Below are 72,089 nucleotides of genomic sequence, written 5' to 3' on the forward strand. Positions count from 1 at the left end.
AATATAATATATTATTAGTTTTATCGATTCAAAAAACAAAATCACAACCTAAGTCAAGATAGTGCAATATCCTCGACAGTATTTTTTAATTTGGGTATAAAGAAAGAGTGTTAATTGTTATATTTGAAAAGAGATGTTCTATACTTGAGAAAATGTGGATAAAAAATAGTGTTTATTTATAAGTTAATATTTATAGAAATCTCATGCTTTAAAAAAATTTATTCTCTTTTATCAAACATGAAAAACTTTTATTTCCACAATTATGTTTTGATGTTAAAATATTTTCTATATCAATCGATATCTTAATGACAAAAAAAAATTAAATTATTTTAAGTTTAAATAATTTTTTAGTCTACTATTTCATCATTTCATACCTCATTTTTATCTTTTAAAGAGTAATACCTATTTTGGTACTTCAAATGGGCTACCAATCCAATTTATTAATTTTGTCATACATGAGTAATATAATTTACCAATTAAAGACCAAAGTTAACTTGACTGTTGAGGTTGTATTTCATATTCTGCACTATGAAAATTCAATCTTGTTGTTCATATAAATTGTCGTACATCAAAAAATTGTTTAATATATTTGCATGGGTTAATTCTATGCATAGAATTGTTCAAGTTTGATGATTGAGGAGAATAATTTGCATTTACGAAAGACATTGACACAATTAGACATATGACTAATATTTGTGATAAGGTAGAGGGGTAAAATGTCTTAATAGTAGTTTATTTCACTAACTAGAATGTTGTCTGGAACCTATTTTGGATCATTTGACTGAAATACTTTTTTACATTGACACTAAGGAAATAAAAAGAGTTACCATTAGACAATATGGATAATGGTGTTTTACTAACTTCTATTGTGTGCATAGTATGCATGTTCAAACATGATATGGATTTGTTTGCATGAAATTAAAATGAAAAAAAAAAGTTATATATCGTTACCAACTGATGAAGTTGAAATTGCACCTACATGTTGGTCAGGTAAAGTAAACTCCATTGATATAGTTCTTTAGTATTTTATATATAATTTCTATCTTTGCGGAAAAAAAATTCTTCTCGTATATTAAGCATTAATATTCTTACTTTCTTTTAAAAAATCATATTTATATTTTTTTTATCTTTAGTAAAAAAGTTACTCCTCTTATATTAAGTATAAATTTTGTTACTTGCTTTAAAAAAATAATCTTTAGGATAGTATTTGAGTTTAACGGAAATAATTCCCGATCAGACTTTGTTTACCCCCCGGTTGAACTCCAAATTAGTCAAGGTCCATTTTTCCTAGTGAATTGGATGATTAAGACCAGGAAAAAAACATCCTAATATTTTATATTTGAATATATAATTTTTATCTTTAGTTGAAATTTCTCTCCCCGTAAATTAAGTATAAATTTTCTTACTTGCTTTAAAAACAAGTATAATTTTCTTAATATTTTATATGTTATTTCTATCTTTAAAAAAATGTTCATCTCCACAAATTAAGTATAAATTTTGTTACTTATCCTAAAAATATCATTTTCATATTTTTTTTACATGATTTACTGGGAGTAAAAGAGGAAAGAAAAACCCCACCTCATAATTTTACATATAAATTTTAGACATTAATTTTACTTATACTTGGTGTTTTAAATAAATAAAATATTCAATAAATCAGTTAAGTGAAAAAATAATAAGCAAGAAATAAACCAAAAAAACATGTACATTAATCCCATTAGTTATATTTTATTCATATTTTTCATACAAAATAGTTTATGTGTATTCTCCATATTTAGTAAAACAAAGTATTCAAAAAATTAGTTAAGTATAAAAGGAAAGAAAGAAATACATTACAAATATTATAAAAATGAATTAAAATATATTCTTTTATCATAACAATTTATATGCTCATTTGATTTCAAGTAAATTGGTCATACTGGTGAATTGAGTGAAAGTTTTTTCTACTTGTTTTCATAACACAAATTATTCATCCATGTGTTTTATATTTTGCATATATTATATATTTAATAAATTTTACATCAAATTATTCAAGTATTTTTTTTAAGAATTTACATATATGAGTAAGAAGATAATAAATAAGAAATACATAATTTACCTATAAATTAATTTTAGATATTAATTTTACTTTTACTTTCTATGTTAAATAAAATAAGATATTCAATATATTAGTTAAGTGAAAATAAAATAAGCAAGAAAGTAAAAAAATTATTTACACAATTCTCATTTATTATATTTTATCCATATTCTCTATATTAAATAACACAAAATATTCAACAAATTAGTTAAGTTAAAAAAAATGAAAGAAAAAAATTTATATTATAATAATTTTAAAAATGAACAAATATCCCAACACTTTAATATCATAGAAAAATTACAATATGGTATATTTTTTTCTAGAAAATTAAATTTTAAGAGGACATAAAAAAATTACATAACAGAGAAGTTTATTATGTTTGTTTAAAATGATTTAAATTTTAAAAAATTATTATTTTCCTAAACAAATACTGTAATATTTCATAGAGAAGTTAATAATCATAATTTTATTGATTTAAATTTCTTAGTTTTGTAATTAAATATATATTAATAAGGAAAAAAAATTCCTCATAAATTAAATATAGATTTTTTTACTTTCTTTAAAAAAATCATTTTTGTCTTTTGTATTTTATATATGATTTCTATCTTTGGGAAAACAAAGTTTATTCTTGTATATTAAGTAATGATATTCTTAATTGCTTTAAAAAATCATCTTTATATTTTATATTTATTTTTTATCTTTAGTAAAAAAGTTACTCCCTTAAATTAAGTATAAATTTTGTTACTTGCTTAAAAAAATCATCTTTAATCCAAGTTCAACGAAAATAATTTTCAATCAGACTTTATTTATCTCTAGTCGAACTCTAGATTAGTGAGGACTTCTATTTCCTTTGATGAACGGGAGGATTAAAACAAAAAAAAATTATCTTAATATTTTATATTTGAATATATAATTTCTATCTCTAGTTAAAATATTTTTCCCCATAAATTAAGTTTACATTTTATTACTTGCTTTAAAAATGAAATTTATATTTTATATTATATATGTTATTTTTATCTTTAAGAAAAATGTTCATCTCCACATATTAAGTATAGAGTTTGTCTCTTGTCTTAGAATTATTATTTTCATACATTTATTTAATTGACTGGGAGAAGAAGAGGAAAGAAAAATCTCACCCCATAGTTTTACATAAATATTTTAGACATTAATTTTACTTATACTTTGTATCTCAAATAAGATAAAATATTCAATGAATTAGTTAAGTGAAAAGATAATAAGCAAGAAATAAATCAAAAAAAATATTTACTTTCCTTTGATGAACAGGAGGATTAAGACAAAAAAAAAATTATCTTAATATTTTATATTTGAATATATAATTTCTATCTCTAGTTAAAATATTTTTCCCCATAAATTAAGTATAGATTTTATTACTTGCTTTAAAAATGAAATTTATATTTTATATTATATATGTTGTTTTTATCTTTAAGACAAATGTTCATCTCCACATATTAAGTATAGATTTTGTCACTTGTCTTAGAATTATTATTTTCATACATTTATTTAATGGACTGGGAAAGAAGAGGAAAGAAAAATCTCATCCCATAGTTTTACATAAATATTTTAGACATTAATTTTACTTATACTTTGTATCTCAAATAAAATAAAATATTCAATGAATTGGTTAAGTGAAAAGATAATAAGCAAGAAATAAACGGAAAAAAAATATTTACATTAGTCCCATCAATTATATTTTATTCATATTCTTTCGTAAAAAATCAGTTTATCCGTATTTTTCATATCCAGTAAAACAAAGTATTCTAAAGATTAGTTAAGTAAAAAGGAAAAAAAATGCATTACAAATATTACAAAAAAGAATTAAAATATATTCTTTTATAATCATGATTTATATATTTATTTGATTTCAAGTAAATTGTTCATGTTTATGAATTAAGTGTAATTTTTTTCTACTTGCTTTCATCACACAAATTGTTCATCCTTATGTTTTATATTTTACATATATTTTATATTTAATAAATTTACATATGCACAATATAAAAAAAGTTAAAATTTGTCCACGTATTCTTTTTTAAGAATTTACCTATATGAGTAAGAAGATCATAAATAAGAAATACATAATTTGCCTATAAATTGATTTTAGATATTAATTTTACTTTTACTTTCTATGTTAAATAAAATAAGATATTCAATATATTAGTTAAGTGATAAGATAATAAGCAAGAAAAAAAAATATTTACATAATTCTCATTCATTATATTTTATTCATATTCTTTATATTAAATAACACAAAATATTTAACAAATTAGTTAAGCTAAAAAAACAAAGAAAAATCATTTATATTATAATAATTTTTAAAATGAAAAAAGATCCCAACACTTTAATATCATATGTTGATTGTTTTGGTGAATTTGTTTAGGTATTGATTGTGTAATACTTTTGAATGTCACAGCAACTAACATATGTAACAAAAAAAAGTCTAGCTTGGCAATGAACCACGCCAACAGTTAATATAGCAGCATCCACAGTAGAGTCATGCAGTTCCTCTAAAGATGGAGCTTGCCAATAAGATCAGCCACAAGATTTTCCAGCTTTCTTTTCTTCCTTTACCATCGGAGCAAGGTCATACATACAATGCTTTCTTTTCTTCCTTTACCATCCAAGCAAGGTCATACATACCATTCTTTCTTTTCTTCCTTCCAACTTCTTTGTTTGTGTAGGATAAGATAGATAATGTAACGCCTTAAAATTTCGCTAACTGTAAATTGATATTTAAATGTATTTTTCATGTTATTCGAATATGTGATTGACTTAGATGAATTGAGGTATTGTGTGAATTAACCATGTGTGATTTGCTTGATGTGGAGTTTTATTGACTTAAGTCAAAATTATGAGATTTTAAGTTTTACCTCAACCTGTTTAGGTAAAATCGCGATCCCAAATTCGTCAACCATTGGATCACCTTCAAATTTGGACTGTAGGTTCATAACCCACGTCTTCATGTTTTAGCCAATGGGATTTCAAAAATAACAATTTCTCACATCTCGCTTAGCGTGAGAAGTGCGCTAAGTGCAATTCCAACCCGATAGAGAATTGTGCTCAGCGTGAAATGTCGCTCTTGGTGCAATAGAAATTGCACTCGATGTGAATTGTCTCACTCAGTGCAAATCCCAACTCGAGAGGAATTGCGCTCAACGTGAAAAGTCGCGCTTAGCACCAAAAGTGGATTTCCACTTAACGAGACAAGCTTGTTAAGCAAGATCTATAGATTATAAATATGTTCTTCAGCGTAAAAAAATATGATTTTCATGCCTCCCTCTCTCAAAACTCCGTCAAACCACCCTAGAAACTCCTCCTCCACCACGAGCCGCCGTTGCTTGCTACCAAACCATCATATGGAGAGAAACATTTTAATCGGAGCGGAATCCTCGGAATCCATTTCAAGAATTCAGTGGAGAACAAGCTCTCAATCCTTTTTTCGTAGTTTCTTTGAGGTAATCTTGATTTCTATATCTTTCTCCTAGTTAGTTTGAGTTTTTCTTAGTGTCTCTTTTGTTTTGGGCACCATAATAGAATGTTTTTACATTTCCTTTGAAAAACCCTTAAAAATGAAACGTTGTAAAAATTATCTTTTATAAAATTGATATTATTTTTGTGATCTTCACCAAACCCTAGTCACATTTGCGTGTTCAGAATTTCAAAATGACATCTCCTTGTAGTAGAACCCAAAAACCCCTCGGCCCATTTTGTTTTGATAAGGGTAATTGACCCCGAATATTATTATTAACCTTGTTTTTTAAATCTATTCTAAATTCCTTTCGATTTGGTATATAAAATCTTGTGTTTGGACCAACAAACGTGAACGAGAGAGGTCTCTAAGCAACGCAGAGAGGAGCTGACGAAGAGCTCATGATAGGTGAGGAGAGTTTATTATAATTTTATGGCTTTGATACCATAATTGGGATCAGGGAATCCAATTATGGGAATGTATGTATGTCCCTATGTGTGCTGGTTTTCAAAAAAAAATAATGATTTCGACTAATGGGATGTGATGCGTCTATTATTGATAAATGACATTATTGTTTTTATTAGACTTGTGTTGTCTAAAGACATGGGGAATGTGAATCTCAGGCATGAACTATGTATGTATGTATGTGCGGAATATGATTTACTGATGATATTGTTATTGATGATATTAATTTATATGAGGTGACGTTGATGTTTTATGATAATGTTGATAGAAAATAATGTTGTCATTGAAGATGATATTGATAATAATTGATACGAGACAACGTTGGTGTTTATTATAATATTGATATGAGATGTTGTTATTGATGATTATGTTTATAGGAGATGATGTTGTTATTGGTTATAATGTCATTGAGATGAGATGATGTTGATGTTGATGTTGAGAATGACATTGAGATGAAATGTTATAGATATTGAAAATGTCATTGTGATTATGTATGTTGTGTATGTACATAGGAGGTGCAGTGACCATGATGGATATCCCTGGGGAAATAGAGTAGTTAAAGAGTCTTAAGCATCTCTAGAGGGGGGTGACTTAGAATTTTTAATTATACATGGCCAATGCATTGATGGTGCTCATGTTTAATACTTCGTATTGCATAGAAATAGTATAAACTTTGTTAGTAAGTACTTGTACTTTCTCATGAGGGGGAATACTTGTACTTTGAGGCATGTCAATTGGTTTGGAACTTCCTTGAGACTCAGGTTGATCACCATAGGAGGGAGTTGCCTGTGCACGACAAGATGACCTCGACACTTGCTGCCTAGTTTTCCTGAATGACAATGTCACGTGGACACGCTTAGGCTATTTCTTGATGAATGGTATATCACATTGCATTTGAGAGTTGATATCAAATGCAGACATCATACTGAGCATGATTGATTGGAATTGTGGAAGGCTGGTGACTACTCGTTGAGTGTATGTTGGACTAATGGATGTTTGTATATGATTATGATATTTGTTAATGTTTTCTTACTAATCATGGTCATTTGATTATTGTGTTATTTTTTTATAATAAACTTACCCTTACAATTTTTGTATCGTGTGGTTGGTACCTGTGATGATCGCGAACCTTCGTTCATGGGAGCAGATGGACAACAATAGAATACATGAATTGAGATTCTTTTGTGGAGCCGTCAGGCCTATGTGATGATGTTAGGATTATTTTGAAATAGAGTTGTGTTTTCTTAATCAACTCCTTCGTAGTTGGTTTTACAATTCTTTTTGAATTAAAGATGTAAATCACAAATTTAATTATATGTATGAACTAATTAACTTTTCGTTATGTGAATGATATGTACTAAGTTAATATATATATATATATATATATATATATATATATATATATATATATATATATATATATATATATATATATATATATTCATTTAAGTAATTGTGCATTGTTTGGTGAATGTATATCGCACAAAAATTACTCTCATTTTTCATAAGTAAATTAATGGAGTTTTCATTTAAAAATTGAAATTTACAAGATTTGGAGTAATGATATTGTAGTGATGAGACGGGTTGTTACATATAATGCTAGAGTTTGTAGTGTGACTTGGATTTAGTATTGCAACTCTTTACTAGGTTCACTTTTTGGGAAGAAGACTTAACTTTAGGAAGATTTTTCAGAAATTTCGAAACGACAAAACCACATGCCAATAGGCATACATACCATGATATTTTTAATTGTTCATAGCCTTTGTAAGAGCTACACAAACAACTAATATAGCAGCATCCACATCTTCCAATTTTTATTCTATCAATTCTTGCTTCATAACAATTAACACAATGAAGCACAACAATTCAATAATACACTTAGAAACACAACAATTCAAGAAATTGATGTCATTGTCAAATAAACCCAAATCTATCCTTCCACCTACTGCAAACCAATTTCAAGCTTAACATCCAGCCAAACCAAAGGCATTCATTACAAATGCTACCCACCCGTTTCATTTAATTGAAATTGAAAAATGAAGTAGCATCATGTAAATGATATCAATGAAAATATTTTTAGACAAATTCCAGCCACCACTTTCAATTAGATCTTGAATGATAAAGATGTTATCCACCCTTTTCAATTAATTGACAAAAAAAGTAGCATCACGTGAATGAAGCAAAGTATAGTAAAACAATGTATGTCATGAAGCTTTGAAGCCAAAATCATATAAACTATTAGCAAGGTTTTACAAAATAGATTTCAGAAGACAAAAATAAATCAGAGGTAAGGATCTTTAATGGAAAAATATATTATCCCAACCTGACTCTGATACCAATTATTCTTGATTTTTTAGAGTTCTCACAAAGTTCTCTTATGTGAGACAAAGTAACAATAAAAACTTGATAGATGAGAGAGAAGTTATTCCTTTTGTAAAACAAACTTTTTGATAACTTTTTCCACAATTTCCTTTTTAAATTTCTTTTTCTTTAATGCTAATATTACCCTTAATGAAGTGAGAAGAGAGGGAACTAATTTTAATAAAACTAAAATAATCTCCGATGACTTTAATACATTTAAGTCTAACAATTATCACATTAGACATATTTTCATTAAAGTCATTCTATAATTACATGAGCCAATATTATATTAAAATTATCATTCTGGTTCAATTATCATTCTTAGTAGAAATTTCAACACACAATTGAGACTTTAAGAATTCAAGCAACGTTTTCATGCAATAGCAAAGTACATAAAAGTCTATCTTCAATAGCAAAGTACAATAGTAATAAAGCACACAAAGTTTGTCTGCAATAGCAAATTACATTTAAAAAAGAACTATCCCTAAGCAAAGTTTCTTCTAACTTGATAGTTAGAAACATATTCATAGCTAATGTATCTCAAAATTTTGTCCACTCCTCAGTAGCTTGAATAGTTGTAATATCATCTATGACATTATTTTGAACTTCTTCTCTTAATTGATGGACTAACTCTTCATCAACAACAGATAAGAATTCTAAGTCTTGAACTTCTAAAGGCTAATCAGTTTGTTGTTCGTCTCTTATGAAATTGTGTAACACAAAACAAGCATTGATAATTTTTATTTGTGTCTTTATATCAAAAAATGAAGGAGTTCTTAATATACTTCATCTTTTTTTCAAGATCCCAAATGACCTTTTTATTGCATTTCGGGCACTTGCATGACGATGAGACTAATGCAGCATGGATTTGAATAGTTTCCAATGCAGCAACGATGTCTATATTATGATACTGACATACTCATGAAGTGTTATGCTCTAAGTACTAAGCAGTATGAGATAGGAGTTGGGAGTGATATCCATTGATTCTGTTTGCATATGTTTGGTATGCAGTGTCCCAACTATTTCCTTGTAGGTTATGGACTGGATTTCGCTGAACTCTATAGAAATTTACCTTACATTGGTGTCTTGAAGCCTGAACTTTACAAGTGATCTTATATTTCCTAGTGAAACCTGTGACACGTGGTTCTAGAATTTTTTCTGCCACACATTCTTCCAAGAATAGCAGATAGAAACTAGAAGAAAATTAATATCATGGACTTGCTATGCGCTTTCCTTGGCTACCATGAAATAAATTGTTTCAGAGCTTTTACGTTTTCATTTTCACTATTATCTTGTTAAAGTAACGTAACAGTGTGTTACTTGGACCAAGTATTAGACAAGGAAAATGTTTGTCAATACAAGATCAAATCAACAATAGTGTGTTACTTGGACCAAGTATTAGACAGTGTGTTACTTGCCACCCTAAACTAATTCAAGTTCCAATCATTCATTATTCTGAGCATAACCTAGAAACTTAAGAAACCTTCATGCGAAGCAGAATTTTGACACGAGGGTATAATGGTATATTTGCTTGATATATACATATCAGATAATTTAAGTACAAAGAAATGATAGTATAGGCACACTATTGTATGTATTCTTATTTTTTTTAACTATAGCTTATTGGTATATTGCAGTATTGTATATTTTTAATAGATGATGGTAATCAATTTGTTGTCACTCTCATCTGCAGAAGTAACAGATCCGGGAAGTCTTACTCTAGAAATAGTCCAGCAGGTAGGTATCTAACTTAAATGATCCATAGAAAATATCAAAAACTCAAATATTTAAAAAGCCTACAACGTTTTACAAGACTGAAGCTGAAGTAAAGAGATTGGATCAACTAAAAGCAAGCAAGATGAAGGAGCTATTCCAGAAGAAGCAGGAGGAACTGAAATTGATATGCAAGAAATCACATGTGGAGATTCCTTCAAGGGAAGAGATGAAGAATATAATTAACCTCATAAACTCAGGTGAATCTAACTAATGTGTGTGTATTCAATTTCAAAAAATGTAGGTGTTTATTTACTTTAAAGACCAGCCTAGAAATTGACTTACATCTACAACGGGGGAGATTGATCATTCTGATCTCCTCCTGAGCATGGATGAACAGATATCAAGAGCAAAAGAAAAGGCTTCTAGTAGGAAGGCTATCATGGAGAAAGTGGAGAAGTGGATGTTAGCATGTAATGAAGAGCATTGGCTAGAAGAATATAGCAGGGTTAGAATTTTCATTTGAATTAATATTCATAAATAGGTTTAAAGGGTGATTGTATCTATTGTATTGTATGTTTCACTATCCAAGTATGCTATATCAGGATGAGAATTGATACTAGTCAGTAGAGGAGCTCACAAAAACTTGAGACGTGTCGAATGTGCCCGCATAATGGTCAGCAAAATGCCAGGTACACACACATATATGATGAAAACAGATAATTTGGACCAATTGGCTTGGCAGCAAACACACTAAGCTTACAAACAATTCACAAAACCTTCTTCTGCTCCTTAGTCAGAGAACCGTTCGGGAAGAAGGCACGTCAATCCCTATTCACATTTTCAATCCCCCAATAAGACAATTGTGACATAAAATAGCTCAACAAATAATAACTCCCAGTTTAATCAACACAAACCCCTTCATTGACAAAAAACAAACAACAACAAAAAAATTGATTTGCTCCGGTTAAATTACCATATCCAAACGCAAACTTAGGGATTTTATGAACAACCGAATATCTTTCCGTATACTCAAAACATATATAATGGAAGAGGTTGTGCAGGCCCAATTTGAAATCAATCTGCCAAATTTTCATTCAAATTTCAAATTTTAGAATTACACTACCTCATGCTATTTTTCATCGCACTGTCAGGTGTCAGCCTCCATGACTGTCTTCGTTCAACTTTGAAATTTCCTCTCTCAACATTCTTCACTTGGACTAGTAAGAACTAAGAAAGCATTACCTATTGCTTCTTTATTATGCCTGAAAATTTACCTCTTATAAGTCACAGCAAGCATCGCATACGTACTCAGGCTTCTCTTTTGCTTTACTTGGACAGCATAAATATTTTGTCCTGTATCACCTTTGAAAGGCTTTTGTTTAGGTTTATTGGACAGTTTAGATTTTCTTTTATTTATTATTTTTTTAGTCCTAATAGATTTCTTAAAGTGTTAGACCTTTTATTTTTATTTTTTACTTTCACATAAGGCTACAGTAAAATTTGATTTATAGTAAATAAACAAACACTTTTATTTTAGCGTAAATAAAATAATAGTTAACTTTATTATTTTCACAAAATAATTAAATCAAATGAGGTATTTTTTTCATTATCAGTATAAAACGTCATAAATTATAAATTAAAAAATTAAACTTATTTTAAAAAAAGGTAAGTTAAAAAATGTGAAAATGAAATATTTATAAATAAGTTTTTTTTTTTTAAAAAAAAAAGCTATTATCTTTATAAAGTAAAAATTCAAAGAAAAAATCTATGTAGCTAATCTAGACATAAGAGATATAGCAAAGTAATCATTAGCATGCAAAAATGTACCAAATCATAGAAGCCAAATAAGTTGTGTAACAAAAAATCTTCAACGAAAACAATCTTAAAAAAGCACAAAAAAAATGCTAGATAATTACCATTGTAAGTCAAAGATTTACTAAAACATACAACCAATAAGTATAACATTAAAATGCTCTACACAAAATATGCAAGAAGTATTGTTTGACCAAGCACAAATAACTTACTTGAGGGAAAGTCTGCTATCAAAGTACCATGAACCCAACCTTGTTCGTCCATTTTAGACCTTAAAAATGCATCTTTCACTAGATTAATATCACCAAAAAAAAATGACAAATGAATAGAAAATTCAATTGTCAAAGATTTATTGACAAACAAAATAATAAAAAATAGATTAATGTTAGCCAAAGTAATATTCAATTTGGTAGACTATCATATTAGAGAGAGGAGATTCTGCAGCACAGAAGAACGGTGTAGGAGGAGGGTTGTGAGTGAAGAATGACATACCCGAAAATTGTTCTAATGTTACTGGTTGATAGTAATAGAACACTAAAATGGAAAAGAAAAAAAATATTTATAAATAAGTTTTATTTACCTTACTTTCTTCTCAAGTAGACTCAATAAAACAAAGCTAAATCATATATCAAACGCAAATCTTGCAGAATCAAAACAAAACACTAACATCAATTTCACAAAGCTAAATCATTTAGGAATAGTATTCAGCCTATTAATTAGATATATTTAGGATTTCTAATTTAGGTTGTACAAATCAGGAATTAGGATCAATTGTCATTAAAGAAGTTATAAATGTTATGTATTATTTATAGAAATGAATGGAGAGAAGAAAAAGGCAGAAAAGCCAAATTTCTAACATGGTATCACGAGTCTCCTTGACAGTGATGTGAGTCTTTCCAATTTTTTGTTTGCACTTTATTCGTGATTCTGTTTTTGTTCTTTGTCTTGGTCCTTGCTTGGCTGCACGCACGACATCGACGCTCATTTGTTTGCGTGTGCTCCTGGTTTGTTCCTGTAACTCTCTCATTCGTGGTTCGTGTTTCAGTTCCTGGTTCTTGTCCCCTTTTATTTTTTGGGCACGAGCTCTTGGCTTTTTTTTCCATGACTATGGAGAATCTTTGTGTTCGTTTTAACGACAAGAACTATGCTGCTTGGGAGTTTCAGTTCAAGATGTTCATGAAAGGGAAAGGCATGTGGGGAAATGTCAATAGGTCCTCCTCTAAACCCACAACCATGGCTGAGTTGGCTGCTTGGGAGACGCAAGATGCCCAAATTATTTCTTGGCTTTTGGGGTCCATTGAGCCTTTAATGGTCAATAACCTGCGATCATTTTCTACTGCCAAAGACATGTGGGACTATCTCAAACACATTTTCAATCAGGACCATTCTGCCAAACGCTTTCAATTGGAATTGGACATAGCCAATTACAGTTAGGCTAATTTCTTTATTCAGGAATATTATTTTGGTTTCCTGAACTTATGGGTTGAACATTCTGCTATACTTTATGCTATTGTTCCGAGAACTTCTTTGGTTGTTGTTCAAGAGGTTTATGAGGTCACTAAACGGGACCAATTCCTCATGAAGCTTAGACCTGAATTTGAAGTTGTACGTGCTGCTCTCTTAAATCGGCACCCACTTCCCTCTCTGGATGTATGTGTTGGCGAACTGCTTCGGGAAGAACAACATCTTCTCACTCAAGTAGCTCTATCGCATGACTCTTCTATTTCGAAAGCTATTGTTGTTGCCTATACTGCCCGGGATAATGGCAAAGGTCGTGATACATGACAAGTTCAATGTTATTCATGCAAGCAATTTGGTCATATTGCTCGCCATTGCACCATGAAGTTTTGCAACTATTGTAAGCAACATGGCCATATCATCATGGACTGTCCCACTAAACCACCACGGCTTCAGGTGCAAGCTTTTCATGTAGCTAATTCTATGAGTGAGACACCCACTTCTATCCCAACCAATGTTGATGCCTTAACTCTAGAGAAGGTGCAGCAAATGGTGCTTTCTGCATTATCTACCTTAGGCATCCAGGGTAAGTCTAATGATATATTTTCACCATGGTTTGTTGATTTTGGAGCCTCCAATCATATGACTGGTGCCTTGGAACATTTAAACAATATTCACACTTATAATGGCACTCAAAACATTCAGATTGCTGATGGTAATACTCTTTCAATCACGGCTGTTGGTGATATTACTCCTTCCTTTCGTGATGTCTCTCCTAGACTTGTTTCTAATTTAATTTTGGTTGGACAATTGGTGGATAACAATTGCAATATTAATTTCTCTCGGGTTGGTTGTGTGTGCAGGATGACGTGTCGGGGAAGGTGATCGCGACGGGGCCTAAAGTGGGCAGATTATTTCCATTCTGGTTTACTCTACCTAGACTTTTGTCTTTTAATTATACTGGTGTCCCAAATAAGTATGAGGATTGGCACAAAAAGTCGGGTCACCCAAATTCAGTTGTTTTGTCTCATTTACTGAAAAATGGATTCTTAATCAATAAAATTACCATTCCTGGTTCATCCTTTAACTGTCCTGTATGCAAACTTGTTAAAAGCAAAACCCTCCCATTTCCTTCTAATGCTCATTGTGCTGACAAATGTTTCGACATTATTCATAGTGATGTTTGGGGTATATCGCCTATCTTATCACATGCCAAGTACAAGTATTTTGTGACATTTATTAATGATTATAGCCTCTTTACTTGGATATATTTTCTCTGTTCTAAAGATCAAGTTTTCTCCATGTTTAAGACATTTTATGGAAGCTCAATGTTCCACCTCGTGTGAAGGTGAATTTATGCAAAAACTCATCCATGAGTTGCAATGCTACTTTGGAGGCGCAGAAACCATTAACTATGAGAGGATACATATAAGGTGTACTAGGATATCTCTCAATTTTGCATAAATCTTACACATATTTTCAAGATTGGTCTAGAGCTAAAGACTACCATGTGAACACTGAGTAGGCACATTCTCCATATATTCGTTGCATTGCAATGCCTAACTAGTCGGTAACCCGTGCGCATGCACGGGTCTTTTGTCTAAATGATTTTCGATGGAAGAATAATAAAAAAGACATTATAAAAAGATAAAAGAAGCAACATTCATATTAAATCGTTGTAATCTCAAATTGTTTGAAGATAAATATAAAGACGTGTGAAATAAACATAAACAAACATTGTTTTGCAAAATGACACCATAGATTTTCCTGCTAATGTTTCATTTTCATGGATAATTAACAGCAAAATAAAAATATTGTTTGTTGCACCAGCAAGATAGCAAAATAAAAAAATTGTTTGTTGCACCAGCAACATATTAACAGCAAAATGATAAAGACAGCCTAGTCACTGTCATCATCTTCCCAATCCTCCTGCCTCCTGATTATGATATCCCAAATTTTTTCATAATACCTATAATAAATAGAGATTTCATCTCCATCATCAAAATCCATTTCTTCAAGAAAATCATACCATGGTTGGATAACACCTTTTCCACCAATAGCAGGATTCAGCGTTTCAACTTTCCATTGCAGTGGGGGGCCATGCCGCCTTAAGACTGTCATGTGGTTGTCGCAAGCTCTAAGAGGAACTTCTGTACAATGGGGGAGTTTCTGTAATTTGGAAAAAGTTAAATTCTTAAAATGGTAAAAATGTGTTTAAAGAGATTAAGATATGAAAGTCAGCTTACCAGGGGTTCAGGATGATCCAGCATTTCCTGAGTAAGTTGAAGAGTCCATATGTGCTTCCTGGATGAATGCCTCTACCTGCCGCAAGTTTGCCGCTCCAGTGGTGGTATGAAATGTATGTCAAAAACAGAGTGATGGCCACATGCAAAAAAGTTGATGTTGGTTGACTCATAGATTTTCAAATCTTTTCGGAAGTTTTGGAGTCCATCTGCTAAATACACTTTGTCTCTGCGTTGTCTGACTCGTATTTCATAAATGGCTCCATTGTATCTGAGATGAACAAACTCAGGAAAGTTTGGTGCCCATTGAGTATGATAGAAGGCTGGAAATTGTATGGTATCCTGAAAAAAAAGTGGGAAATATAAATGCATGTATATGTAACAATAATAGTAATGGAAGAATTGAGAAAAAAGATGACCTTGTCATTGTTGAAGGCAGTGGTAAATTGCATGATCAGTGGTCGCCGCATGATGCCATTTTTCATCTGTAATCACAAGGATATAAAACCAAATGTCAAAAGAAACTTGTCAACCAAAGGAAAATTATAAAATGACAGGGATGCACAATATAAAGGTTTGTAAACAAAACACCAAAAAAGAAAAACAGCGGAAAGTACTAATGTACATATAAACCGAAACCAAATCAAAGGCAAAGACATTAAACGAAAAAACAGAACAACGACAACAATAGAACAAAACAAAAGTGGAAAACAAAAATTAAAATGATAGCCATGCACATAAAAGTTAGAAAAGAAATGACCAAGCCATGCACATAAAAGTTAGAAAAGAAACGACCAAGGAGGGCCGGACACCTTCAAGTCCAGTTTTGTTTTCAAACTTGAAAAAGAAAGAAAGGAAAATGACACGACAAAAAACAACGGCATTGCACAAAACCCCTAAACCACGTGCATCAGACACATAGCAGAAAAACTGCAAACCAAAAACCATGAAAATGAGAATAAACGCAACAAAAAGGTAGGTGTCGTGAAGAGAAGAGTAGAAATGATTTACCTCAGTTGATGCGGTTGAAGATGTGGTGCTCATTTTGTGTATGGCGTGAAAGTAGAGTTTGGACAGAGGAATGAAAAAGGATTTGCAGAAGAAAGTAGATGATAGGCCTTTAGTGTGGTATTTAATATTTCCTTCTTTCCAATGCCACACGGTTGTGAATAAATGTGATATCAATAACTGTGAATTGAAGAGGTACGAAGTAGATGAAGAGTTTTTGTTCGAATTTGAAGCCTAAGACCGTTGGTATTGTAGGGCAGTAACTATCTAAATTTATCTTGGGCCAAGATATGAGCATTGGGCTAACTTCTAGAATTGCTTGTTAACATTTCATTTTTTATGTATTGTAGAGGGGGGTATGAACGAATTATTTAAAGGTGATTATGTCATCTTGCATAACTACATTTTTTAAATGTAGTTTTTTTTATGTAAAATAAGAATGATGTTGGTTTGAAGGAATGCAGTATATGCTGCATGATGTGCTACATTTGGACGATTGGCATGAATGATTTTTTAAAAATATTGTTTAAAGCATAATTATCATATAAGCAGTAACATATGAACGCTAGATATTTCATCATTGAACTTCAGCAATTAAAATTTCTATATTTCGCAAAGAAATAAAGAAAATTTGTACATGTAAATGTCAAAGCAAATGTTAAGCTGTGATAAACTGCTAAATAATATAATGTTAAGTAAATGAAATTATAAATGGAAGATATTAATGTGGTGATTAAGATTGCATACCTGACAATGTTAAATTTAACATTGTAATATATGATATCATCTTTGGTTGTATGTTAGAATGTATATTAGTAAGATAACAGTTTGGAATTATTGCGGCTGCCTCTTGGAATGACTGGCAGGATCTGCCGGAAATCTCCACCAAAGACCATGACTTTACCTCCAAAGATTGTATTGTCCTTTGAGTTGTGTTTAATGATATCTCTAAGACTGTGATCAAGTGCCTCAAAACAGAATTTGTGAGCCATGGGTGCTTCATCCCAAATGATTAGACTTGTCTGATTTAATAGCTCGGCTAATTGAGTTCCTTGATGGATATTGCAAGTTGAGTCTTCAAAAACTAGAACTGGAATTTTAAATTTTGAATGTGCAGTTCTACCTCCAGGCAATAGCAGAGAAGCTATGCCGCTAGAGGCCATCATTATTACAATTTTATTGTCAGCTCTTAGTGAACTTGCAAGTGTTTTCCAAATGTATGTTTTTCCTGTACCTCCATATCCATAGAGAAAAAACATACCACCTTCATCTTTATTAACAGCTTCAACAATCTGGTTGTAAATTGAAGCTTGTTCATCTGAAATCATCGATATGTGGTGTTAGATTTAAAGATAAATGAATGAAGTTAAAATACTAATTTATAGATGAGAAAAGCTAAGAAGGGAATGCACATAATAATTTTTAGAGGGGTAAATTGCTCTGTACTTAATGTACCTGTCATGTGAGAAAATAGATGTTCAAACTCTGATCTAAGTTCTTCATTGTTGTAGTTCAGTTCAGCTAATATAAGGCTATTGTCTAAATAAGCTGGACAATTCACATCCTCTGGATATGGCATTGAAGGATAGTCTCTTAGCGATCTTTGATTTGCTTGCAGCAGTTGTTCAATTTCAAGCAAGACCAAATTTTGAAGAGTTCTATCATCAAGCTGCAATGCTAATACACAAAAGAGAAAAAAGTCAAATTATGTGCCGTATCAATATTGATTTGTCTGATGGGAAATTAGCACAAACCTGGACTTGTTGATGATTTTTTATAATTATAGACAATGTCATCAGCCATCCAATGCCAAGTTTGGTCCCAAACTTGTTCAGGTTTGCTCATTGTTGCAGATAAAAGTAACAACACAAATAGCTTTCTTATATAATGTGCTGAACCCCAATCTTTTGCTTCTTTGATTGCCTCAATAAATTCTTTATCATCTTGTAAAAATCCCATATCAAAACATGCTTCTTTATATGTAGAATACTGAACATTATCAACTGTTCTTAAATCCTCAAATGAGGTAGGTCCTTTACAAATGGAAAGCATCATTCTCAAATAAAATAATTCCCCTGTAATTGGTGGAACCCATAGTAATCTGCCAATGGTATAGCCTTTCTTCCTAAGGTGCCAACATCTTTTCTTCTGATTGTATACAAACTTAGAAACAAATTCTGCATAAGTAAGATTTCTCCCTTCAACAGAATTTTGGTTGGTGTTCATCCATGAAATAAACTTTGAATCAGAGATACTTGGCCTAGACAATACATCATCAATATGATCATGGTCTTCATAGAGAACACTATGTTGGCCTGGAAGATGGAAGTGTAATCTTTCAACAGCAGGTTTTCTGCCATGTATTGGAAATCCAAAGATTCTCCAAGTAGATTCACAGGGACATATGTATTTGTTAGGAAGATAGAATTAGTTGTTATAACAATGATGATCAGATAAATTAGAGATCAAGTTTTAAAAATATCTGCAATCTAGATATTCTTTGATCTCATCATTATGGGTGCCACCATTCTCAGTTTGATCGTTATCTTCATCAATCAAAACAACAGTCACCCTATCATATCCCTTGTTGATGTACTTAAATAAATATTTGATAGAAGTGTTTTGGTTACACCATTCAATATTGATATGCGCTTGGTATTTTCTGAGCAATCTTGGATTGTAAGGTACAATATACATGTTATCAACTATAACACCATTTTTCTCAATTGCATTACCGTTGTTTCTTCTACGATAGACTGGAAAACCATCAGCATCTAAAATAGTATGCAGCTGGAACATTTTAGGATAGAAACGACTACACTTGCCTTTTTTCATGCATGGAGATCCAGGATTCAGACTTCCACATGGACCATGAACCATATGGTTTTTTACTAATGAATACAGTTCTGGATCATCTTGCTGTGAAGGTATCTCTGCCAATACAATTTGATCAATTTCATCTGAGGATGGGTATTTGTTATCAGGATGTAAAAAAAGCAACAAATGGACATGAGGTAGGCCTCGTTTTTGAAATTCTATTGTATACATATCTGCAATTTATTAGTAAGTCTGTTAATAGAAAATAATTAAAGTTATTAGATATGATTGTGTGATTAATATTGGCAATGTAAAATAACAATGTCACACATAATATAAATTCAACAAACTTAGAATCAACTTACATGCAATAACTTTGCCTAGCATGTGATTCTTTGTCAGGTTCATAAGCATTTGTTCATACTTTAGTTTGAAGACTCTGGAGATTATGTCTGGCCTATCTGCTGCTTTCAGATTCAACGGATTCAGCAATCTATGGATTTCGGGCCAGTTTGGATTGTAGGTTAAAGTAATAAAAAGATTTGGGAAGCCCACATGGCTACATATGGCCATACCATCAAAATAAAGTTGATCCATATAGCGCGGACTGCCAACAAAAGTTGAAGGCAAAATGACTCTTTTACCTTTATTTAGGCCTCTCCTACTTCCATCATCCAATGACTATAGTAAGCTACAAAACTTGTCAACTCGAAGTTTTTTTTTGTTGTTTCTGATGTAAGAAAGTCTTTCTGACTCAACCATAGTATAGCCATCAACAACAAATTGTTGGAATAGTCTCCTAGAATTCAACAAAGTCATAGATTCATTTGATCTGCACTGTAGCCTATAAGAAAACCACTCCCTCATTGTAAGACGATTTCTTTTCCTTTTCTTACCATCTGATCGACTGCTATGTAGAATATCAGGTCTATATCCATTTTCCCCGTAAGGAAATAAGAGAGGGTATTGTAGAGGTAGATAGCTAGAATGTAATTCATGGATCCTTTGTAGTTGTCCATGCTGAGTTTCAAGAATAATATCTCTTTTTGAATTTGCATCAAAATCGCCTACTATTAGTGCTGCAACTTCAGGAACAGTAGGTACATTATATGTACGACCATGTTTCTCACGATTAGCAATCAATTTCAACTTGATATTATTCACTTGAACATCTTGTAATCTATCTCTGGCCATCCTGAAAGTTTTTGCATGCACGTTGTATTCATCTAGCATCTCACTAAGTTGTGAAACAATGTGTTCTTGAATTTGATTATGTGGACTGCTGACCAAAATAAACAATTATATATACGATGATTGGAAGATTAGTAATGCAGAATAAACAATTGAATCCTGTTTAAATGTAAGATTGTTGATCAATGTTATGCATTTATAATAATAATAATGAAAGACTAACTACCTTATTGCATTAATCCTATTATGCACTTCATTTTCTGTGTCAAAGATATACAATTGTGCAAATTTTGGTTCTTTCCCAGGCATCGGTAACATACTACCTATTCTATGACATGGTTGACCTTGAATTCTTATTGTAGGAGGTCCTCTTGAATGATTAATTGATTTGTCAAACTTAATACCAGCAGAAGTAAAGGCAAACATCATGTTATATGTCCTTATGTTCTGTTGGTAATTTTTACTATCAGATGTACCATGATCATACAAAAGTTGGTAGAGATATTTAGGTGGACTTTGTAACAATGGAAGTTCAACCTTGTCATTTCCACAACATAAACTGAATCTTGGATTTGTAGTTCTTTTATCTTTTGAGACTCTTTCATCATACCACATATTTGCATTACAGTGACTACACTGCATATGGCAAAGTGAAGTTGGTCATTGAAAATGTTTTAGGAAAACATGTAAATTGAAACACGATAAACAAAAGCAGTTTTGTAGAGTGAAAGATATTCGACAGCGAGCTAATAACATAGTGTTTATCAATATTAATTGTTACCTTCTCTATTAATTGCGGGCTCATTTCTCAAGTGAAGAAACTGAAACACAGCCCATGAAAATTGCATTTAGATTAGATTATAGCATTATAATGTAGAAAATTAATTTGATAAAGTCTATTTTAATTGGTACCTTGTGTTGATTCAGAACTCTCATCCTCTGATGAATCACGAATATTGACTAAAAAAAGTGAATTGAATCTAAGTTTAGTGGAATTTATTTAATGTGGAATGGATTCACATAATATTGAATGTACCTTACAGTTTGCTTGTCCTTGTGTGAAAAAAATTATGGATATTGTATTACTAAATCAACAAACTAATTAAAATTATTAACTGTAATTTGGAACATAATATTTTGAATTGCTTACAATCAATATTCTGAGCCAGATCATTAACTTTGTGCTGCCTAATACCTTTATTCTTTATCCTGGCTTGTGCCGTATCACGATGATTTGCATGCTCATGGTTATCCATGTTCTTGATGGTTGTTGTTAATCTTGACTGAGTTATAAAATTTTCGCTGACTTCTTGTTTTAATATATTACAATACATGCAAAATTAAAATTGCAAAAGTCCATGGACATGCAGAAAAGGAATGTTATTCCACTCGAACCAAGACATAACTTGACTTGTTGACTAAAATTATCAATGTTGACACCTTGTTAAATGGATCATACTTTGATAAAAATGATTAGACATGCATGTATAGCCATGATTATAGTCATGGTTTTGACGGCCACATTAAAACTTGAAAAGTAAGTAATCAAAAGTAAGCATAAGGAAAAACACTAAAATTATGAATGCTGACAGCTAATTAAATGCACTAAATTGATTAGACTTGCATTTATAACCATTATTATACCTATGCTTTGGCACCATCGATAAGAAATATGATATCGAAAATGCTATGCATGGCAGAATTAGGATGTCAAGCTAAAGAGAAATTGTTTTTTTACTTGTTTTATTAATTGTACATCATATTGAGACATATGATTAAAGATGGAGTAAATTTATCAAATATCCGATTCTGCATTTGCGAAAGCAAAATCAAGCAAAAAATGCTATCTAAATTAACAAATCATGCTAAATAATGATTGATAATAAAGAAACGCTTAATTACATATCATTGATGATCCAAGATCATGTTTCTCAATACTCCAAAGCTGATACTTTTGTCTTGGTGTGTATATTCTACTGTTAGAAAATTAATCAGATATGAATGTTGATTTAGTTGTGCTAGTGATCAATATTTCCTGATCATCATTTCTAACATTTTAATTTGTTTCCCGTGAATACTTTGTGCTCAGACAATTAAGGATGCACAACATAAAATCAGATGAATTAATCATATATTAATGGTGATTTAGTTGTGCTACTGATCAATATTTCATGGTCATTATTTCTAATATTTTAATTTGTTTCCCATGAATACTTTCTGCTCAGACAATTAAAGATGCACACCTTAAAATCAGATGGCTTAATGGCCGGTTAAAACTTTAATTGAATTTTAACTTATCATCATTGTGAAGAACATGTTTTCTGAACTTTCTGTCTGGCAATCTCTAATTTTTATTTTCAAATCTTACTTGTTCTATCTCTCACGATATATTTCAATTCATAACATTTGCATAGCTCGATTTCTTTAAAGATGGCTTTATAACCATTAATATAAGCATGGTCTGTCGATAGTTATTTTAACAATTGAACAAATAAGGATTTTGAAATATAGTGCAATAGTTAAGGTGACATCGGATAAGCCACAGAACTAAAATGCCAGGATACTCGCATACAAACTAAGATTAAAATTTAAACAAAAGTTCTGATCAGAGTTCAAAAGCAACACCACCACAACAGAAATAAGGTAGAAGCCAATGTACAATATACAAATACCAAGGGGGGGGGGAATTGTTCAACACAACTTGGAAACAACCAAATGCACTAAATTCAGGCATGCTTTTTTAATTTGTTGGATGAAAGCTGCGCATATGAAATTTGAGAGATCCCTGGTTCATCATCACAATCCTGAAATGCCTGCCGCTTTGTAGGTGTCAAGGGGAGTCCAAGCAGGGGATCATGATCTGGATTGCTAGATAAAACAAATGGCAATCAATAAGTTGAATGCTAAGTTGAAAGTCATGAAGTGTCAAAATGCAAGAATTGCAAGAAAGATCATATTTAAAAATGAGAGCAGTCATCAAAACTCATATTCATGTTGAGCAGAATGATTCGAATCAGAAACCGGGATATCCATTTTTGAAGATGTCTGAATAAGACATACATTGAAGATAACACAACCCATGGAAAACATATAAATATGAATAGAATACATACTTTTCACAATAGTTAATGTCAAATAACTTGCACTGAACATTACCTCAGCATCAGCTAGCATATCCATCACAACATTTATCAAGCTCGAGTCAGCTGAACACTTCAAAACAGCAGAATTCCTGAACTTGGGTTGCACATTTATCTTGAAAGCAAGTTCATGACCCAACAGCTTATCAAGTGCTTGGGGTGAAGCATTCAAATCAACATCATCATCCTTGTTCAAAGAGAATAATTGTATTACACAAACAAAAAATAACATATCAAACATAAACAGTTACAGTTGAATCCAAAAACACACTTCAATTTTAAGCTTATTAACTGCATCAGCTGATTGGCCAATTAATTCACTGCATTCACGGTCCCAAAGCAGGAATTTTGTGCTTTCATTTCCCTGGTTGATCATCACCTCAAGCCTATACCTGCCACCATATGCACCAATAGTCAAAAAATGATGAAGGCATAAAAAATACACAACATTTTAAAAGATCACAATCACCTAAGCACAACTTCCTTATTGTATTTGCCGCATGCACATGTAAAGGGCGCCATCTCTGCATCACTTTTTTATGGCACTGAATGCAAGCTGTATAACACCATGAATGATTGTCTAGAACAATCCTAGTAATTGTGCCAACAGTGACACAAACAATTTCCTGCATGAAACAGCATAGACATCAAATAAAAAACTTCAGATAATGCACGACAAAGAATTAAAATCTATATAAGATCATTACTTCAGAGATGGTGTTAATCTCAGCAATAGTCTTTGCCTCAGCCTTGCCAAAGAATGATTCTTTTGATGATAATTGGATAAAACCTAAAAGTTGTGTACTCCCTTCACCATGGGATTTAAAAAATGACCGGGCCTCAATGCCCAACTCTGCAAGTCTACAAATATACAATGAACAACAAAAATAAGACAAAATATAATCAACATATATTACATAACACATACAAAAAATACCGTTCATTGAATTCTTGAATCTCCATCACAGGCTGGTTAATAATTAACTTTGAAGCCTTGAAAGAATTACTGATCGATGCAGGATAAGATCTTGAATCATTTTTAAAAACAGAACCATAACATGCAATAGCATAAACAGAGAAATCAATAAATTCAAGATGAGGATATACCTTGCGCTTCCTTGATCCTACAATGACTTAATAGAACTGTAATTGGACCATCACCTTCATAATCATCTAAGAACTTCACAAACTGCAAGCAATAATCATCCCACAAAGTGAAAGATAGCAATTGCTGGCTATCAAAAACAAATAGTTATGAAACAATCAGTTATTAATAATAATATAATCATAGCCACAACTTGACAAAGCATATCACATAAATTGTCACCAAGAATCGAACTTCACCTCAAGTCCTTTAATTTGAAAACTACCCTTCTACCTTTTCCTGAAACTTGCCGAAAACCTCCTCCACAACACCAATAACATCTAAAGCAAGTAGGAAAATCAAGGAATGTTATTTAATTCCAAAAACAACAGAACTTTCAAAATAAACTCAATTGCAAAAATATAACTTAACATACCAACCAATAGTCCACGTTCAAACTGGCCAACCACAACATCTGCAAATCTAGCAAACCTGTATTTTCTAAAAGGGATGTCCCCTAGAACACACTCCCTCACAACAGTAACCCCAATAAACACTAATTTAAATTGATGATCACACACTCTGTACTGACCATTGTTTTTTAGCACTTTAAAATTGTGCATGACATAAGTACAATTTTCTTTCAAGTCCATTTTTTTACTTCAATTGGTCTTGTTTACAAACAACGTGGATCTCATCACCCTGGATTGCATTAAGGTTACAACACAATGAACTGAACAATGAGTAATAAGTAATAAAGCTACAAAAAAAAAACACAGAATTGAAGCATACATCGGAGGCCACAAACACCATTTCAGCTTGCTCAGATTTGTTAGGCATGCCAATAAACCATAGATAACTGATCCTCACACTGAGTTTAAGAGTTTCTTTTGAGCCATCGATGCTCTTTATCTTGTCTAGAGAACGTGCCATAACACTGCAAAAAAATACAACAAAGCCACCATCAAAACAGAAACACGATAAGCTAAACAAAAATCCAAAACCTCGTTCAACACACAAAAATGAGAAGCTAACATGCATGTAAGAAAACACACATGAAAACAGCACCAGAACAGAACATCAAAAGTACCACCAGCCCTAAACCAAACATGCAAACCAAACATCGTCCAACACAACAAAATTAAAAAATAACATGCATGCAACAAAACAAACATAAAAACACCACAGAAACAAAAGCCAAAAACCCTGAAAGGTAATATGCATGTAAGAAAAGAAAAGCCAGAAAACCATAAGCTAACATCGAATATAACAAAACATACATCAAAACAGCATCAAACAGAACCCAAATTAAACTGGTCTGTATCTGCAAAAATGAAAACCAAAAACGCGCAAACTGAAGAATGAAGATTGAAATGCAAGAAACCACGTAAAGAAGCAAAGGCCAGCACATGTACAACATGCAAAATAAAACACATGTAAATGCCATAATCAGCAAAATTAAACACCTGTAAGCATCAAAAGAGTGGTAAATTAAGGGCTAAAAGACCAAAAAACCAACAAAATGGATAGTTGTCACAATCTTAAGCATGGGTATTTCAGTAATTTCCAGAGAATTCTCTTTTATAGATAGTATATAAATGTAGTATTTTTTATTTATTTTATGCAAATTGCACGAGATTCGGCTTATGTATTAATTTTGATCATGAAGTCATAGTCATATCTAAGACTAACTGCAGGAGCTTGTGTCTTAGTGTGTCAAGGTATCATATCCGCTTTGGCTGTAATATATATGTTATCTCCTTGGGGCTACATAATGTGCATTTTGAGATGGATTGTAAGGTCATTATTGATATATAAAAAAAACAAACAAATTTAGATGTTTATGATAGTTAGGTAACATTCTTGATGAATGCCAAAGTTTTATCCCATAATCATGGCTTTAGCCCTGGTTATGTGAGGAGAAAAATTGATATTGTTGCTCATTCTCTTGATAGAGTGGCCCCATATATTTATTACTGTGTATTGATAAAATTAATTTTAAATATAATTGATTTTGAAGTAATATAATTTATATTTAAATATTTTTATTATAAAATTAAGTTATAAATAAAATTTAATATAAAATTTTGAATTTAATACATAAATTAGTCAAAGTTACTTCAAATCATAATTAATTTTCAACTATTTCTTAACATCAAACCAAACATATAAAATATATTTAAAATTAATTTTAGACTTAATCAATTTCAATTTTTTAACATAAATCAAACACACTTAATTTCATAATTTTCAACATGTTCCTTCATATATTGTCTCGTGATTATTAATAAATAACTATAACTTGTTTTTGTAATATATATATATATATATATATATATATATATATATATATATATATAATCTTTATACTTTTAATTTTTAACTATAACTTTGATTGATTTAATATATCAACTTTACAATTCATCCCTCCTCACCGTATGTGATGAGGGACAAAAACTATTATTTTTCTAAAGTTAAAGTGCCAAATTGATTAAAATAAAAATACCATCACTAATACCATATTTTACCCCCAAAAAAACTTATACTAGTCTCGAAAAAATAATAATAATAAAATTAATCTATCAGACTGTAACTAAAAAATAAAGACTAATCTCTTTTCAAGTATTAAATTGAATTTTGTTTTTCTAATAAAAAATTTATGTACAGAAAAAAAATTAAAATCCTAATCTATATGATGAAAAAATCCAACCATCTATTTTATTAGTGATAAAATATTTTTTTATACTTTACAATAGACTTGCAGGCCAAGTATCGAGTTTTCCGTACCTAATTTGAATTCAACGTTATAACATCAGCAGTAGCAATCCATTTTTTTTTCCCTTAAAACTATTCTACAAAGGATTGTTGACCAAATTATTATTCACAAATAAACTATGTTAAGTTATTTTTAATATATATTGTTTATTCATTCCCGCAATGGATGACTACGTCAATTCAAATGCAGACAAATTAAAAGGATTGAAATTAAACCAACGACACTTCCAAGGCACAAAGCTATTGCTTTCTTTTCTTTCTAATAATGTTATCCCGAATTCAGAAGTTTTTTTTAAGAATAATTTTTTGACATTAGAAGAAAAAAGAATTAAAAAATTTAAATCCTTCAACTATTTTCTTTTGCTAGTTTTATACTTATTAAATAAAAATATTAAATATGTCATTTCCATTTAATATTTTTATAAAATATTAAGATGCTTAATAAAAAATCTCATAAAAATACAAATAAAAAACTCAATTTTTACCCTTAACCTTTAATTGAATATATAGTTCCAAAACGTTAAATTTATCTTATCAAATCAATTTTATATGAATTCCCTTACCTCACTTGTTTTTTCTTGGTGAATAACTCTTAGGGCAATTTTCAAATTGAGTAATAATAATTAAGTGAAACTGTTTGTGATTTAGGTTTGTATAATAATCTTCTAGCAATCAAAGTAAGTCTATACTGGCAATCACAATATGCCATCAAGCCTTGCTTAGCAATATTGTACGTGCTGCTCATTCTACCTTTTTTTTTTACAGTTCTTTTCTATTTTTAATCAAATAATTTGATGAGATGAACTTTTATGTCAAATAAAGTTTATAGAATATCAATAAATCAAAAATATGTATAACTTTTAAAATAATTATTATTTCTTTTTATAAAAAAATTTATTTATTATTATTATTTTTGTAGAGATCACACTTTTCTGAGTATTTAAAATAATTATGATAAAAATTAATAAATTTTATTCAAAAGAAAAAAAACAAATTTATTGCAACAAATTTTATCAGTTAGTATTAAAAAATCATTTACATTTTTATATATTAACTTTAAATAAATAATACTACTTGTTTAAAAAAAATTTAAAATAAATTTGTGTACATGTTTTTTTCTATAATAAATAGTGTATACATTAATACTACAATGTGATTCAAACTACATTAGCCACAAATTTAATAACCTTTATAATACTGATTACATTTTAATTAATTAAAAGTGTATTTATTTGTTAACATGCTCACATTTATTAAATTTAGCCAACACAATATATATTATCCTCAGAAATTTCCAGTGATTTTCCTTTCAAGGAAAATTACTCTCTTACCCCCCACCCCCACCCAGTTGCAACTTGCCGCAGTTCTTTCCTTTTTCCTCCAAATGCCAAGACTTTCTCACCATTCCTCTCAGCATTCATCGCATTGCCTTAACTAATAAATAGACACGGAAGGAAACTCAAAAAACCACCCAAAAAAATTCAAAAAACACAAACAACAACCTTTGACACAACATAGTGGAGCAAGAAGAATCGAAGTTGTTTGGTTTCTGTTTTTTTTTTTTTCTTTTTCTCCTATGTAATGCATCAGAAGAAATCCGAAGTCCAGATCGGAAAAGAAAGCAGTGGCGTCTCTTCCGATTTCAACCACCACCCACTCCCAATCCTAACTCCGAACCCAAACCAAGATGCTCTCCAATCACTAACCTCCACCGCACCCTACAAAAGACCTTCCCTCACCACCCAACCCCATCTTTCCAAATCCCCAACCCTCCACAAATTCCCAACCCTAAAACCACGCCACGTCACCACCACCACCGCCGCCGCCACCACCACCGTTCTCTCCCTCCTCCGCCGCCGCCTCCGCCACCGTCTCCGCCTCTTCCTCTTCCTCTTGCTCCCCTTCTTCTACTTCCTCGTCTCCCACCCCACAAACTCCTTCCTCCTCGATTTCCTCTCCGCCTTCTCCTTCTCCGCCGCGCTCTTGTTCTCTCTCAACCTCGCCCTCCCTCGAATCCCCTCCCTCCGCCTCTTCCTCAACCTCAAGCCCAAGGCTAGGTCCGGCCTCAAACTCCCAATCTTCTGGACCGTGGGAGCCCGCCCAGGCCCGGCCCAGGCCCAACCCCAGCCCGCGGGCCTTCGCTTATCCGTGGTGCCCTACGCGAACGGCGACGTGTACGAGGGGGAGCTGAAGGGAGGGAAGTGTTGTGGGAGTGGGGTTTACTATTACAGTATGAGTGGAAGGTATGAGGGGGATTGGGTGGATGGGAAGTACGATGGGTTCGGGGTGGAGACGTGGGCCCGGGGGAGCCGGTACCGAGGGCAGTACCGGCAAGGGTTACGGCACGGGTTCGGGGTGTACCGGTTCTACACCGGGGATGTTTATGCCGGGGAGTGGCTGAGTGGACAGAGTCATGGGTGTGGGGTTCACACGTGCGATGATGGGAGCAGGTATGTCGGGGAGTTCAAGTGGGGCGTTAAGCATGGCCTTGGACACTACCATTTTAGGTATGGATTGCGGGAGGTTTGTGTTTAATTGAAGTGATAGAAATTTTGTGTTTGAATGTTTTTATTTTATTTTAAAAGTAAGTTGGTAGTAAAATTCGATATAATTTTTTTTGTAATCTAATTATGTAATAGTTAGGTAAGGTTGTTTTAATTCACAATCAATTCTGGACTCAGAATTGATTTGCCAGTGTGAAACTGAACATGTGAATATTTACTTAAGATTGGGTTAGTTGGTGTTTCGATGTGATTCTGGATTATCTTACTTGAATCCAAACATGTCTGAAATCAGTTGGTTTGTAGTAGTTGATGGCTGTTTGTTGGCTTGGATTTGTTGGAAGTTGATTTTGGTGTTATTGATTGGTGTTTGATTGGGATTTGGATGTGAATTGGTGGTGGGTGTGTTTTTTATTTGGTTTGTTGTGTGTGTGTGAATGTTTTGTGAGGTGTTTTTGGAATGGTGTTGGTGCTTGGTTTAGTTTTGTGGTTTCTTAGGTTTGTGGATTATGGCAATATCCTACTTCTTGAATGATATTTAGCTGCTTGTGTGTGCGTGTTTGGTGGCGGGGGTGCTTTGTTGTTTAGGGTTTGAGAATTGAGGATGATGTTATGTTATGGAGGCTTTTGTAGTATGTAATTATAAAGTGATTGGATGTTTGTTTTGCTTTGATTTGTTGTGTGTATGTGTGAAGCTTTTGTGAGTTAGTTTGGCAGGATGTTGGGGCTTGATTTGGTTCTGTACTTTGTCATCAGTTTTGTAGGTTTGCCTCAATTTCTTCATTCAATAACCTTTTACTGCTCTCTGTCCGTGTGGGTTGTGTTAGGGCATATAATCTTGAATGTTGGAATGCCATTCATTTCTATTCAGTTTTTACGGTTGAAAGCATGTGCATAGGGGATAAAGATACACAAGAGCTTGATTTGCTTCAGTTGTCAATTGTTAGTTGTGACTTATGCGTTGTGTGCGTGTGGTTATGAACTTATGATTTTGTTGATTGGTCTTTGGTGTTTAGCAATCAAGCATGGTTTTGTTGGTGTTGATTTTTATTTTGTTTGTTGTGATTGCGTGCATGTTTTGGTTTTGTTTGTTTTGCATGTATGAAAGTTTTATAAGATGACTTTGGCAGGTTGTTGGTGCTTGATTTGGTTTTGTGCTTTGCCTTTGGCTTGACAATTTCTTCCTTCTGGAATAGTGTATGTTGCTCTAGCTGTCCATGTGTGTGTAGGTCTTGCTTTGTTGTTGACATGTTGCTTGGCTATTGGTGTTTAGTGTATGACAATTGAGAATGGTGTGATGGCGGCTTTTTTATTGGATGTAAACTGATTGCTTCCCTGTTTTGTTTTGTTTTGATTTGTTGTGTGTAAAGCTTTTGTGAGTTACTTTGGCTGGATGTTGGGGCTTGATTTGGTTATGTACTTTGTCGTTAGTTTTGTAGATTTGCTGCAACTTCTAAGTGTAACCTTTTGCTGCTCTTGTGGGTTGTGTTAGGTTTTATTTTATTATCTTAAAAGTTAGAATACCAGTCATTTCTTACAGTTGAAACCATGTGCATAGAGGATAAAGATATAGAACATGTCTTTGATTTAATTTGCTTCAGTTGTGGCTTCTGTTTTGTCAAAAGTACCTGTAGGCCTTTGAAATTTTACTTGGCTTGGGTCGTGTATCAGTTGTGTGTACCTATTGGTAACAATTGTTGGGCATAATATGTCATGTACTTATTGCAAAGCCATTGTTTTGAGATTTTTGAGGATGTTCATTTTTACTGTATCTTTAGCTTTTCCAGGAAGGAAGTAAGATTTAAATAGACTGAATACCCGTAACATACTATTCTAATGGTAGTTTGTTTTACCTACATTGGCATTTGTCTGCCAACTGACTAGCTGTGTGAAAGCTAATAAATGGGATTTTAATATTGAAATCAAAGAAAAGATGCAGTAAGCATGAAATCTCATAATGAAGTTGGTCAAATTGCTTTGAATAAATGGTCTGAGACTGATGCTCTTGGTTCAAACCCTGATGGGACCTCATATGGGGAATTAAGAAGAAAGGAAGAGGCAGCAAGAAAGGAAATGCCACTTCTTTGTGGAAGTATACTACTATTATATGAAAAGCCACATTCATTTGTGGTGTCTGATTACTAATTTAATACAAAACATCAGTCTGAAAACCTTTCCTTCTTATTGTACTACATTTTAAGTTTTGAAATGGTAAATGTCTAGTGAATAGCAAGTATAAGTTTATAAGTTTGTAGGGAGAGAGGCAAGCATACTTCTTACCCTGATCATGATTTAAACACACCCGCCATAGCAATCATTTCGAACATGTTTGGATCAGTAAAACCCAAAGGGAATGGAAGGGGTAAAGATTGTAGAATTATCAATGGCAGTATGAAATAGGATTGATGGATATCACATAAAGGGACCCTTTCCATCAGAGTAAAAGGAAAAAGGAGGTGATGGAAGTATTTTATGATATTATTGTATTTGCTTTTGAGGTGCTCTCTTTATTTATAGTACTGGTTGATGAGAATGAGTTCATTTTCATTATCTGGGTGAACAAATTTTTATGTCCTTCTATGGAAGAAAGACCAATACAAGAGGAGAGTAGAAAACCATTTTGAGGGAATACATTATTTACTTGTTATTTTATATTTCTTTTGTGATTCATTTGAATAAAAGATCAAATAGTTATCTATAAAAACCCCTAATACATTATTTATGTTTCATAAATTTCAAGTTGGTGAATCTTGACACAAATTAAGGGTTTGTGGATTTTTGTTTATTATGAATACATGAGACAACAAATATAATTACTAAAATGCAGTAAAAACTGAAAGATTAAAAGTGTAAACTTGCATATGACCCCTATTTGTATGTATTCATGTTCTTAGGACTTATCTTCATTATTGCTAATTTCAGTTTACAAGGGAAAGAGTATCTGCTCCCAAGGATAGACTCTGTTTTGAAGGTGCTTTATACCTCTCAAACTTTAAAACAATAGGTTATTCCATAATAATAACACAACACATGTTCTGAAGGGACACATAATCTCGAGTTCCTTGCAAGGAGCTAATTCCACAAGTTGGCCTTTGTTAAGCATCTACAATCTACACTGATTCCTTCTGTTTTTTCATTTCAAAATGGAATGTGCTGTCTTGGGCGTGCATTTTATGAAAATCGGTGCTTAATCCTATGATGCATGAATACATTTTTCTGATTTTTTCTTGAATGTGGGTTCCTCTCTTCTCAGGATCATTGGTGCATTATTTTTTAATTGAATTACACTGGACTTTGAGTGGCTGCTTTTTCTTTGCTCACCAGTAAGTGTTTTTATTTTTGTTGGAACTAATTATTTCTGTTTTTATCAGAAATGGCGATACATATGCTGGCGAATACTTTGCGGATAAGATGCATGGATTTGGGGTATACAGTTTTGCTAATGGCCATCGTTATGAAGGATCCTGGCATGAAGGCAAAAGGCAAGGTCTTGGAATGTATACATTTAGAAATGGAGAAACCCAGTCTGGTCACTGGCAAAATGGAGTCCTTGACATTCCAAGCACACAGAGTACCACCTATCCTGTTTCCCCTGTTGGGGTCAATCATTCCAGAGTACTTAATGCAGTCCAGGTACACTCTACATTTTATGATTTAGTTTACCTTAATATATTGCTTAATATTATTTCTCAATGTATCATTAAAGAACAAAGAAGTCGGCATAGAATAGTCTGGGTGATATTTATGTCAATGGCATAATGATGTGCCAATTTTTTCTGAGCAAATTGTTTTACCCTCTCTTGAGAGAGATGCTTAAATGACACTCCCCTCTCTTAATCGGGGAATACAAGTTGCATCGAAATAATTTTCAATATAAACAAACCTCTTAAACAATTGTAAACAATTATTAAACAAGAGAAAGAAAAGAACTCTAGAAAGTTCATTTACATTAAAATAGACTCAAATGTAACTTATATCCATCTTTCAAGGAGGAGTGCATAATTTAAGCATTTCTCAAAGTGAGAAAATTGTACATTCTCTCTTTTGATGTAAAATGTGATATACTTTAGTTACATGCTTTATTGTAATTTTTTATTTCTGAATCTACTAATTTTTTATATTGGTTTCCTTGCTCTATGTTTCTTGGTTTCCTATCACTGCATCTTAACAATTGTTTCACTAATTCCAAGTAAAAAATAGTATTACTACACCCCTAGAAATAAATAGCCAGAATTCTCACAGATTTTAGCTAGATTCAAGAGTTGTTGGATAAGATAATACTAACAGTCCCTCATTTATCCAATAGTCAATAAGTTTGCCATTCATTTTGTCAAAAATTCTCTCTGCCTACAATTTTCCATATTATTGAACATTTACTTCTATACGTGTAAAATTAGCTCATTTGTGTAGAAGAAGAGACAAAATCAACTGCAAACAGTTATGTTTGCATCATTAGGAGCTTTCATTATTAGTGATGTGTTTCCTTGTAAAAAACAGGAAGCAAGAAGAGCAGCTGAGAAAGCCTATGATGTGGCCAAGGTAGATGAGAGGGTTAATAGAGCAGTAGCTGCCGCTAACAGAGCAGCCAATGCAGCTAGAGTAGCTGCTGTCAAGGCCGTGCAAAACCAAATGCTTCATAATGTTAACAGCACGAGCATCCCAATTCCCATTGTGTGAGGCTGTCAGCTGCAAACTTTTGATAGTAGAGATGCACGAGATTGTCAGAAGAGGTCGGTAGTTTAAACTGCTTTGTTTACACCGTCATCATCACTGCTGGCTGAATGAAATCAAGCAGATTTATTATCCATCTGCCACGAGTCTTGTATAGAGGGAGGAAGGGTGATGGCTTCCACATGGTAAAATACTACATATACATACTATATTTTTTCCCTTTGCCTACATTTTGTAAATTTACTTAGATGTAAATGCTGGTGTGCGGGTGAAACCTCAACCCAGCTACTGTTGTAAGATCGCTTGGTAAAATAAGGAGAGAAACAAACATCTAGCCTAAAATATTCTATTTTTTCCCACTTGCTATTTTTGCTTTATCTGACTTTGGAATGAGATATGTTTCATGTCACGTGTTAACCAGAGTTTTCTATTGGTTAGATAATGCATTGTGTTTGTTAAAATTAAATTGTAAAGATGAGGGTTTATAACTATATTTTATATATCAGTAATATAAATTGATATAAATTAAATTGTGTTTGGTGTAAAAGGTTGAAAGCATGATTGGCTTAAAGAATTTTGGGTGTGATGTTTTGCTTTATCTACCCAAATGTCTGCACCTTTAATGTAACTGAAAACAATGCTCTTTATTGATTGGGTTACATCTTTAGTCGGTGGGACTGGGAGAGCATGTGAGAAAAGCACAGTAGTGAGAGGAGGTTTAGATTCTATGTTTTCATATGCCGGATCTGATTTTTTTGCTGTTCCTTTTTCAGTTGTTTCTATGCTGTCCATTAAAAATCACACAGTTTTAAAATTGAATCATTAAATTAAATATTAATAAAATTAAATATTAATACAACTACATGAACAGTATAGGAACAGTTGGAAGAAGGACAATAGAAAAATTAATTTTCATAAGTCAATTTTCATATGTTTAGTGTGCATTTGGTTTAGCACTTTAACGAGTTAGAGGAGGTTTAGATATTATTTTGAAAAGGTTGAGAAAGAAATTCTAATCAAACGAGTTTTTTTATTATTACTGGGAAGTGTTAGAATCTATTTTATATTAGAACTCAATTATGAGTTGCTTCTTGCCAAACTTCATTTTGGATTCTAGAATCACCAATTGAAAAACCCTAAGGGCGAAGCTAGATTACATATAAAAAAAAAAATATTTTGGGGAGGGTGTAGTTTGGCTATAATGAGTGCCAATCCAAGAATTGCTTGTTGAGTATAGTTTTATACTGATTGCAAGTAAAATTTCTATATCTTTTAAAATAAATTGTTTATTAGTGCTAGTTAAGAGAAATATTAACAATATAAATTTTTATTAAGATTAAGAGATGATGTGGATTTCAATTTTTATTTACTAAATTTTACTTGATTTTATAATTTTAATAAATTTCAGTTAATAACAAAAAATGTGTTTAAAAACATGTATTAGAAAGTAAAGTGTTAACACTCATCTAAATGTAATTGTTAAACATTTACAAACTATGAATTTATCAGAGCCATAGTGAGTTTATTGTGTTCCGTATGAATTTTCTTTTGTAAGAATACAACTTTTTTTAATCAGAAAGTTGCTTATTTATTAAAATGAATATTTATTTTAACAAATTAATTTAAACAAACTGATACATGACTGATCCAGTTATGAGTAATTGATAAGTGAGTGGTGATATGTGAATGTTCTATCATTCTAAATACATTATTAATATTTAATATTTTTTTATTACTCTTTTCTTATCATATATATATATATATATATATATATATATATATATATATATATAATCAATCTTTATTGTTGATAGTTGAATAATTTTATTTTAAAATTCTTTTACCACTTTGAAAGCCCGCAAGGGGTGGGCCTGTGGTAGCACCTTCTGTCTGAGACATCCCCATCAGCTGTTATTCTCTTGTCACCTCACGCCACCTCATCCATGTTAATCCCATTATTTTTTCATCCATGTTGGCTTCACTTTTGAGGGGTGTTTGTGTGTGGTTTGAGGTGATTTTAACTTAATATTAATCAGAATCAAATAAGAAAATTAAGTCATGGTTTGGTTAGTTAAGATTATTTATGAAATTAAAATTAAATTATATCAATCTTTTATGCTTTGGTTCAGTTTAATTTTTACAATTTAAAAATTCTGCTAATAAGTATTAAAAAAATATTTAAAAAGTTTTTTTTAATTAAAAAAAACTTGAATAATAATTGGTTCAAGTTGTAATGATTAAACTTAAAAAAAAAGTAAAACAAAGAGCTAGACACGTGGGAGAGAAACATTGGGGCAAACGAAGAGAGGATCACAGAGAATGATTTTAGGCATTAGTCTTAGGGTTTCAATTTTAGGCATTAGAGGAGAGAGTGAGAGTCCGAGCGTTAAGTTTAATGTTTTAATCTTAGTGTATGATTGTATGTAAGTGTCATTTTCACAAATGTTTAAATTAAATGTTGTGCACATATATAAGTTCTATAATAATTAAACTAATGAGTGTGGTTTAATTTGATTTGGATCAATTTTTAATGTCAAACAAAAAATCGATCTGAATCATTTAATTTGGGAAAAATAAAACTAATATCCTTCAATTATTTTTTGCTCTATAATTTTTTGGATTGATTTTTTATTTTACTTTGATTTGGTTCGGTTTTCAACACTCATACAATCATAATTGTGTACATTTTCTTTTTTGAATTTTGAAAACATTATTTTAAATAAATTTGCATTTAAAATTATTGAACGTAATTAAGCCATGTGTTTAAATTTTAAAGTAATATTATTTGTAAAAAAATACCTTTGATCCAGAATCAATAAGAGAAATTTCAATGGAGAAACTTTAAGTGAAATAAACTAAAATGAAGCATCATAAATAAAATAATTATTTTATTTTTTATATATTTTTACTGTATAATGCAAAAGAGATTAATTTCATTTCATACTTCTAAATTTGAAAAAAAAAATAGCGATGCTGAATGAATTTCGTTGTATTTTTTTATTTATATACCTCTATCAATAAAACCTAATACATCTTTTTATTTAATCTCTTTATATATCTTTCTAATAATTATTTTATAAGCACTGCAATCTTTTTATTAATTTAGATGTTGTATGAGTAATTAGTAGTATACTTATATAACTTATCCAATAAGTATAGCTCATGTGACAACATTAAATCTCGGACAAAAAATTAATTTCATAATTGACTTAAATGGCTAAAGCTTGTAAGGATATATTGGATATTACCGGGAAACCAACGTAAATTTTTTTTATAGTGATCTTAGCGACAACGTTAGTAATGGTATTAATGATAGAGATTAAAACACAGTAAATTTAGTGGTCCAGACACCAAACTTAATTTTTCTACATGTATGGTCGAAATAGTAAAGTACAGATTATTAATAATTAAACTTACTATTCAAAAATAATAATAATTAAACCTAATTTGTAATTTCTTTGTACTTTTCTGAATGATAAAAAAACTAATTTGTAATTCAAATTTTTTTTATGGAATGGGATATATGTTTCTTTTGGAATGCTAGCATGCGTCTAAAAGAAAAAGTGGATATATGCAAGTATTTTCGTTTTCGAATTCATGTTAGCATGGGAGCTATATCAAAAGAGTAAGTGATATTAAATCAATGTTAGTTATCTCATACAAGAAAACTTTTATCGTGGGAGACTTTGTTCTATCTCCCAAGTTGTGATATTTTTATAAACCATTGGATGAAGAACAAGATAATCTGATGGTCACAATGAGACTAAGTAAGTAGTTTATTCCTTAATGATGTTGATCAAAAACAAAATTAATATTTAGTTATATTCCATGTGTAAAAAATTCACAACATTATATTGTCAAAACCTTCGTCCTCAACCAATATCTTCTGCTTGAACCTCATCTTCTTCATCATTCTCTAAGTTGTTCATTCATTTCATTTTCAACTGACCCACAAATGAAATTGTCCTATACAGCCCATACAATAGCAGCAACTTACTGGGGTAAGTTGTTTTTCCGAAAAACTCATTTCCGTTTACTTCAATTTGGCTCTTAGAAATACTCTCACACCTAAACCAAAGGTGGTTATTTTGGGCATCTAACATTTTTACTGGGACACCCAGCAACTAAGGTGAAAAGACTAAAATATTCTTTATCTTTTCTCTATAACTTCTTCCTTCATTGCTAGCAACCAAGGTGAAAGGGTCGAAATGCCCTTTACCTTTTCTCTATAAAAAAAAAAGTGACTCGTCCGTATACGAGTCACTTCTTCCTTCATTGGTGCTTCTTCTTCCTTTCTTCTTCTATGTTCCATGTTCTTCATTTCTTCCATTCGCACAGCAAGCTTCTTCTCCATTCATTGGCTTGACACATTTTTGTTCTCCTTCGAGATAAGTTATTCTCTTTATCATTTTCGATTTGTTTGTGCATTGTTTTATTTGAATCATTGTTTTGGTTGTTGGTTGTTTGAATCATTTCCCAGTTGGTTGTCGCACAATGTGAAAATGACATTTTTTTTAACAAAATGTCATACGGATTGGCAATCCTTATAAATCATACGGATCAGTAATCCTTATGGGTCATACGAATTATCCGTATGACATTTTTTTTAATTCTAAATTTATTTTTCTGATTTATTTTTTAATTTGTTTTGTAATGTAATTTTTTATATTAGCAATAGTTTTAGCAATTTTATAAGTATTGGTTTGGTGATATTATTTTATAGTGGTATAAAAACAATACAAAAAAAATTAATTTAGTAATTAGATTGGTAAAAAAAATTATAATATATATAAACGAATTTAGAAATAACAATACTGTAATATTAAATTTGTTTAACTTTTAAAAAATATTGAAACCAATATTTAAAAGATATTAAATTTGGTAGTTATAAAAAATATTGAAACCAAAATTTAAAATAATTTTGTTAGACAAGTGATCTCAGATATCTTAAGAAAGGAGGTTGAATTAAGATATTACAAACTATTTCCCCAATTAAAAATTCTACTTTGATTTTAATGCAAGTTCCATGTTCCCTTAAAGATAGATTTCTAAAAGATGATTCAAAATAACCAATTTGAATGTAAATGTAAAGCAACAATAAATAAAAGAATTTAAGGGAAGAGAAAGTGCAAACTCAGTTTTATACTGGTTCGGTCACACCCTTGTGCCTACGTCTAGTCCTCAAGCAATCTGTTTGAGAGTTTCACTATCTTGTAAAAACCCTTTACAAGTTCTGAATCACACAAGGACAACCCTTTCTTTGTGTTCAGATTGTTTTACAACAAGAGACCCTCGGTCTCTTAATCCCTTTTCAGAAGTAAGAAGAAGAGAAGAAGAAATCTCTCTTGAAAGAGATAGATTGAACAATGAAACACTCAAATAATTTCTTATTGAATTGCAAGTGTTTTGGCCAATGAATATTTTAGAGGATAAGACAATTTTGCTTTTGAGAGGATAAGACTTTTTGTTCAGAAAAACTCTAAGCAAATTCGTGTTCCAAGTCACATATAAATAGACCTTTGATGGTCATTCAAAAACCATTTGAATAGATGTGACTCTTGGAAATTATTTTCTGAAAATCTCCTCTGGTAATCGATTACAAGACTTATGTAATCAATTACAGGCTTTAAAATTTGAATAAAAAACGTTCAATAACTGCTGGTAATCGATTACCATCTAAGTGTAATCGATTACACATTGTAAAATTTGAATTCAAATTTATAATAGTTGTTATAAATAGTTTCAACTGCTGGTAATTGATTACAATACTCATGTAATCGATTACATGCTTCCAAAAGTATTCAAAACTATTTTAAAAGCATTTCAGGAAGTAATTTGGCCACTGGTAATTAATTACATCCTCTGGTAATCGATTACCAGAGAGTAAATCTTTTGTAAAAACATTTTAGCGTAAATTCTTTGGCCAAACCTCTTGTTGTTTCAACTTGGAATTCCCTTCCTAAGTCTCTAGAGATTATCTTGATCATATATCTTGAATTTCTTGGATTCTTGTCTTGAATTAAACTTGAGAAGCGCATGATCCTTTGGCATCATCAAAACATCAAAATGTCTTTGCTTCTACAATCTCCCCCTTTTTTATGATGACAATTTAATTCCTGAAATCAAGTTACAAGATAGAATATATACAAGATAGAATGTTCACTCATCCCATACTCCCCCTATGTTTTGGAATTTATGATCTCTTGATTTCTAAGCTCCTAATCCTCGTTTCTCTCCCCCTTTGGCAACATCAAAAAGCCAAAGTACGTGGAAATTAACATAAGGCAGAAAATAACACAGCCATAACCATTCACAAGTTGAAATCAAGCACAATAACATATTTAATCAATCAACACAAACAATCAATCATTAAACATAAATATTTCAATCAACCAATCAATCCTTATTTATCCAAATCACTAACATCTAAGAGGCCTAATTCTTTTCTAATGGCAAAGAATGTTTCCTTGGGGAGAGGTTTTGTAAAGATATCAGCAAGCTGATTCTTTGTATCAACAAATTCTAGCACACAATCTCCCTTCAGAACATGATCTCTTAGAAAATGGTGCCTAATTTCTATATGCTTGGTTCTAGAATGTTGAACTGGATTTTTGGAAAGATTAATTGCACTTGTATTATCACACCTAATAAGTATATAGTCAAGAAGGATTCCATAGTCAGAGAGTTGTTGCTTCATCCATAAAATATGTGCACAACAATTGCCGGCAGAAATATATTCCGCTTCTGTAGTGGATAAAGCAACACTATTTTGTTTCTTACTATGCCAAGACACTAGAGCTGATCCAATGAATTGACAAGTTCCACTTGTGCTCTTTCTATCTGTTTTGGAACTGGCAAAGTCTGAATTAGAGTATCCTATTAAGGTACGTGTGGAATTCCTAGGATACCATAAACCTATATTCATAGTGCCTAACAAATATCTTATGATTCTTTTAACGACACTAAGATGTGACTGTTTGGGATTTGATTGAAATCTAGCACACATACACACACTAAACATTATATCAAGTCTGCTAGCAGATAAATAAAGAAGGGATTCGATCATACCTCGATATTGCTTAACATCTATTGACTGACCGGTTTCATCTTTATCTAAATAGCAAGCAGTGCTCATTGGTGTAGTCATGTGCTTAGCATTTTCCATCCCGAATCTGTGAATTAACTCTTTGCAGTACTTGGATTGATTGACAAAAATTCCAGTCTTGGTTTGTTTAATTTGTAATCCAAGAAAGAAATTAAGTTCTCCCATCATTGACATTTCAAACTCACTTTGCATGTCATGAGAGAATTCCTTGCACAATAATTCATTAGTAGATCCAAAAATAATATCATCAACATAAATTTGAACCAATAAAATATCATATAATTTTCTCTTTATGAAAAGAGTAGTATCTACTTTGCCTCTAGAGAAATCCTTTTCTAAAAGGAACTTACTCAGACGCTCATACCAAGCCCTAGGGGCTTGCTTTAAGACATATAAAGCCTTTTTTAATCTAAAAACATGATTAGGCTTGTCTAAGTTTTCAAATCCAGGGGGTTGATCTACATATACTTCCTCTTGAATAAAGCCATTTAAGAATGCACTTTTTACATCTATTTGATAAAGCTTAAAGTCCATTATGGATGCATAGGCTAATAACATTCTGATGGCTTCTAATCTAACAACTGGAGCATATGTTTCCTCATAATCTATCCCCTCTTCTTGATTATATCCTTTGGCGACTAATCTAGCCTTATTTCTAATAACTATGTCATTTTCATCTAATTTATTTCTAAACACCCATTTTGTTCCAATGATTGGGTAGTTTTCAGGTTTCTCAACTAACTCCCAAACATTATTTATTTCAAATTGGTTTAGTTCTTCTTGCATAGCTATTATCCAATTTTCATCTATTATGGCTTCATTTAAATTTTTAGGTTCAATCGTAGATACAAAAACCATGTTATTGCATAAATCTTTGAGAGAGTGTCTAGTTATTACCCCTTTTGAGATATCACCAATAATGTTGTCAAGGGGATGATCTCTTGAAGCTTTCCACTCTCTTGGAAGATCATTATTTGCTTTGACTTCTACTGGAGAATCTTCATTGCTTCCTTCTCCTTTTCCTTTAGAATCTTGTCCATCAATATGCATTTGTTCTAAAGATTCTGCAATATCATCTAAAATATCCTTTCTTGGAGAAATAACATTAGACTCATCAAAGGAAACATGAATCGATTCTCCAATTGTCATTGTTCTCTTATTATATATTCTATAAGCTTTACTATGCAAGGAATAACCAAGGAAAATTCCTTCATCTGACTTAGCATCAAACTTTCCTAAGTTTTCTTTTCCATTGTTTAATACAAAACACTCGCAACCAAAAACATGAAGATGCAAGATGTTTGGTTTCCTAACATTGAACAGTTCATATGGAGTTTTCTTTAAAATGGGTCTTATTAAAGCCCTATTCATGATATAGCATGCAGTATTAACGACTTCAGCCCAAAAATATTTTGGAAGAAGAGTATCATTTAATAAGGTTCTAGCAATTTCTTTCAAAGACCTATTTTTCCTTTCAACAACTCCATTTTGTTGAGGGGTTCTAGGTGCAGAAAAGTTATGTTCAATGTCATGCTTATCACAAAATAAATCAAATTATTTATTTTCAAAATCACCCCATGATCACTCCTAATAGATATAATTTTGAGATTTTTCTTATTTTGAATAACTTTTGCAAGTTTCCTAAATGCTTGAAATGCATCATTCTTATGAGTGATAAATAGTGTCCAAGTATATCTAGAATAATCATCAACAATGACAAGTGCATAATAGCTTCCACCAAAACTCATAATTCTAGAAGGATCAAACAAATCCATATGTAACAATTGTAACGGTTGAGTAGTTGAAACAATGTTTTTGGATTTGAATGAAATTCTAGTTTGTTTTCCCTTTTGGCATGCATCACACAGTCTATCTTTTTCAAATTTTAGTTTAAGTAAACCAACAACTAAATCTTTTGAAATTAATTTATTTAAGTGTTCCATGTTTATGTGAGCAATATGTTTATGCCATAGCCATGGATCATCATCTTTGCTAAGAAAACATTGATTATTATCTAGTTTTTGACTTAAGTCTATCATATAAACATTGTTGATTCTATATATGCTTTATATTAGTATCATGTTTATGTTCAATGAGACATTTTTTAGAATCAAATGATACTAGATAGCATTTATCACATAATTGACTAACACTAAGAAGTTGTGCTTAAGGCCTTCAACAAGTAGAACATTTTCAATGGAGTTTGAAGAATTCGTACCTATTTTTCCAACTCCAAGAATTCTACCTTTATTGTTATCACCATAAGTTACATGCCCACTTTTCTTGGGAGAGATATGTGTGAACTTTGATGCATCTCCGGTCATATGTTTTGAGCACCCGTTATCTATGTACCACTTTTTCCTCAATGGTTCCTACAAGATTAACATTGTGACTTAGGTACCCAATTTTTATTGGGTCCTTGAGTGTTAGTGTGAACAATGGATCCTTTTGGGACCCAAATCATCTTAATGTTGTTACAATTTTTCTTAAAATAGCATGTAGATGTTCCATGTCCTTTTCTTCCACAATAAAAACATGTAATGAAAGGAGAATTATATTTTTGTGAGGAAGAAAAGAAACTTTTGTAAAACTTTTGTTGTTTTTCTGGTTTGTATCCAATTCCTGCTTTATCAAGAATACATCTTTGATTTCCTAATATGACATCTAGGTTATTCTTGCCAATAGAAAATTTTGCAAGTGAGTTTTTCAAATTTTTAATTTCTTCTACATATTTGCTACAACATTTACATGAATTTACTTTTTCATTAGTCATAGTAGAAACATGAACTTTATCACTAGATTTAGCGATTGAAACTTCAGTTTTAAGAAGATCTATTTCTTTGTTTAATTTTGAAATTTCTTTCTCTAAATCTGAAATTGTTTTCTTAGATGAAGAAACAAGTTTTGCTAGTTTAATTGATTCACTATGTAATTTAGCAAATGCATCTTGTAACTCATCAAAAGAAATAGATTTGTTAGAAGATGTTACCTCTTCGTCGCTTTCATAGTATTTGCCCATTAGACATAGATTAATCATTTCTTTTTCAGAGTCATCAGACGATTCTAAGTCTTTATCATCCCATGTGATGTAGGCCTTCTTTGCTTTCTTTTCTCCAATAGTCTTCTTTTCAGACTTCTCTATTCTTTTCTTAAAGATTGGACAATCAGCCTTCAGATGTACGGGTTGATTGCACTCAAAGCATTTTGGAGTTTGAAATGACTCTTCAGTCCTTCTTTTAGGTTTGAAGTTTTGTCTTCTTTGATTTCCTCTCATTCTAATAAATTTGTTGAATCTTTTGACAAAGAGGCTAAGATCTTCATCTTCATCTAAGTCAATTGAATCTTCTATGTCACTTTCCTCTGGCTTTAAGAGCAATTCCCTTCTTCTTCTTATCATTTTCTTCATGTTGATTTAGTCTTTGCAGCTCCATCTCATGTTCCTGTAATTTTCCAAATAGTGTAGCAAGAGACATAATAGACAAATCTCTAGATTTTGTGATGGCTGTTACCTTTGGTTGCCACTCTCTACTTAGACATCTTAACACTTTATTTATGAGATCCTCGTTTGGAAATATTCTTCCTAATGATGCAAGATCATTAACTATATGTGTGAAACTTTTCTGCATATCTTGTATACTTTCATTTGTCTTCATCCTAAATAATTCATACTCATGAGTTAAAGTATTTATCCTAGATCATTTGACATCAGTTGTTCCCTCATGTGTAACTTGTAGAGTGTCCCACATATCCTTAGCACTCTTACAATTTGAAACCCTAAAATATTCATCCATTCCTAGGGCAGAAGTAATGATGTTTTTAGCCTTTTAATTATACTGCACTAATTTTATGTCATCTTCAGTCCACTCTTTTCTAGATTTTTCTATTGTTGCATTTCCAGCCACCATGGTAGGTGATACAAGCTCCATTGGAGCTTGTAGGCCTAGGATCTTCTTCATCAATGGACTCCTTAGCTTCTTGGAAGATGAATGGCAGCGGAATGGAGAAAGGAAGAGAGAGAGGAGATGCCACTTCAAGGAGAAGATGAGTCTAGAAGAAGCTCACCACCATAGGAGGCCATGGATAAGAGCTTGGAGGAAGAAGGAGATGAATGAAGGGAGAGGAAGAGAAGAGCACGAAATTTTGTGCTCTAAATGAGCTTTGAAATCTGAATTTTAATATTTAAATGATCAAAGTTAAAAAAATGCACACACATGACCTCTATTTATAGCCTAAGCGTCACACAAAATTGGAGGGAAATTTGAATTTCAATTCAAATTTCACTTGAATTTGAAATTGAATTTGTGGAGCCAAACTTTGGAGCCAAAATTTCACTAATTATGATTAGTGAATTTTAGTTATGGTTCAGCCCACTAATCCAAGATCAATTCCAAGATTCTCCACTAAGTGTGCTTAGGTGTCATGAGGCATGTAAAGCATGAAGGACATGCACAAAGTGTGACTATATGATGTGGCAATGGGGTGTAGTAAGCAAATGCTCACCTCCCCCTCTAAAATTTAATTGGATTGAGCTTCTACCAATTCAATTAAATTTATTTCCCAACACACATCAAATATTCACTTAGTGCATATGAAATTACAAAACTACCCCTAATACAAAAACTAGTCTAGGTGCCCTAAAATACAAGGGCTGAAAAATCCTATATTTCTAGGGTACCCTACCTACATTATGGAATCCTAAATACAAGGCCCAAAAATAATGAAACATTAATCTAATATTTACAAAGATAAGTGGGCTCGTACTTAGCTCATGGGCCCGAAATCTACCCTAAGGCTCATAAGAACCTTAAAGTCTTCTCTTGCATCTTTGGCCTAATCTACTTGGAGTTTTCTATCCAATGCCGTTGCGGGGTAGGATTGCATCAGTGGGTACATAAGGTCCTACTTCTATGGCTTCCCAAATGTTTAAGTCTATTGCCTAAGGGAAGATTTGCATTCGGGTTTTCCAGTAGTGGTAACCCTCTCCATTAAAAATAGGAGGCCTATTTATTGAATTTCCTTCTGGGAATAAGAAGTTTGCTGAGGTCATTATTCTTGAAGCTTCTAAACTTTATACAAGAATGAAGCTCTGATACCACTTTTCAGACAAGTGGCCTCAGATATCTTAAGAAGAGCGCTTGAATTAAGATATTACAAACTATTTCCCCAATTAAAAATTCTACTTTGATTTTAATGCAAGTTCAAAGTTCCCTTAAAGATAGATTTCTAAAAGATGATTCAAAATAACCAATCTGAATGTAAATGTAAAGCAACAATATATAAAAGAGTTTAAGGGAAGAGAAAGTGCAAACTCAGTTTTATACTGGTTCGGCCACACTCTTGTGCCTACGTCCAGTCCCCAAGCAATGCGCTTGAGAGTTCCACTATCTTATAAAAGCCCTTTACAAGTTCTGAACCACACAAGGACAACCCTTTCTTTGTGTTCAGATTGCTTTACAACAAGAGACCCTCGGTCTCTTAATCCCTTTTCAGAAGTAAGAAGAAGAGAAGAAGAAATCTCTCTTGAAAGAGATAGATTGAACAATGAAAGACTCAAATAATTTCTTATTGAATTGTAAGTGTTTTGGCCAATGAATATTTTAGAGGATAAGACAATTTTTCTTTTGAGAGGATAAGACTTTTTGTTCAGAAAAACTCTAAGCAAATTCGTGTTCTAAGTAACATATAAATAGACCTTTGATGGTCATTCAAAAACCATTTGAACAGATGTGACTCTTGGAAATTATTTTCTGAAAATCTCCTCTGGTAATTGATTACAAGAATTGTGTAATCGATTACAGGCTTTAAAATTTGTATAAAAAACGTTCAATAATTGCAGGTAATTGATTACCATCCAAGTGTAATCGATTACACATTGTAAAATTTGAATTCAAATTTCTAATAGTTGTTATAAATAGTTTCAATTGCTGGTAATTGATTACAATACTCATGTAATCGATTACATGCTTTCAAAAATATTCAAAATAATTTTAAAAGCATTTCAGGATGTAATTTGGCCACTAGTAATTGATTACATCTTCTGGTAATCGATTACCAAAGAGTAAATCTTTTGTGAAAACATTTTAGCTTAAATTCTTTGGCCAAACTTCTTGTTGTTTCAACTTGGAACTCCCTTCCTAAGTCTCTAGAGATTATCTTGATCATATATCTTGAATTTGTTGGATTCTTGTCTTGAATTAAACTTGAGAAGCGCATGATCCTTTGGCATCATCAAAACATAAAAATGTCTTTGCTTCTACAAATTTAAATTTGTTAGTTTTGAAAAATATAGAAACAAATTTTAAAGTGATAATAAATTTGTTAGTTTTAAAAAATGATTGAAATAAAATTTTAATATATTTTAAAATTGTTAGTTTTTTAAAAAAATTAAAACCAAAATTTAAAATATATTAAAATTCTTAGTTTTAAAAAATGATTGAAACCAAATTTTAAAATATATTAAATTTGTTAGTTTTAAAAAAATGTTCAAACCAATATTAAAAAGATATTAATTTTTTTAGTTTTAATAAATATTGAAACCAAAATTTAAAATAATTTAAATTTGTTAGTCTTAAAAAATATTGGAACAAATGTTTAAAAGTGATAATAAATTTTTTAGTTTTAAAAAATGATTGAAACCAAAATTTAAAATATATTAAAACTGTTAGTTTTAAAAATGATTGAAACCAAATTTTAAAATATATTAAATTTGTTAGTTTTAAAAAATATTCAAACAATATTAAAAAGATATTAAATATTTTAGTTTTAAAAAATTGTTGAAACTAAAATTTAAAAGATATTAAAATTGTTAGTTTTAAAAAAATTGTTGAAACCAAAATTTAAAATATATAAAAATTTGTTAGTTTTAAAAAATATTGAAACCAATTTTTAAGAGATATTAAATTTGTTTGTATTGAAACCAAAATTTAAAATATTTTAAAATTGTTAGTTTTAAAAAATATTGTGCAAATAATGGTTAGAACTAGATGTCCCTGGCGTGCTTTAGGCCGAGACCAATAGGAAAAGCCCTAGGTAGAAGAGGGGCTAGTGACGATGATAATGATGCCCCCACCGGTGAAAGCCTACCGCATCTACCCGTAGGCAGCAACAAGAGGCGCATGTTAAAGAAGGTGTTACTGATGTTGAGGATTTTCCATACGGACCCCATGACATATCAGTTTTGAGAGATTTTGAAAATCACATTGCTTTGAGAATTTGGAATGGAGAAGTATGTAAATCTTAAAAGAAAAAACATAAAGCACGTAACTTAGAACTTATTATTTTTTTGTTACATGATTGATATTATTGTTTTTAGGAACATCCTGAGCAAAAGCTATCTTCCCACGGAAGGAAGATGACTAAGTTCAGCTGGCCTGCTCCAGAGATTTAAGGCCTTGTGGCTGCCAGCCGACTAAGTCCTTTGATCCCATGTTTCCTAGATACGGGCGATTGAGGACTTATATTTGCTTTCGTGGAATGCTAGCATAAGGAAACTAGTAGTTTCCATTTTCTCGTAGGAGAGGTGACTATCAACTTGGATGATGTGGCATCGTTGTTGTATTTGTCGATCATAAGGGTGTTCCATAGCTTCAAGCAGCTTCATGTCGACAACATTGTCTATATGTTGGTGGAATTACTCGAGGTTAGCACTGCAGAGGCAAGAGCTGAGACGATTCAATGTCATGGCTCTTATGTTCGACTATCCTGCCTATGAGACATGTATTAGATGAAAATCAACGCATGTCACTGGATCATAGCAGCGCAAGCGTATTTGCTACATCTGCTTGGATGTATACTCTTTGCTAACAATAGTGTCACACACGTGCACGTGGTATTCTTGGATGCACTGTGTGACTTGATGCAGAGTGAGACTTACACTTGGGGTGTTGTTGCACTTGTGTATATGCATGATAATTTAAATAAGGCATCAAAGAGCACGACGAGGCAACTTGTAGGATATATCACTCTGTTACAGGTTAGTTGACATGTTAATAAAACATTTTTTTTCATTGGCTTTGGTTATTATATGTTGTCACTTATTTTAATGAATATGTTTGCAAAATATTTGTAGTGTTGGATCTACGAGCATTTCTTGTTTATTGGTTCTGCCATAGCTGTCAAGGATTATGACTAGCGGAGACTGCGTGCATGTCGATGGACCTCTAGCAAAGCATTACCTATGTCGACGTATCGTTGGCATCTAGATAGACTGACCCCTAATGTTGTGTGTTGGATTCCATATGGTGACCACCATTCATTTAGAGAATTTGAGGTCATCTCCTTGTTTTCTGGCCATCTCAGATGGGGCCCCTTGACGGTTGTTCACCAACCGAAGAGGATTGTACGATAGTTTGGGTACATCCAGACCATTCTGCTACATACAGTTGCGCCTTCGACTTCTGTTGAAGAAATGGATGTTAGATGGATGCAGTTCAGTGACTATATTGCACCTATAGGGCAAATTTGTGTAGTATATGGTCAGTGTTCGCCAGATTACATGAAGTGGTTCTACATGATTTCACACCCGCTTATGACTCCGGCACAGCCAGGGGATCCTCCTAGAGTTCTCCCGGTTCAGCACTATGACACATTTGTTAAACCAGATGTGTCTCAGCAACTGGTGGTGGTAGCGGCACCTAATGAACCAGACGTTGATGTGCATCATCCTCGACATGTAGTGGTAATATATTTTTTCTGTTTTTTGTGTTTGTTGTTTTGTTTTTTTATTTTATTACTAACAATTTTTATGCTTGTTTTTTTCACTTACTGGGATGGTTATGTAGCAATTGTTAATAAATTGGAGAGGCTACTAAACCTGAGGATCTTGATCGAAGGAACAAAAGTCTATATTGTTACTGAAGAATGTCTGAGCATCGTTAGAAGCTACATTGGCCAACCAACTAGAGGTCACAAATCAAGGCATAGGCGGCATATGGACGATCATTGAAGTTTTTTTTGCCTTATATATGTTATTTTTAATTTTATAGATATTTTTTTATTTGGTACATTTATTTATTGACATGGACATTTGGTTAATTTATAAATTTGGTATGTTACTTACGGACAAGTGGTTAATTATTTTATATAAATTTTTTGTTATCTGTTTATCGTTAATTAGCCATTAATGTTGATTTGAGCAACAAATTAATTTATCACTAACAAATTACGAATGCATGTTTTTTGCAACATTTAAGCATCATAAATCATTTTCAAACTTGACAACACATTGTGAATTGCATGCGTCTATTTAAAAAAATCAATACTACACCTACATACTGACATAGAAATGACTACTCAGTTATTTTAGTTCTGATAGTAACAATGCATGTCTGATGCAACATTAAAGCATGAAACAACATTATTGTACTTGACAACACATAGGAAGTGGCACGCGTCTATTTAAAAAAAATACTGCACCAACAAAACTAACATTCAATTGCCTACTCAGTTATTTAAGTCTAATGGAACAACATCTATAAATACCACAAAAACACTCTCAACAATTACACATTCTCACGCAATCTACCTTTAGAAACCAAATTGTAATCTCAAAATTATGACATTTTTGGGAGAAACAAGCAATCAAACCATTGTCAACACCATATTAGCTTTTATTTTTCCAAATGGATCAATTATTCACAACGAGTCTGGTGTTTATTTCCAAAGTCCCACTCCGATACCCATGAGAGTTCCTAATGATTGTAGTTTTGAAATACTAAAGAGCGGAATGCACAATACACTTCAACTAACCAACGATCAATATTTGGATGAAATTTACTACTGACAATCATTCGCAGATGCAGGTAACCAATTTGTCTTTCAATCTATGCAATTGAAAAATGATGATGATGTTAACACAATGTTAATGTGTAATGATCAATACTCATGTGTTGGCCTGATTGAGTTATTATGTACCATTGATAGAACATCGAATGGTATATTAAACTTACATCAAGTCACTATAACTCCTACTCATGATGTCCTCCTATATTACAACGGGAGGTGGTACATGCCACGCCAAGGCGACTTTGTGGGTTACTCGTTCATAGGAAAAAATCCAAAAGAATTTGACATTCCTTCGAGATGTAGCATTGACGGACTCAAGGATGTGATCAAGCAAGTTGCACCTCAAGGGATTCCCCCTTATGGTATTCATGAATCACAAACAATAAGACAATTGTTTTTTGACAGCCAAGTCATTCTGAGTATTCATAAAAAGTTATCAAATTTGAAATAATTAAGTTGAAAACTGACGATGACGTGCTGAAGGTCTTAGTATAGTCTAACTACTGGAAACGATTTTGCTCAATAGAAATTTTAGTTGTTTTTAGTAAACAAGTAACCAAAATGGAAGGCAACATGTCTCGATCGCAACATGATTCAATGCAAAATTGGTATTATTTAATTGTATTTTTTGATGCATTTTCGGTTTGTTTCAACTCTCTTTTAAGTTAATGTAATGCTTAAATTGATGTCCATTAGCTAATGGAACCGGATGTTTATTATTTTCAAAGTACTTATTTATGTCCTAACTTTTTAAAGTTATATTAACAAAGCAACACAATTAGTGGAAATAACATGGATAACATAACAAAATGCCAACAAAATAAATATTTATAGAAACGTCAGTGGAAATAACATATTTTATTTTCATTCTTTACCTAAATCAACAAATTCAGTTTTTAGCTTGGACAAATTTGTGTAACGCTGCATTCTACCTATGTATGGGGTGGTCCACTACTTTGCCTGATAATGGCAATGTGTATTCCACAACAACACGAATGGTGGTAAAGAATAATGGTCTCATAAAAAAACTTGTTACATAACCACAAACAAATTCAATGTAAGATAACCAACAACATAGTCAACATTTATACTAACATAATAATTATGCAATTACCTAAACAAAATAATTCTCATACACATGATCAATGCATATTACACGATGCACAAAAGAATCTGGTGGTGGTTGACTTCTAAGAGGAAAAAATGTCATGTTTTGTTTTTGTGAAAGAGAAACAACGATCATGTTGTATCATGAAGCAATGACATATTTCATATCCATAATATTCATCCACTTGTCTATGGTAACCTACATGTAACAGACAACACATACCGGTTACTTAAATGTTATTTTAAGAAAAAGTTACATAACAATAAGCTTACGCACCATAGATAATCCGTCAACAAGTAGGGAATGCTTTAATTCCTTAAATCTCTTTATGCCACCAAGCAGGTTGATATACTTTTCCGACTAGCTTATGAGTTCTTTATGCAGATGATTGTGCACCAATGACCATGAATCTTCACCTATACCCAATAAGGCAACTATTGCACGGTAACCACAATTACCATCCACTTTGACATCAATAATGTTTTAAATAGAATCCTGGATGCACGGATGAAATTGATCCAACATTGGAATATTTTGTCTCTATATTGGATGCTCAGATGATGACGCACTACGTTTCACTGAAGAATTACTATTTTGTACAGAGTGTAATGCATCAACATACTCCCAATAAGACGGATTACATTTTGTTGACTTTTGTTGTTTGGTCAACGATTTTTTTGGAGCACCTTTGGTCTTCACCTTTTCTGGAGAAGGACACAAAGTTCAGATCAGGATAAGCAATTTCCCGAAGCTTTTTCTTCAAATGTACTTTGTCACAAACATCGAGTTGCTCAAATCATTTTGATATGATTTCCATCTCCTCAGTTATGGTCACCTCAGCCTCACATAACCCTTGATCTGAAAAACTGAGTCTACGCCAAAAAATGTGGATTGTCTCTATTGGTATGGAGCCAACAACATATTTAGACAACTCACATGCACATGAAAGACCATGGGTAGTCCTCATGACACATCTACAACGTGAAAGGTTTTTATCTGCATAAGTTACACGTTCATACTCAACAACAATTTCATTTAAAGCGTACCTTGATACCATGCCAAGTAATTTTTTTGTACAAGGTAACTTTAAACACATGTCCACTGACGTGCGTACTTGTCTCAAAAGATGCTTTAATTTGGGTGTGTTGAAGTGTCATCATGTTCATTGCTTCCCAAACACTGCATATGTCACCAAAACTGTTTTGTAGAAGTCTCTTTAATGACCAATGAGCACTCTCAATCCTACAAATGAAATATACAACAACGTATAAGCAACCGCAATGTTTTCAATTAAGGCAACACTTAAACAAATCAACACAAACAAAAAATAATATTCATACTTGTTAGTAGTTGTGTTTCCTAGATGCATCACTTTGTTAGTCCATGTTTTAACAAATTTTTCTTTGTGTGGAATCACCCATGTTTGGCACACATAGTCGACAAACATAGATCATGGAGAGCAAGTCATTTCAAAGTTCTTAAGATACTCATTAAAATCACTCTCACATGGACAGTCAACCAAACTCCCCCAATCCTCCATCATATAATCCCATGCATTTTTTTTGTGTCTAACCTCATTATCACGGTAACAAATCCAATTTCATGAGTCACCAATCGAGCCCAATGTAAAACTTCATCACGGGAACCAAACAAATATAACATAATTCAAAAAAGGTCAGAGATTAATGAACATTTATGTAATATAATTATTGTACCAACAACAAATTAGACAAATACTTGAGAAGTATTAAAGGCATCAAAGCAATCAACGTGTTCTACTTTCACGTCGGTATCTTCCTCATTTTTAACATTCATATCAACTTCTTCAGACATGATGGTATCATACATCCACTGTTCTTCATCCATTTTAATAAAACATTTAACAAATTCAATGATAAACAAAAGACAACTAAAAAAATTATACAATCACCTCATTTGTTATTGACACAAATATAGCTCTATACAATATATATATATATATATATATATATATATATATATATATATATATATATATATATATATATATATATATATATATATATATATATATCGCCACATAATACATTTTCACTACATATTTTCATAAATATATTGAATTATAAAAAATAAAAAATAATATTATAATTAAACAAATGACCAATAAATATCATATAAATTTTAATAAATACATCATTCAATTAAATATTAAATTTGTTTAATTATCATTTGTTGTACTAAGCATCTAAATACATCATTCAATTAAATATTATATTTGTTTAATTTTCAATCATTGTAATAAACATCTAAATACATCATTTAATTAAATATCAAATTTTTTAATTATCAATTGTTGTAATAAACATCTAAATACAATATTCAATTAAATAACAAATTTATTTAATTATCGGTTGCTATAATAAACATCTAAATACATCATTCAATTAAATATCAAATTTTTTTAACTATCAATTACTATAATAAACATCTAAATACAACAGTCAGTTAAATATCAAATTTGTTTAATTATCAAATTTTGTAAATAAATTAAATGTATAAAAAAATTCTAAATAAATTATAATTTTTTAAAAAATTCAAAACATACGGATTGACAATTCGTATGGCCATACGAATTGTCAATCTCTGTGGTTCATACGTATTAACAATCCATATGAACTATACAGATTGTCAATCTGTATGTTCTGGAAAAAAATTACGCATCTCTTTTTTTTTTGCGATGAAAAAACGTCAAACTTTATCGTATATTCGTAAACAACGCACTACACCACCGAAGACAACAAAAGCTCAAAAAATGACGCTAACAGAAGCAAGTTACATTAAGAGAGTGCGACGTAAAAAAAAAGACATTGTAGAAATGAAAAACCTGATTTGCTATTTATAACTAAGGATATTTTTGATATTTTAAAAATTTGTTGGGTGTACCAGCAAAAATATTGGGTGCCCCAAGCAGTTTCCTAAACCAAATTACCAAAAACACATTCTCTCTTCCAATGTTTTCCAACTTGGGAAACAAAACAATGTTTCGTGCGGTAGAAGTTGTCCTCATACAAATGCATACATGTATCTTTAATATAAATTTAGCCCTGCAAGTTCAGGATTTTTTAATTTTAATCTATAAAGCACAAATTTATGAAAACTAAAAATAAATAAAAAATATTAAAGGGACTAAAATTAAAAAAAAAAGGACTATAAATGAAGCAAAAAATTTGTAGGATCTAAAATTGAAAAAAAAAATATAAATTTACCGTAAATAAATTAAAATTTAAGCATATAAATTTAATACATATATTATTAGTTTACATGATAATATTAATGGTATGTATTATTAGTTTTGTTAACGGAAAAATTTGAATTTACAACTTTTTTTTTCTTTTATTCTCTTTATCATTAGACCAATCATATATTTCTTACTTAGTATCGAGTTTAATAACGCTGTAAAAGACTCTACCATCTCCATACGCCCACATTTTCCTACTTTTGCATTTTAGCACTTTGCATCGCCAATAAATATGATCAGGGTGTAGTATAGTTGATGAGACGTGGACGTTGAGTCCATGGAGCACGTCACATGTAATATTCTAATCGCATGAAATTATTTGTGATGGCCTCACAAAGTTTACATGTTTATTTGACGAATTAACCAGAACTGGCCTGGAACAATGATTGCATGCTTTTGGCAAAAGAAACCAAAAACCACCAAACCAATTATCATGGATTTATTTTGGTTTATTGGCAATGTGATGTCATTTTATCTTCTTTTTTTTGTGTTTTCTTGTTGTTCCTGTCATAAATAGAACGGGTAATCATTTTTATGGTGAAGGGTCTCTTACTTTATTGAAGGGCCTTTTGTTTGATGTTTCTTACCAAAGTCTTGGGAGTGTGAGGATTTGACCGAGCCAAGTGGTACATACAAAAGACATTCTGATGCTTAAGTGAGTATTCAACTTAGAATTATTGATGATATATAATGAGTAAGTGAAAATGAATTAATCCTCTTACCCAAGGGGTTCACCCTTTTTTATACTAACCTTACTAGACCGTCTATCAGATCATGATTACTAGTTGAGTAATACTCATCCTGATCATGCTTAAACACTCTTAATCAAGTGATCACCCCTAAGCAGTCTTAATGGTGATTATCATAACCGAGTGGTGCTCATTGTTCACACATGTTGAAGGCCGAGATATATGAATATTTAGTCGAATGATGTGTTCAATTTAAATGTGTCAGATGTCTCTTCGGCCTGACCGGATACTTTATCTGGTATACTTGTATTTTAATTCCTAAAATAATATTTTATTTATGTTTAATTTTGTTTTTTTATTGGATATTATACTATGCATATAAATTTAATTATATAACACAAAGAATCGAAGTATCGAGAAATATCAACGAAAGGTAGCAAGATCAACAACTTTAGGCTGTGATCAATTTTAAAAACTTTTTTAGTGATTATAAATAAATAGTTATAAAAATATTATATTAATTTTTTATTTTCTATTAATAGAATCAATAATGTGAGTACATGAATCAATTCGACAGCATCCTCTGAATATGATTGAACCTCCACTGCATGAAAGCCACCGTTGCTAATCTATAATGTTTATTGTTAGAACAAAATTAATTTAATTTAAAATAAATTTTATTAACATTCATTTAATCGCATACTTAATGATCTATAGAAAACCAAATACATTGACACTCAAATAAACAATGATATGTTTTTCCTTGTATATAAGATTGATTATATATTTATATTAATTGTTTGTCAAGTGTTCAAAAATCCTTAAGTAGAAATATTTCTTTTACCAATATTTTATAGAAGCAATCGTATATATAGTTTTATTAATGATAAAACTTAATTGCAATATTATATTTAGTTTGTTCTGCAATTAAAATAGAAATTTTATCTCAATAACTTATACAATATACGCATGTTATTAAAGTAAACACTAATTCTAATCGGAAAACCACAGTTCATATACTCTAAAAAATTCCATGCAACTTGAGCAAGGACATTTTGAGTAGCAACTTTGAATTTCTTTATTGCCTCAACAAGAGGTTTATAAAATGACACTCATGACACACATTCATATCTAACCAAGCGCAGCGAGAACAACTCTCTTTCTGAATTCTAACTAAAACTAATTCTTTCTGCTCCTCATAAATTTCCTTTTGTTTTATCCTCTCGATGGTCACACTAATACTTCATAGAATCATTTGTATAGTTTGATGTGAAACCAATAATTTTTAAAGTTTGAGTTTGAACTTAACTGAGAATTCTTCTTTTTGTAGGAAACTAGAATAGTACTCGTGCTTTGCACGATGGACAATTCAATTTTAATAAAAAATTAGCCAAGGCATCGACAACTTGGTTGACTTCACGATAAATGTGCCTCCAAGAAAAAGTTTCATTCCTCTGAGCAATTTCTCTAATAGAGTGAACCATCTTTCAGTAGACAAGGGAATTAGTACAACCCTCCTCAATCATTTTTTTATTAATAAATATTAATTATTAATTTTTTTTAGTGAGAGAATCGAACCCATGAACTTCTCTTTTTTTTTTTTATTATCAAATCAATCTTGTAACTCTTACCTCAATCAACTTGATGGCTGTTTTAGAGTCAGATTCATTCAACAATCAAACCATTAAAGCCTCTGGCTGTTTGAGTCAGATTCATTCAACAATCAAATCATTAAAGCCTCTAGACCAACACAGACACCCCACCCTGAAAATTGAACATTTTGAACATCAAGACATCGGGTAGTCCGATAATAGCCCAAACATTATGATTTGCATAGGTGAGTGTCTTTCTTCAAATCTATGCTATCTTGTTTGGATGGTGCCATGGTGAGTTTTCTTTCAATCTCCTTCCTGAAAAAAGTACCATCTTGAGCCATCCTCTGGCTTCACTTAGGAGTATCTTTGAGAAATACCTTGACAAGTTCCATGATGAGAGACATCACCAACCAACAATCCAGCATCCAGCCATGTGATGAAGTTCATCAGTTTTGATGTATACCTGTATTAACATTTCAGAAAGTAATGTAATGATCACGCCACTAATATCAAGTGTTCCCTGCAGTAAAAGGGCAATTCTAGTGCCCAAGGAGAATTTGACGATAACACGCCAAATTTTATGTGTTTCTACTTTCTTGGTCGTTGCTTCTGCCAAGTAGCTAAGTATGAATTGTAGCTTCTACTTGACTCTTGATGGTTCTAGTTATTTTTGTATATCTTTCAATCAATGTATTTTTATTTTTTATCTTTGACAATTTTCGTAAATGATATGCACTTGTATTGTTTATTCCAAACATTATGCCTTAAGTAAAGCAATTTTTTATCCATTCTATTCTATATAATTCCCCATTTCTCTTGAGTTTATGTTTTGAACCATGTTTTCTAACACCTTCTCTAGAGTATATGATATTTCTACTCAATTAGGAAGTGATTCACTTCTTTTCAACTATATCATGATTTAACTATAGCCTCGATAGCCTTTAATTCTACTGCTGTCTCCTTTTATTTTTTTCATGTTCTGCTTATCTTTTTATGCACTTATTTTTGTGCTAATACTGATGGTTTTGGAAAAACAAATGGTGAACTCATTGTTTTGAAATTGTGGCTGGATCATCCCCAGCACATATTTCAAGTAATTTTGCAAATTTTCACAAAAATTTGTAAAAAAAAAAACAAATATGCAATACTAACAAGTCAAACTCCGGCATTAATTACAAACTTAATCACTACCTGACTTATCTCCTACCCTTTGACCCTTTCTGCTTAAAATTTCAAATTCAAATGCAACCCACTTTCAACTTTTGTTTTTATCCCCTAATAGCTTGTAAGTTTTCAAGTCAACAATAGTTAAATTACCATATAAAACCTGTGACATTAGCACAAGAAGAATAATGCGAACATTAACAAAATATTGAACTACTGAAGTAACGTCTTAAATTCACCAAAAATAAAAAACAGTAACCTCTTAACTTTAAAGCATCAAATTGATATGATAATAAGTACTAGAGAGTAATTTAAGATGTTATACTTAAAATCATCAATTTAAATGCTAGCACACTTTCTGCCATCACTAAATATGCTTGTTTCGTTTCCAAACTAATGGGACCACATGAATTTCAGCCAATAAAATTACGTTTTAAAGGTGTTAAAGTGTGTGTTGTCAGCACTCCTCTACAACATGTTACAATGATCGTGAAGAAAAAAGATCAGACACAGCATATTTTCTCATAGATGCAGACAAAATGCAGGTTTAGCAAATCAAAGAGGATAACAAAAACTACTAATTATTTCACCATCAAAATGACTCAAGAATATAAAACTAAATATCATTCCAGAACTTTAAAGTAGCACATTACTAATATTCCTAACATAGACCTGCCAAAATTGTATGATAATTTTAAAATAAGCTTTGGAAACAAATGAAAAGTGTAAACTGCTTTCAACTCTCAGTCTGCTCTCTCAGCCTCCGAATGGTGCTCCGGACAGTGACAGCACTCGCAGTACTGTCAAGAAGAAAATGCACAAACAAATCATATCTTCAACCACAATAAAAAAGAAAACTATTAGCTGTAAAATACAGTGTGAAGGAAGATTCGTACTTCAATGTGTAAGCACCTCCAGCCTTCACTTTTCCACAATCTTTGCAGCCCCAAATACCCACGGCCTTCCTCTTAACAGCGTACTGAGGAAACAAACATATCATTAATAGTTGATCTTAGGCCACAGCAAATAACAGAGATGTTTATGACCCATGATATATCCCACCCTCTCAGACCAAAGTTAATTTCAACAAGTTTGAGTCTTAAAATTAAACCCAATATGTTTTTAGGATGAGTTCATAACCTCAAAATAATAATTTCAGGTTATCAGAATCAAGTCTAATGCCTTATATTCTTTTAAAAACTATAAGTTTGTTAAACAATTATGTATTAATAGACAAACTTATTGACTGAAAGAAACTACTTTGAACAACATGATATTACATATTGATATTGAAATATATTGTAACATATTCCTTTATTTATAATTCTATACATAATATTAAGATTGATATAACTGGTGCGTAACTCGATCTTATCTCATAGACTCTTATTATTGGGTGTGATTGAGATTCAGATCAGATTCAAATGAATAACTCTATCAACATTTTTGGACTGATAAACACAAACTTATCCCACAAACATTCCTATAGCCAATAGTGAACCCCAAAAACATTAGAAAGAAAAGAAAAGAAGAATATACCTTTCCACAGAACTCACAAAAGAATTTACTGTGCTGACTAACTTCCATCTTCTTGATTTGCTTCCTTAAACTAGCACCATATCGGGTGCCTGTAATTTGACACAGCATAAACATTAGTTATCACCTCGTTTTTTTAGACACGGATAAAAAAAAAAAAAATTGTCTCTAACAGGTAAAGGGGCATCAACATCAACAACAACCCTTGATTTAATTTTACATAGACCATAGTCTAACATTCAAAACTCACTTTAGAATAAACACCGAAAAAAAAATACCCAAAAGATTCAACAAAGAATGCAAACAACTACGTACCGTATTTTCCAACAATACCGGCCTTCTTGGTTCTCTTGGTCTGGTCACATGCACACACACAAAAAAAAAAAAAACATAAATCATGTTAAAATCTCGAATTAGAAGAAACCTTAAAATTCCAGAAATACATCAGAAATAGACAGAGAAAGAGACAGCACCATTTTTTAGTGATAAGAGAAGAGGTATCGCTGCTACAAGTTAGAGGCGCGGCTGCTGAAGTTGAACCGTGAACGAGGGTTTGTTGCCTGAGTAAAAGTATAACAACGCTTTTGAGGGTAGATAGAATGATGGGCCGGCCTATTGCGGCCCATCTGTAAACCCATACCAATTAATTATTTAATGCACCAATTCTTTGCTTGTTGCACCTCCAAACTTTCCAATATCCCATTTTTACCCTTCTTTTTCCTCTCTCCCACCTCCCTGAACCACCACATTTGCGTGACCTCCACCACTCACCCCCTCTTTCCTCTGTGCTGCCAGCCTGTCACCTCATCACCACCCAGATCTGCACACGCAAAATAAAGAAGGAAAGGTTGAATGAGGTGATTCATTATGGATTGTGTAATATGTAGCGCTTATGTTGGTACAGATTGATCAATCCATAATATAGGTACGATGACAAAGTCTGCAGGGTGCGATGTGTGAAATAGACAAAAGAGGGAATAGGGTGTTGAAAGAACATGAACTGAATTTGGAGAAAAAAACAGTTTCTGGAAAATTCTCCTTATGCAATATTGTGCATTGATCAATCAATCAAAAAAGATTACAAGAGTTGTTATATATACAAGCAAAGCTATGATTAGGAAGATAACTAACTAAGAAGGTAAGTCAATAACTAACAAACAAAATTAGTTATTAACTAAAAGACTAAAAAGAAATACAAATGACAAAGAAATCATCTAATCCTAATACCCCCTCTCAAGTTGGGCAATGTATATCAACAAGGCCCAACTTGCACATATTTTGCTTGAAAGAAGTAGGATACAAGGCCTTAGTAAACATATAAGCAAGTTGACAACATGAGACAAGAGAATAAGGCCTTTGTGAATCTTGATTCAAATCAAATGACAATTCACTTCAATGTGCTTTGTTCTCTCATGAAAAGAGGGATTCTTTGCAAGTTGAATTGTAGATTCATTATTAGAAAAAGTGCAAAAAGGAATAGGAAGGGAGAGATGAAGATCATCACAAAGATACTTTATCCATTGTAATTCACAGGCAAGAGAAGTAAGAGCTATATACTCAACTTCGGTAGAGCTCCTGGAAACTGTTGATTGCTTCTTAGCCTTCCAATAGATCAAGGAATTACCAAGAAAAACACAATAGCCAGTGACTGACTTGCGACTAACTGGACATGTAGCTCAATCAGAATCAGAGAAAGCTTGGATCTTCAGGTCATTATCAACAGGATAAAAAAGACCTAAGCCTGGAGCACCCTTCAAATATCTTAGAATTCTTAAAGCAGCCTGTAAGTGAGGAGTTCTAGGCTTGGAAATGAACTGACTGACTTGTTACACAGCAAAAACAATGTCTCGTCGGGTATTGGTTAAGTAAAGAAGTCTCCCAATAAGCCTCCTAAAAGAAGTGACATCCTCTAGAAGATTTCCCTCATCATAGTTCAATTTAATAGATGTGAATCATGCAGGTTTTGATGATGCTGAAAAAAATTCACTTGATAATGATTGTTATCATAAAAAAGGGGGAGAATGTGAATGTATGAATACATGATTTTGATGATGCCAAAGAATAATCAAACAAGGTTGCGGTCAAGATTACTTCAACAAACATTCAAAGGTTAAAGCATTGTTTCAAGATTAATACAAGGTTGCTTCAACAAACAAGCATTGCTTCAAGATTAATTCAAGATCAAGCTTTGCCTCAAACAAAGTGTTTCCAAGACATCCAAGGCTATGGTAATCGATTACCAGGCAGTGTAATCGATTACCAGAAGACAATTTTGAAAAAAAAAAGCTTTTAGAAGGGTTTTGAAATTTGAATTTAAAAGTTGTAATCAATTACCAACAAAGGAACTCTTGAAATTCAATTTGAAAAGTCATGAACCTTCAAAATATAACTATGTAATCGATTACCAGAAACCTATAATCGATTACCAGTGAAGAATTTCAGAAAATGATTTTTGAAAAGATACATCTCTTCAAACCATTTTGAAAAGGCACAAAGGGCAATTTGAAAAGGCACGAAGCGCCTATATATGTGTGTGTCTGACTTTGAAAAACAAGAGAGAGATATTCTAAGAAAACTTCATTGTCAAATGCTCTCTCAACAACTCTTGGGCAAGCACTTGCAAATCTATTGAGAGTTCATCCAGGAACTTCAATTTGTATCATCCACTCTAAAGGAGAGAAATCTTTCTGTTCATCTCAGAAAGTCAATTGTAATCAAGAGACTGGTTGTCTCTTGAATTGTGAGTTTCCTGAACACAAGAGAAAGGGATTCCTTGGGTGTTCAAAAGTTGTAAAAAGGATTTTTACAAAGTTAGTGAAAATCTCAAATGGGTTGCTTGAGGACTGGACATAGGCATGGGAAATGGCCGAACCAGTATAAATCGAGTTTGCATTTCTCTCTTCCCTTATCTCATTTATGTTATTGCAATCAATTTTGTCTTGGACATAGGCATGGGAAATGGCCGAACCAGTATAAATCGAGTTTGCATTTCTCTCTTCCCTTATCTCATTTATGTTATTGCAATCAATTTTGTCTTGGACATAGGCATGGGAAATGGCCGAACCAGTATAAATCGAGTTTGCATTTCTCTCTTCCCTTATCTCATTTATGTTATTGCAATCAATTTTGTCTTGCACGTTTAAAGAACATTATTAAATTGATTGTTGCTTCTTCTTCTGCATTCTGAGTCTATCATTTAGAAGGGGGTTAAAAGTTTGTTAGTGGGAAATTTTGAAACTTAATTCACCCTCTTCTTAAGTTATTGAGGCCACATGTTCAACAATAGAAGCATTGGCAGAAAAATTGGCTGGTTTGCAACCAGTAAGACCAAATTCATAAAGTATTTCTAAGCAATACTTTCTCTGATTCAAAATCAAGCCATTCTTAGATTGTGCAACCTCAAAGCCCAAGAAAAACTTTAAATCACCCAAATCTTTGATGTGAAACTGATCATGAAGCTGTTGTTTGACTGCATTGATTTCAACTAGACTATTTCCAGTAAGGACAACATCATCAACATAAACTAATAATGCTGTAAAGGAAGAAAGAGTTTGCTTGACAAATAAGGAATAATCTAAAGTTCTTTGAACATAGCCAAGTTGAAGAAAGGCAGAAGTCAACTTCTGATTCCATTGCCAACTAGCTTGTTTGAGGCCATACAATGATTTCTGTAGCTTACATACAAGACTAGGATCAGAAATGGGCATTCCAAGGGGAGGCTTCATGTAAACCTCCTCATGAAGGTCTCCATGCAAAAAGCCATTATCCACATCGAGTTGCTGAAGAAACCAATTATTTGAAACAACAATAGATAAGAGAAATCGTACAGTGGTCAATTTGGCAACTGGGGAAAAAGTTTCAAAGAAATCAACCCCTTCTGTTTGAGTGAAACCCTGAGCTACCAACCTAGCTTTATATCTTTCCAAGGTACCATCTACTTTGTACTTAACTTTGTAAACCCATCTACAACCCACAATAGGTTTGCCTGAAGGAAGTTGAACCAAAGACCAAGTGTTGTTAGCCTAAAGAGCCTGCAGTTCTGCCATCATAGCTTCTTTCCAACAGTCAAGTTTGTTGGCCTCTTTGAAGGAATGAGGCTCAGAATGAGCAGATATAGACATGCAAAAAGAAGTATGATTAGCAGAACATTTAAAATAAGAAAGAACATATTGCAAAGGATAAGGAGTTGTAGAATGAGTAGAAGTAGAATGAGAAGAAATATTGCCACAGTGGTAATCAAACAAATAACTAAGAGGTTTCTTGAGTCTAGTAGAAAATCTTACAGGACCTACAGTGATTGGAAGTGTATCATTGTGAGAAACAAATTTAGTAGAAGAAATGGACAAAGGGTCTATTACATGATTTTGATCAGATAAATGTTGATGAAATTCTTGAGTTTGAGTAAAAATATCAGCATCAACAAGAGAATCAAAATTAGACAAATCAGTAGAAACACCATTGAAAGTTCCATGATCAGTGTTATCAATAGCAAAAGGAAAAACTTTCTCATAGAAAATCACATTTCTTGAAACAAGAAAGGAATGAGAATGAAGATTAAAGAGAAGATAACCTTTTGTACCAGCCTTGTAACCAATGAAAATGCACTTGGAAGCCCTTTTATCGAACTTAGTTCTGCCTGAATCCAAAGTGTGAGCAAAAGCCAAGCAACCAAAAGTTTTGAGGTTTGAGAAATTAGGTTTAGAACCAAAAACAAGTTCAAAAGGAGTTTTATTAAGAAGTAAAAAAAAGGATGGTAACCGGTTGATAATATAGACAACATGTCTAATAGCATAAGACCAAAAATGAATAGGGAGTTTAGATTGAAATAACAAAGCACGACCAACATTTAAAAGATGTTGGTGTTTTCTCTCAGTAATACCATTCTGTTGAGGAGTCTCAGGGCAAGAGGTCTCATGAAAGATGCCATGAGAGTTGAGAAAATCTGTTAAAAAAATTCTCTACCATTATTTGATCTTAATTTCTTCAATTTAACTGCAAACTGATTTTGAATGAAAAGTATAAAATTTGGAAGAACAATTTTAACCTCAGCTTTAGTCTTTAATAAATAGATCCAAGTGAATCTACTAAAGTCATCAACAACAATTAAAAAACATCTATGACCTTCAAAGGAAGGAACAGAATAGGGACCCCAAATATCAACATGAATTAAGTCAAAAAAACTTTGAACTAATAGTAGTACTAAGTGAAAAGGGCAACTTCTTTTGTTTAGCATAATGACAAGTATCACAAGGCTTAATAGAATCAAATGAAATTTCATTGTATTCAGAACATAGTTGTTGCAAAACTTTATTTGAGGTATGGCCTAGCCTAGAATGTCACAACATGGAACTATCAGTAGCATTTACAATAGAATCTGTAGTAGAATTTTTGTCCAAAACAATACAAGAATCTCTAAAAAAGGAAAAAGACTTCAAATCACTGGAATCCTACAGATGAAAAAGACCATGGTGTTGCTTAGCTACTCCAATCATTTTGAAGTTGGAGTTTCGCACAATGAGACAAAAGGATTTACAAAAAAGAACTAAGCAATCAATGGTATGAAGCAGTTTAGAAATGGAAACTAAGTGAACAGAAAAATTGGGAATATACAGAACATTCTTCAAAAGCAAATCACCTAAGTGAATATCACCAGCAAAGAAAGCAGTAACATAACTATTGTTAGGAAGTCTAACATGAATAGGGTTGATTTTCTTAAGAAAGGAAAAGGAAGATTTATTAGGACAAATGTGATTTGTGGCACCACTATTAAGAATCCAGAGAGAAGGGTCAATACCTGACTGATTAGCCACAGATGCTGAATGTGATTAATAGAAGTAGAAGAATCTTTGGTCTGTTGAAGAAGAGCTATGATGGCATTGTACTGGTCTTTGGACAAACAAAACTGATCTCGGGTTGAACTATCATCCAAAGCAGTAGTTTGTGAAGTTATATCAGAATCTACTTCAGCCAAGCTAGCAGAAGACTTGAAATTTGAAGATCCTCCTTTACCACGATTTCTATAACCAGCAGGAAATCCATGCTTGAAAAAGCATGTTTCAACAGTATGGTTGGTTTTTCCATAATGAGTACAAAGCTTATTGCCTTTAGGTCCTTTACCAGAATTACTAGGAACCTTGTGATTATTGGAAAAACTTTTATTGGAAGAGGTGACATTGGTATTGTCATTGAATGAGGAAAAAGCAACAATATCCGTAGGTGATTGTGAAGTAAAATCACCAACAAACTCTCTTTCATGTTGAAGCACAAGAGAAAAAGTTTTAACCAAGGAAGGCATAGGTTCTATAAGCATGACTTGAGATCTGACAGGTGCATAGACATCATTGAGGCCACACAAAAAATGGATCACACAGTCATCTTCATGTTCTTTCTTGAGTTTGGAAATAAGCCCACAGGAACAAGGACTAGAACATGTACACAGCAAGAAACATCTATACAATTCTAGTTCTTTCCATAGAATCTTTAGACGAGTATAGTACTCAGAAATGCTTGAGTTACCTTGCTTACAATTCTGGATTTAATCTTGAAGATTAGCAATGCAAAACTTATCAGAATGCGAAAATCGTTCTTTGAGATCTTTCCAGATTTCAAAAGCTGAATCCATCCACATCACCAATTGTTTGATAGCAGGACTCATGGAACGAGTGAGCCATGACATCACCATGTGATTGCAATGCCGCCAAGCTTCATGCATTGGATCTGTCGGTGGAGGACAAGGAAGTGTGCCAAAAAGAAAATGCTTTTTGTTCTTGGATTCAAGCGCCACAACCATATCACGTTCCCATTGATGAAAATTGTTTTCTGTCAGTGGTGGAAAAACAAGAACAATGGCAGGATTTTCTCCAAGATGAAGAAAATATGGATTGGCAGGATTGACAAGGTGATCAGAGGTTAAATGCTGATTTTTACAGCCATGATCGATTAAGAAAAGTAAGAAGAATTGAAAATGAAACTGAATTTCAGATGAACAAATGCAGAAGGATGATAAATGAAAAAGGCTTCGTGTGTAGGGATGTGTTCGAACTCTAGGACAGTCCCTAACTTTATCGGAAAGTGTAACGAGTCGTTAAAGTAATAATAAAACGGTAAGAAACCGAGTATCAAACTCAGGGAACTTGTTTCATTTGGTGAAGTTTCATTCAACAAGCATACATTGATATAAAGCCATGTAAACAGAATTGAATCAAAGGTGTATGTGTTGTAAATCTAAAAGAACTACAAATATGCTTATCAAAACGGGAGAGAAAACAGATGATTAAAATGTTCGATCCTTCTACTAAACACTTGATGTAATTAAAATATTTTTCTCTATTTAATGTTATTTCTATGTTCTATGTTGAGGACTAAAATACCAAACACCGATTCCTCGCGTGAATGGACTAATTCTAATTAAACTTCCTTCTCGGATGTCTCGTCAAACTTAGCCTAACCGAACAACATTACAATCACAGCATATCAAAAACTAAAACCCTACACTCTATGTCTAGCAATGCAGTTATCTAGCCCTGCTCTATCCAGTTCTAAGGATTAATACATTTTCCAATGCTAAAAATCCTAACTTTACACACCAATAGGTGATCAGACCAAAAGCATGCAATAATTAAGTGCAGATAGAAGCAATGAACACATACAACAACTTTAAATAGATAGTTAAGAATTTACATCAAGTTTTAGCAGAATTTCCCAACAGAGATACTTATCCTTCCATCACAAGGCAGCACCTTTCAGCTACAAGATGAGGGTTTAAGAAGAAAATAACAGATTACACAGTGGTGGGGATGTCTCCTCCACCTCTAGGAACCTAGAAATTACTCCTAAACCTAAGATCCTCTTGAAAGCTGAGGTTTTTGGCTTCCTTGTTCTGTTTTGCGCCTCTGTTCTGCTCTCTACATTCTAATCCACACTCTTTATCTACTTGATTTTTCCAACTTCAGCCTTAAAAAGGGCTTTCTGTCCTCGAAGGCTCGCTTAGCGCCATTTTTGTGCTTAGCGCGAGTTAGTGAATATCCGCTGAGCGAGCTGGGTGCGCTTAGCATAGGAAGAGACAAACGTCTCACTGAGCGAGCTGATGACACACTGAGCATGCAGATGCTTCTAAGATTCTCCTCCAGATTCTCCCAACTCACTAAGTGGTCTGAGTGCCTCGCTTAGCGCATGATTCTCGCTAAGCGCACAAGCCTCGCTTAGCGAGACACCAATTGCTAGCCTTCACAAATTTCATCCTTTTTACCTGATATTGAAGTTGAAACACATTAAATTCACAATGTTGGGCATTTCTACTGAAAAAAATTAAACTAAACCTAAAAATATGTACAAACCTATAAAAAGAACCATAAATTAGGGAAAAGACAAACATTTTATAAAACTTTTCTATACAAAAGTTAGTTGTAAATGACGACTAACAAACTTCCCCAGATTTACAATTTTGCTTGTCCTCAAGCAAAGAAAGAACAATTCACTTATCCTTAAGTGACAAAATCACAGTGGTTATTCAAAATTATGTTTGTTTCCAAGCATTCAATAACATGACACAAGTGGCATACAATGCTTCAATCAACAGCTTTTCACAAGATATGCAGTTTTTGAAAGATATGAACATGATAATTAGGCACACAAGTGAAGTGAGCTAGCAGACAAGACAAATATCAAGGAAGATTCAACAAGCCAATGCCTCACGGTCACTGTTCTCTCAAGCACAAGTGTTTAAGGCTTTTTCTCAATCAACAACCAACACAAGTCTCAATCTTTGCAATTCATCTCATACCATTCAGTCACAAACACACAAATTGAATCCGAAGGGCTTTTCTTGGCTTGTAATGAGGCTAGGCTGCAAACAAAATGTGGTTTTTCTAGGATGCAAAAATCTTAAGTTCTAGGAGAGCATTCATCCTTAGATCAACCTTTTTTCTCTTTTATTCCAGCTTTAATTACTTGCCTTTTTCATTTAAGGCACTTAGCTTTGACAACAACACACTGTTAGCTTTTATTTTTTAAAATTTCTTTCTTCTTTCTTCTTTTTTATTTATTTTATTTTAGCAGCTTTTACTTGCTGCTTATTAATTTTGCTGTGTGTGTTGTCATCTTCTTACCACAATTGCTTTCACCCAATAAACTCCCCCAAATTTGGGACAAATTTTCCTTGAACTAAGATGCTCTCCTACAACCTAAGACAAGGTAGATGGAGATTACAATTTATAGGCTCAGGGTTCAAGTCAATCAATCAAACTTTCTACTCAACATGGGTGCAAGGGATAATTCATTCATGCACAAGGTAAGATTTTTGGCTAAGTAGCTATTTCAATCAATCATGGCCTTCATCATCTTCAAACTCATGCATTCATTCAGTAATCAGTGATTCATGCAAAAATCAGTACCCAATGTTAGTCGTTCCCTCACAATTAAAGATCACACACTCACCGGGTTGTGGCTAGTGATTATCTTCACATTCAATCTGTCAAACCAACTAACATTTTCAACCATGAACCTAATGCATGTTCTTTCTCTTCTAATTACTGAATATTCATTCAAAGCATAAGATCTACGCATTACAATTCACTCAATTCATGCCATTGATTAATCCAATTCATTTAACAAACATAAGATTTTCAAATCAAATCAACCCACTGCAATAATAATCAAAATGCAAATTGTTCAACAAGCTTTCAAAATTTTCTAACTAAATAACTGAACATAAAAACTATACTAAAAACATAAACTGAAAATAAAATGTATCTAAAGTAGAAAAATAAATGAAAGTCCTGTCAACAATCATCCTAAGAAGTAATGGGCTCGTCCTGAGCTGGTGCAGGCTCACCATAAGGTGAAGAAGGAGTATCCTGGGCTGGCTGAGGTGTCTCCAGTGCTGCTGTAGGCCAAGGATCCCAGGTACTCTGCGCCGCCTATAGATCTGCTGCATAGTTGGTGCCCTCGGCGCCTTCTTCACCCTAAGAGACCTCCACAACAGGTGAAGTAGCATGTGAAACCTATAGAGTCACCTCTAGAGTGGCCTCATGAGCAACCTCTGGCTCTGGTTGAGGCTCCTGGGCTACGGAAGCCTCACCTCCCCCTAAAGGAGAAGGTTGGACTCCTGGCCAGGCCACCTGTGGCATGAACTCATCCATGCTGATAAAAGGCCGATGCTGAGCTGAGTCATGCATACTCTGCATCACCAGTTATAAGCAACGGTGGATGCTCTACAACATAGGAATGGTGACTCAGAGCATCAACACTGAAATGGTGATGATGGAGCAGAGGGATCTGGTGCTAGAGAATGAACAGGATAAAGTGGTGGTGCTGAAGTAGAAGGGGCTGGAGCCGGAGAAGGAGCAGGTGCAAAGGAAACAGGAGTAGTTGAAGGGGCTCGAGCACGTGCCTTGCGGGTCCCTGGAAATTCGATCGTGGGATCATCCAGGTTCCAATAGTTCTTCTTTATGTATGCCAAATTAATGGCAAGGCTGAGGGACTCAAAGGTCAGAGAACCTGAGACTACTCCTCGGACCACGCAGAGTGCGAAGATGAGAGCTGGAAAGCCGAGCCTCGAGGAGTTGGACTGGGCCATCTGAGAAATCTGGTGTGAAATGAGGAAGCCCACGTCCATGTCCATCTTCATCACAAGTCCATAAAATAACCTCGCCCTATCCATGTTCAGATAAGAGGTATGAGAAGTGGGGGCGAGGTTAGAATATGACAGCACACTCCAGGTCTGGGCCAGCGTCGTCAGATCCTTCCTCAGGAACTTCTAGGGCGCTCCTTCAGCATTAAGAACAAATCTGCGCCCTAGAATACAAAGCTTGGAAGCAAGCTCTTGAGGATCCATGCGCAACCTGCAAAAAATAGAGTATGAGGGGTATTGCTCCCCTGGCTGAATAAGTGGTGGCGTCTCTAGGAAGGCATTCAGTGGTGTCGCATCAAATTTAATCAGCCACCCTCTGACTCGGACCTATTTTGGTGATTTGTCTTCAGGGTCATACAGATTCGAGTAAAACTCCTTGACCAAGGCCACATCAATGTG

The 72,089-nt window shown here is 32.5% G+C and overlaps 4 protein-coding genes, 1 long non-coding RNA gene and 1 pseudogene across 5 annotated transcripts; 1 reads left to right on the top strand and 5 right to left on the bottom strand.

The window, feature by feature from the left end:
* Window positions 1-10,754: 10,754 nt before the first annotated feature.
* LOC114406476 lies at window positions 10,755-11,447 on the bottom strand. Its single transcript, XR_003665436.1, has 2 exons — window positions 11,227-11,447; window positions 10,755-10,931 (listed from the first exon to the last, which is right to left on the bottom strand). It is a non-coding gene; the product is annotated as an uncharacterized LOC114406476 (long non-coding RNA).
* Window positions 11,448-17,436: 5,989 nt separating this feature from the next.
* Window positions 17,437-18,469, bottom strand: LOC114405154 (ATP-dependent DNA helicase pif1-like). The gene is made up of 3 exons (XM_028367798.1): window positions 18,379-18,469; window positions 18,080-18,301; window positions 17,437-17,942 (listed from the first exon to the last, which is right to left on the bottom strand). The coding sequence occupies exons 1-3, from the start codon at window positions 18,467-18,469 to the stop codon at window positions 17,437-17,439; spliced, it is 819 nt and encodes a 272-aa protein (XP_028223599.1).
* Window positions 18,470-19,096: 627 nt separating this feature from the next.
* On the bottom strand, window positions 19,097-21,247 carry LOC114405155 (annotated as a pseudogene).
* A 2,361-nt stretch (window positions 21,248-23,608) lies between these two features.
* LOC114405156 lies at window positions 23,609-29,052 on the bottom strand. Its single transcript, XM_028367800.1, has 12 exons — window positions 28,963-29,052; window positions 26,137-26,180; window positions 25,649-25,793; window positions 25,537-25,558; window positions 25,293-25,373; window positions 25,151-25,197; window positions 24,880-24,961; window positions 24,480-24,625; window positions 24,340-24,398; window positions 24,044-24,164; window positions 23,789-23,959; window positions 23,609-23,677 (listed from the first exon to the last, which is right to left on the bottom strand). The coding sequence occupies exons 1-12, from the start codon at window positions 29,050-29,052 to the stop codon at window positions 23,609-23,611; spliced, it is 1,077 nt and encodes a 358-aa protein (XP_028223601.1).
* LOC114406477 lies at window positions 29,022-35,220 on the top strand. The gene is made up of 3 exons (XM_028369183.1): window positions 29,022-30,138; window positions 33,504-33,765; window positions 34,630-35,220. The coding sequence occupies exons 1-3, from the start codon at window positions 29,213-29,215 to the stop codon at window positions 34,807-34,809; spliced, it is 1,368 nt and encodes a 455-aa protein (XP_028224984.1). The 5' UTR covers window positions 29,022-29,212; the 3' UTR covers window positions 34,810-35,220.
* Window positions 35,221-60,014: 24,794 nt separating this feature from the next.
* On the bottom strand, window positions 60,015-61,638 carry LOC114406478 (60S ribosomal protein L37a). Its single transcript, XM_028369184.1, has 5 exons — window positions 61,534-61,638; window positions 61,376-61,415; window positions 61,064-61,152; window positions 60,421-60,503; window positions 60,015-60,324 (listed from the first exon to the last, which is right to left on the bottom strand). Exons 1-5 carry the CDS (start codon window positions 61,534-61,536, stop codon window positions 60,261-60,263), a joined length of 279 nt encoding a protein of 92 aa, XP_028224985.1. The 5' UTR covers window positions 61,537-61,638; the 3' UTR covers window positions 60,015-60,260.
* Between the last annotated feature and the right edge of the window lie 10,451 nt (window positions 61,639-72,089).

This window comes from Glycine soja, chromosome 3 (genome assembly GCF_004193775.1).
Source record: "Glycine soja cultivar W05 chromosome 3, ASM419377v2, whole genome shotgun sequence".
Classification (NCBI taxonomy): domain Eukaryota; kingdom Viridiplantae; phylum Streptophyta; class Magnoliopsida; order Fabales; family Fabaceae; genus Glycine; species Glycine soja.

Excerpts from the sequence above, each read along its gene's own strand:
- LOC114405154 (XM_028367798.1), bottom strand. The coding sequence starts at position 18,469 with ATGAGCAAACCTGAACAAGTTTGGGACCAAACTTGGCATTGGATGGCT. Across the intron at positions 18,302-18,378 it reads AAAATCATCAACAAGTCCAG|CATTGCAGCTTGATGATAGA; the intron begins GTTTGTGCTAAT and ends TTTGTGTATTAG. Across the intron at positions 17,943-18,079 it reads TCTATTTTCTCACATGACAG|ATGAACAAGCTTCAATTTAC; the intron begins GTACATTAAGTA and ends CGATGATTTCAG.
- LOC114405156 (XM_028367800.1), bottom strand. The coding sequence starts at position 29,052 with ATGAATGCTGAGAGGAATGGTGAGAAAGTCTTGGCATTTGGAGGAAAA. Across the intron at positions 25,374-25,536 it reads TGATGAGATCCACGTTGTTT|GGGACATCCCTTTTAGAAAA; the intron begins GTAAACAAGACC and ends AGTGTGTTCTAG. Across the intron at positions 25,198-25,292 it reads TGAACGTGGACTATTGGTTG|ATGTTATTGGTGTTGTGGAG; the intron begins GTATGTTAAGTT and ends TACTTGCTTTAG.
- LOC114406477 (XM_028369183.1), top strand. The coding sequence starts at position 29,213 with ATGCATCAGAAGAAATCCGAAGTCCAGATCGGAAAAGAAAGCAGTGGC. Across the intron at positions 30,139-33,503 it reads CTTGGACACTACCATTTTAG|AAATGGCGATACATATGCTG; the intron begins GTATGGATTGCG and ends TGTTTTTATCAG. Across the intron at positions 33,766-34,629 it reads GAGTACTTAATGCAGTCCAG|GAAGCAAGAAGAGCAGCTGA; the intron begins GTACACTCTACA and ends TGTAAAAAACAG.
- LOC114406478 (XM_028369184.1), bottom strand. Across the intron at positions 61,153-61,375 it reads CGGTATTGTTGGAAAATACG|GCACCCGATATGGTGCTAGT; the intron begins GTACGTAGTTGT and ends GTCAAATTACAG. Across the intron at positions 60,325-60,420 it reads GGAGGTGCTTACACATTGAA|TACTGCGAGTGCTGTCACTG; the intron begins GTACGAATCTTC and ends TCTTCTTGACAG.